We start from the raw sequence: 70,353 nt of genomic DNA on the forward strand, positions 1-70,353 counted from the left end.
AGGGCTGCTTGTCTTCTTTACCGCTCTGCGACGAAATGCATGGGTTGTGCAGATATGCTGGGTAGCCACGTCCATCATTGGTCTTATTTTTGGGGTATGGCTTGTATTGCCCAAATGCTTAGAAATCCTGCTAGGGCTTATTGTATGTGTAGGTCTTATTTTCAGGGTACAAGGTGCACACTACCAAACCTGGCTAATTCATTCATTTATTTATTTTTTGTTACAGATGAGGTCTTGCTATGTTGCCCAGGCTGGTCTCAAACTCCTGGCCTTAAGCAAGCCTTCTGCTGGGATTACAGGCATGAGCCACTGCTCCTGGCACAAAATGTGTTTTTTTTTTTATTTCACTGAAGTTTTGTGAATTCCAATATACCTGTAAAGACATAATACAAATGGCTTTGTAAGCTTCCTTTTTTTTATTGGCAAAAAGTATCAAGGCCAGAAGTATCAACAATGTACTATTGCTATGGTCTGAATGTTTGTGTCCTCCCAAAATTCATATGTAGAAACCTAACCCTCCATGTGATGGCATTAAGATATGGGGACTTTTGGGAATAGGATTAGTGCCCCTATAAAAGAGGCTTTTATCTATGTGAGAGGCTGAGGCCAGAGGATCACTTGAGCCCAGGAGGTCAAGACCAGCCTTGGCAACATAGCAAGATGCCCTCTCAAAAAACAAAAAACAGCCAGGCGTGGTGGCTCTCGCCTGTAATCCTAGCACTCTGGGAGGCTGAGGCGGGTGGATTGCTTGAGGTCAGGAGTTCGAAACCAGCCTGAGCAAGAGTGAGACCCCGTCTCTACTATAAATAGAAAGAAATTAATTGGCCAACTAATATATATATAGAAAAAACTTAGCCGGGCATGGTGGCGCATGCCTGTAGTCCCAGCTACTTGGGAGGCTGAGGCAGGAGGATTGCTTGAGCCCAGGAGTTTGAGGTTGCTGTGAGCTAGGCTGACACCACGGCACTCACTCTAGCCTGGGAAAACAAAGCAAGACTCTGTCTCAAAAAAAAAAAAAAAAAAAAGAAAAAGAAAAAAGAAAAGAAAAGAACAAGATGCCCAGGGATTTGTTTGCCCATCCATCATGAGAGGAAACAGCCAGAAGGCGCCATCTAGGAGGAAGTGGGCCCTCACGAGACACTGAATCTGCCAGTGCCTTAATCTTGGACTTCTCAGCCTCTAGAACTGCCGGCAATAAATTTTCTGTCGTTTATGTGTTACCCAACCAAGGTATTTTGTTCTAGCAGCTCAAGAAAGATTAAAACAATGACCAAACTAGAATTTTGTGTAGGGAGCAATTGAGGGGATTTGTCAGAGGGAGACCCCCTCACCTCCTTTCCATCTCTGGCCCAGGGAGTCTGAGTGCCCACATCTCTCAAGAAAGGAAGGAAGAGAATACGCAAATGAAAAATGAGGACAGGGTCGAACAGGAAAGTTTTAGTGATATGAAAGTATGACAGAAAGGGTCAAACCCTCATTCAAAAGCCAGAGTGAATCCCAGCACATTTGAATTTTAAACTTTCGCCCCATATGTTTTTCTAAATGGCAAGAGCTGTGTAGGACAGAAAACTCTCCCTGAAGACAGATCTTTCATCCTGACAGAAGAGGACATGGATCTCTTCTGTTCACATGCGGACCACTACTACCTCACCTGAGAAAACAGAACAGAACTGCAGTTTGACCTTTGGTAGAGAATGCCTTGGGTGGGAGTTGGATGAGTGGAGTGCCTTAGAACTAAATCTCTGAATGCAGTGGAAAGAATTTGGGAACAGGCAAATGGACTTAAGTACACATATTGGCTCTGTCAATTTTATAAATGTGACACCTCTGATTTGCTTCTTTCTCTAAATCACAGTTTATTTGGCTACAATATGAAGACATGAATATCCACTTTGCATGGTTAAGTGAGAATTAAATAGGAAACACCCTGAAGAGCACCTGGCTGATCATCAACAGTTTGAGCTACTTTGGTTAATATGTTTTCAGGGCTTTTGGGATGTTACATTCTGGGCTATGTGGAAATCACTGAGATAACTTTCAATTCATAACCCTCTTTACCAGGGGAATTCCTACCTTCCATACCTCTCATTCTAGGGGTGGGCAGAAGATGAGGCAGAAGAGAAAGTATGAGAACTAAGTGAACAAGAAGATTGGTCATTCTCTTTGCATCCAGTGAGTTCATGAAAAATAAAAAAGAAAAGAAAAAAAGATTGGTCATTCTCAGGTAATCTGGACAGGAACACTACCATCTCCATGAAAAACAGTGAAAAACTGCAAAAGGAGATGGCGTCCTCAAAGGCACAAATTGCACGGAAGTGAGGGAAGAAGGATGGGATTAAGCCCAGGAGAGTTTCCAGAGGAGAGAGTTTTGAGCTTGATGTAGAGGGAAAAGAAGGGCTGCGCGGGTTGTGGGGAGGGTGGAGGGAGGACGTGCAAGCAGAGCTGGGGGAGGGACCTCAGTAACTGGCCTGAGGAACATGGGCCAGGAATCCTGGAAGTGATGGTGCAGGATGGAAAAGTGTGAAAGGGAAAAGTTGCAGTTACTGGTGAAAAAAGGTTTGTTTAGTGACTAGTGTCATGGCCCGTTTACAGGATGGAGGATGAACACAGAACACAAAACACAGACGCAGAACACAAAGAAAAATGCGGACACACATACAGACAGTTGACTCAAGTGATAATACACCGGGTCAGTTTTATTTTTGTACTCTAAAAAATTAAAATTACTTTCTTGTATGTAACCACCCAGGCATTTCAGCAATGGCCATAATTCCAGAATACGTAGCCTTAGGGAAGCAGATATCCCCTGACTCAAGGTTTCCAGGTCGTTGCTCTAGGCGCTAGGCATAGATCACGGACTGAGATTATCAAGGATGGGCAAGGCAGCCACAGGGGGCATTTCTCATCCCCAGCTTCTCTTAGGGTGACCCCCTAAGATCTTTGGCTGAACCCCGGTGCTTTGCATGGCTTAGGTCGCCCCTCCCTTGAGGGGTCTTACCCATCATTAACTAACCAGCCATCTTATGGGGCTCAAGCAGCAATCACAGGAACAATGTGTTTATCGTGTGGCCTCCAGACCCCCATTGCTGTGGGGCTGGGCAGCTCTTGTTTACTTGCAGCTCAGGTCCTTTGTTATGCCTCTAGGCAACAGCCCTGTTTATCACAGGGACCTTGTCCGGAGCACATTACTTTCAAATGCTCTGGGCAGAACACGTATATTACTCATTAAATTTAATTCTTAAACTAGGAAAATATGTCAGTCCCCAACATCTCCCCCATCTTCTTTAATTTTGAAGGCAAACATGCTGGAACACAGCCATGACATTTTGTTTTCGCTGTCACCGATTTGCTTGCCTTTTTCTCTAGCACCTGTAGGTTAAGAGCACAAAACATAATACAAGGAGGAGAACACCCAAATTACTCCCAATACTACTAAGCATAGTTTTTTTGTTTGTTTGTTTTTTGTTTTTGAGACAGAGTCTCGCTTTGTTGCCCAGGCTAGAGTGAGTGCCATGGCGTCAGCCTAGCTCACAGCAACCTCAAACTCCTGGGCTCAAGCAATCCTTCTGCCTCAGCCTCCCAAGTAGCTGGGACTACAGGCATGCACCACCATGCCCAGCTAATTTTTTCTATGTATATTAGTTGGCCAATTAATTTCTTTCTATTTTATAGTAGACATGGAGTCTCACTCTTGCTCAGGCTGGTTTTGAACTCCTGACCTCAAGCAATACACCCGTCTCGGCCTCCCAGAGTGCTAGGATTACAGACGTGAGCCACCGAGCCCGGCCTAAGCATAGTTTTTAATGAAGCCAAAGGGTAGGCCTGCGACAATCCACTGGCCAGGCCAGAAAAGAACTCATCATTATTAAAATCTGGCAGATTGTCTTAAAAAGCAGAGGTGATTTCTTGTTCTAATTTTTGAGGTCGCTAGTTAGGTTTCGGCCTCCGTTGAACAATTTTTGTAATGACATCTAATGTCGACTACTATTGAAAGGAATAGGAGTGACACAAAAATGGGAAGAATTCCAATCTCAGTGGAGAAAAGATTGAGTTGTCAAAACCTGAATTTGATCTCCCAGCCACTGAACTGTATTCTGCAACTGAATAATTTCGCCTTCTAGGTGAGTATCAATTTCCTGCTGATGTTGCCATAATTTACTATGTAAGGATCTGTTAAAAGTAGCCCATGAAGTGAAGTTTATACAAGTAAATAGGGCACAATTTCCAGGGCAAGTCAACTGTCCTGTAGACTGATTCCAATAAACAGTTCCCACGAGTAAAAGATAAGGATAAGGAACGCATGCCAGTAAAGGTTTAGAATGGCGACACTGGAAGTGTACTTTACGCCTCCCTTCTCATCTGAGGACATATGCCCCACCCAGATTTTAAGGTTTCCTCCTGTAGCCAAGAGTTTCTGTGGGGCGCGGTGACAACGCCATTACAAGATGGCGCCGATTTCCGGTGGCCCGCCTGTAGTAAACAAGTTCAGCGCATGCGCAGAGTAAGTCCTGGCCCGTTCTATAAGTATGCATATGAAGGATCTTAGCTTGGCCTATCAGTAATAACCCTCGAGCGCTTTTAACCTATCCCCATCACTTCCCCCCTTCCTTAGAGTATATAAGTGTGTGAGAGCTTGTGCTCAGGGTCTTCCGCATCATGTAAGTCTAAAGGGAACCCCATTAAGGCACGGTCAGAAGAACTCCAGTTGCCGCGTCTTCCTTGCTGGCGAGGCGGGCGCGACAAGTTTCCAGATGTGCCCTTGTTTTTCTGAGCCCCGAGTAAGTGAGGCTGTGGAGGGGAAAGGCCTTTATCATGCCAGATAACCGTCGTTGGCAATGGCCTCGACAGTGTCTTCATAAACACGCCAGCGTAAGGAGTGAGCAGAACACTTTTCCTTAAAGTGGCCATAGGGGCTCCAGTCAACAATGTTAGGATTACTGTGTACTTCTTTTAGAACTTTACCTCTACATACGCTCCAATCAAAATGAGCTACAGGAGGTTTAAGATGAGGCATGGAGCAGAGCGGTAAGGGGGGAGGTCTTTTACTCAAATTAGACATTACCCCCTTAAAACCTTTGGTGGATAATAATATAGTGCGGATAGCAAACGAGGAGGAATTAAATCGCAAACCTCATGCTTGATATGAGAGTGTTAAGCACTGTTCCCCGGCCCCGAGGCAAACGGGGTAGCTTTGAGCATAAGTGGAATAATTGAAAACTACCCCCCTTCGTCCTCAGGATGCGGTGACTGATATTGAAATGGAGGTGGCATCCATTTGGAATCATTAGTATAGACGAGGACGTCAGGCTCTCCCCATGATGCTGCCTTAAAAAGGGGGGGGATAGGGAACATAAGCCCGATATACATGCTGAGCATCAGCAGAAATAACCTGATCAACCAGAGAGGAGCATAAAATTAGTGGAAAGGCAGGTAGGCTAAGGGGCAGCCGCACTGCCAGCGTTACCAACTGCTTTTTCTTTAGTTTTAGATGTCGTGTTGTCATCTTGTGCGGCACCTTGACTGGGACATCGCCTTTTGAGCCGGCGTACAGGAACCCACTCACAACCTTGTCCTGTGGAAACATAAGCATATCCCCGACCCCAGTGAAGAACTTCTCCCTCAACCCATCCTCCAGTAGGAGTGGCAGCAAACACGGGCTCACAGGCCTTTTGCAAAGGAGGGGAAGAGGCGCAATGACGCTCTGCTGCCGAGGCATGCAGGTCCTGCCAAGAATTAAAAAAATTAGGTGTATACAGGGCATGGAGTAAATGCCGGTGAGGAGATTCCTTGACTCCCCCTATTTGTTTTTGTAACTGAAGCTTGAGAGTATGAATGGCACGTTTGATGATGATGGCTTGCCCTTGGCTGTTAAAAGGAATTCCAGTAATATGTTGAATGGAATAGAGTGTTAGAAAGTTAGCAAGTTTTTTGGCCAGGCGCGGTGGCTCACGCCTGTAATCCTAGCTCTCTGGGAGGCTGAGGCGGGCGGATTGCTCAAGGTCAGGAGTTCAAAACCAGCCTGAGCAAGAGCGAGACCCCGTCTCTACTATAAATAGAAAGAAATTAATTGGCCAACTGATATATATATATAAAAATATTAGCCAGGCATGGTGGCGCATGCCTGTAGTCCCAGCTACTCCGGAGGCTGAGGCAGGAGGATCGCTCGAGCCCAGGAGTTTGAGGTTGCTGTGAGCTAGGCTGACGCCAGGGCACTCACTCTAGCCTGGACAACAAAGCGAGACTCTGTCTCAAAAAAAAAAAAAAAGAAAGTTAGCAAGTTTTTGAGAGGTATAAGCTGGAGCGTTATCTGTCTTTAATGTCGATGGAAGTCCCATGACAGCAAAACAGGAAGACAAGTGGACAATAGCACGAGCCTGTTTTCTAGAGAGAGAAAATCATTGTTGAAGGCTTTTAGCATTAGTAAAGTTTACTTTGCTGGACTGATGGAAAAGGAGAGAGAACAACCTTTTGCACCTGGGAACTCCAATAACCAGTTTTGCGAGTGCTGGAAACATCAGTAAAAAAAGTAGGAGCAGATAAAGGTTGATAAGCTGTAATTGTTAGAGGGAGGACAGAATGTATACGTAAAAAAGAAACTTTCAGCACCAATTGTTAGCACCTCAAACAACGATACAAAGTGGTAACATGCTTTTTACATGAGGATCAAGATTAACCGTTTTTTTTTTAAATTAGTGTTAAAACAATATTTTAGTGTATAAGCTTGAGCACATTTATAGAGTAAGACTGCTTTGAGATTTTTATGGATTTTAACCATCATCCGCTTTTTATCTTAAAATAAATTACTATACAAAAATTAATAATTTCAAATTTTTTAGGCAAAAACTATGTTACAGTAACATAATGTACACATAACCAGCTAGCTTGTAAAGAGTAGGACAAAAATGGACAAGACCAAGGGAAAACTAAAGCTTTTGATTTAAGTTCTTTAACAACAGCTTTTAGGACAACTTTGAATCCCTAACAGTACTGTTAATATTAGATGATAGTGAGTTAGACACACCTTGTGTACCTCTTTACAGACATTGAATCAGTGGAGTAAACTGTATCTGCAGTTAGGATTAAAAGACCAAAACCAAGCCGGGCGCGGTGGCTCACGCCTGTAATCCTAGCACTCTGGGAGGCTGAGGCAGGCGGATTGCTTGAGGTCAGGAGTTCGAAACCAGCCTGAGCAAGAGCCAGACCCCGTCTCTACTATAAATAGAAAGAAATTAATTGGCCAACTAATGTATATATATATAAAATTAGCCGGGCATGGTGGCACATGCCTGTAGTCCCAGCTACTCGGGAGGCTGAGGCAGAAGAATTGCTTGAGCCCAGGAGTTTGAGGTTGCTGTGAGCTAGGCTGACACCATGGCACTCACTCTAGCCTGGGCAACAAGTGAGACTCTGTCTCAAAAAAAAAAAAAATAAAAAAAAAAATAAAAGACCAAAACCAAAATGTTTTTTATAAACCTTTGATGATTAAATTTGGTTTTTTGCTCTACTTGGTGTTTTATTTATTTTAATTTGCTGACACTTAGGCATATTTGCATTTTTACCTTAAAGTTAAACACATAAGTATTTTTGTTGGTAACCCAGACTTAGTGATTATCATTTGACCAAATATTAAATTTACTTTACTTAGCAAAAATCACACATTACTTTGTCTTTGGCTGAGTTTACATTTTTATAACCTTTATATCAAATCTTTACACCTCAAGAACTTAAAAATATCCAGTAAAACCCAGGCAAAAACAAATGTATGCTGACAATTTGAAAGCATTTTTACTATTACTTTACTAATAACACCTTTTTATTATTTATTTATTTATTTATTTATTTTTTAATAATAACACAGCTTATTTGCTAAGGATTACTAAATTTACGTGAAGCATTTGGGTTTAATTTATGAGCGGTCCTTTAATTTTAAACCAGTCCGGAACCATATAATCACAAATACATAATACATGGACAGACATAAAACATACCCAAACACGCACACTCTCACACACATACACACACACAAAGCTCTAATAAATTTTACCCTAGAACTGTAGCCATGAAATGGTAACGCAAACTCACCAGTCTGTAAAAGAAAGCTGGATCTAAATTTCTTTTGATGAGACTGGAACTTATTTACATGGCAAACTTTAGTTGCTTTCCCTGATAGGTAACCTAATTAGGTCTGTGGCTCAAAGTTTCGGGTAAAGCAGTTTTTATAGCAGTTTGATTTTTTAAAAATTCTTTACCCCTTTAGGTAGTCTTTGCTTGTTGCCCAGGCTATAGTGAGTGCCGTGACGTCAGCCTAGCTCACAGCAACCTCAAACTCCTGGGCTCAAGTAATCCTTCTGCCTCAGCCTCCCAAGTAGCTGGGACTACAGGCATGCGCCACCAGGCCCAGCTAATTGGCCAATTAATTTCTTTCTATTTATAGTAGAGACGGGGTCTTGCTCTTGCTCAGGCTGGTTTCCAACTCCTGACCTTGAGCAATCCGCCCGCCTCGGCCTCCCAGAGAGCTAGGATTACAGGCGTGAGCCACTACGCCCGGCCTCTTTAGGTAGTCTTTTAATTGTAAGCACCGTAAATAATGAGTTATCTTAACATCAGTAGAAAAAGTTAGCAGGTTTTAGAGTAGCCAGAAGAGAGAGAAATAAGCTTGAGACATTTTAATAAGTGGTAGGTCGACCATTTCAGCTCTGAATTTTCCTTGATGTAATTTTGCCCTTTCATAAAAACTTGTGTACAAGAATTAGTTATAACCAGCTGGAGCCCTAGAAAACCTGGCATGCCTTTGAATCTTTTCATTTACAAAAATACTTGTAAGTAGAGGTGCCATAAACCAACTGGGGTGCCCAACAGTTAATTTTTTGTTTGTTTTTACTCCTTTTTAAAGGATTTCCTATTTTTCTTACAGAAAAGCCAATTGAGATTAATTTTAGGATAAAAAGACAATGGAGAAGACCTTTTAGAATGCACCTCCAAACCTAAATTAGGATCCCAAACACAATTCCTAGGAAAAGAACCAGCTCAGAATAAAGCAAGACCATCAACCAAAAATGGGAGGTCCGGATCTCAGGAGGACTCACCAGTCCCGCCAAAGGAGAAGCTCGGAGTTGGAGGCCTAAAAGGGCCATGCCGGTGCCTGGCGCCGAGTCCGCGCTGCTCCTTAGGCGGTCCTGAGTCTTCTCCGCGATCCTGCCGACTACCATGCGCACCGAGATGTTAGACAGAGAAGTGGCGGTGGAGACGCTGCCCTGCCGCAGGTGCAGCAGTGACTTAGGAGGTGGCGGCGGTGGCCTTCTTTTTTTTTTTTTTGACATGACCAAATCTTTAATATCCCCTTGCTGATGAACTACACGCAAGGCTGTAACAACTTGCTGCCAGCTATGTAAATCTAGCTGAGCTTGCGATTGAGATTGACACCAGTAACAGTGTTTCTGCACTAAAGCAAACAGCCGCTTTAGGTTCCTTCTTTAACTTTCACCCCCACAGAGTTTAACAGCCCTGAATTAACTTTCTGTATTCCCGCTCTGTGGCGGAGGGGGTATTTCCCATTTTTCCCAAGAGTCCCCTATTGGGTGACCATTAGCCAAAGAGGTGCCCTCTTGGTTCCCATTTTTTCCCTGAGAGTCCCCTGTTGGACGCCACTTACCAGTAGCCAAAGGGGTACCTGCCCGGTCCTCCACCTGGAAATGACACAGACCCTGCTTGCTGAGCCACTTGTCGTGGCCCATTTACAGGACGGAGGATGAACACGGAACACAAAACAAAAATGCAGAACACAAAGAAAAACGCAGACACACAGATGGCTGACTTGAGTGATAATACACTGGGTCAGTTTTATTTTTGTACTCTAAAAAATTAAAGTTACTTCCTTGTATGTAACCACTCAGGCATTTCAGCAATGGCCATAATTCCGGAATACGTAGCCTTAGGGAATCAGCAGATATCCCCTGACTCAAGGTTTCCAGGTGGTTGCTCTAGGCGCTAGGCATAGATCACGGACTGAGATTGGCAAGGATGGGCAAGGCAGCCACAGGGGGCATTTCTCATCCCCAGCTTCTCTTAGGGTGACCCCCTAAGATCTTTGGCTGAACCCCGGTGCTTTGCATGGCTTAGGTCACCCCTCCCTTGAGGGGTCTTACCCATCATTAACTAACCAGCCATCTTATGTGGCTCAAGCAGCAATCACAGGAACAATGTATTTATCGTGTGGCCTCCAGACCCCATCGCCGTTGGGCTGGGCAGCTCTTGTTTACTTGCAGCTCAGGTCCTTTGTTATGCCTCTAGGCAACAGCCTTGTTTATCACAGGGACCTTGTCCGGAGCGTATTACTTTCAAATGCTCTGGGCAGAACGCGTACATTACTCATGAAATTTAATTCTTAAACTAGGAAAATATAATGTCAGTCCCCAACAACTATAATCAGAGCCCCAGTCAGTACCTCAGATGCCTTTGCTCAAATGAATAATGGATTTTGGCTATACTGATGCAACTTGTTTAGGAGGGTTTTCAAAAAGCCCTAAAAAATGATTTATTGAGGTAATACTTATAAAACATTTGAACAAAAATTGAATGACAAATACAACAAAAAAAGTTACTCAGTTATTTATGGCCAAGAGGCAATCACTGTTAACATTTTGACAGTGCATTTTCTTCCAGCTTTTTATAAAACAATATATTTAACATAGTTGTACACATTTAATACCTTCTCTTTTTTTTCTCAAACTCCCATGTTTCCTCACGTCAATGTCATTAGATACTTTAAAAAACATGTTTTCATAACTATTCCTTTGAATGGGTGCACTCCAATTTATTGAATCAATACTTTGTGATTTGGACATTAAGTTTATTTCCTTTTCTTTCTTTCTTTTGTTGAGACAGAGTCTCACTTTGTTGCCCTGGCTAGAGTGCCGTGGTGTCAGCTTAGCTCACAGCAACCTCAAACTCCTGGGCTCAAGCAATCCTTCTGCCTCAGACTCCTGAGTAGCTGGGACTATAGGCATGTGCCACCATGCCCAGCTAATTTTTTCTATATACTTTTAGTTGGCCAATTAATTTCTTTCTATTTATAGTAGAGATGGGGTCTCGCTCTTGCTCAGGCTGGTTTGGACCTCCTGACCTTGAGCAATCTGCCTGCCTCTGCCTCCCAGAGTGCTAGGACTACAGGCGTGAGCCACAGCACCTGACCTATTTCCTTTTCTTATTTAGCATCAGCTGTGATGCAATGAAAATCACTGCAATAACTTTCAAATTCATCTCTCTTTTCTAGGGGGATTCCTTCCTTCCATACCTCTCATTCTAAGCAGGATTATCAGGAAGTCAGAGACAAGTCGCTGGAATGAAAGACTAGATAAAATTCTTTTTCTATTTTTATTTTTTTTTTGGAGACAGGATCTCACTCTGTTGCCCAGGAGTGCAGTGGCGTAATCATAGCTCACCGCAGTCTGGAAGCCCTGGGCTCAAGCAATCTTCCTGCTTTAGCCTCCTCAGTAGCTGGGACTACAGGCAGATGCCACCATGACCAGCTAAATTTTTATTATTTTTTGTAGAGATGAAGTCTTGCTCTGTTGCCCAGGCTAGTCGCAAACTCCAGGTCTCAAGTGATCCTACCGCCTTGGCTTTTCAAAGTGCTGGGGTTACAGGCGTGAGCCACCACATTCAGCCTAGATAAGGTTCTGGAGAGCTTGTAAGAAGGTTCTTAAGAGTGCACCTGCTCCAGTATTCCCCTACAGAAGGTCCTGCTGGATCTGAGAAAGGTCTGGGAAATGTGTTCTCTGAGCTGCCAGCCTTGCCAGGAGTACACAGGAGCACAGAGAGAGGGTGTCTTGCCGGACAGCTGAACCAGCCTGTAGACCCAGCACAGAGTCAGGAAACTCTTCTTCACACATCTGGGAAAGTCATCCTCATGACATTCTTCCTGGTGTTAATAATTTTAGTTAAGCTGATACTCACATTTCTGAGAGCACAGGAGGAGGGGTGGCTGTCATTTTGAGTGGTTAGAAATCCTGTCCCACTCTCTTCTCCCTTTCTTCTGCTCACTTTCCAGCTCTGTGGTTCTCAACCACTCCCTAGGGAACATTTCGAAAATTTGTGGGTTTTCTTTCTGTAATTACAAAGATGGACGGGGACACTATTGGCATTTGTGGGTAGGGCAGAAGTGTAAGATATTCTTCAAAGCACAGCCTGACACAATGAAGAATTGTCCCTCATCCAGATTCTCAAGTCCCCTAGGACATTCATGTAGGTGAAAACTGTGTTTAATTATCTGGGCCTAGAACTTAATACAATTTTTTAAAAAATGGTTTTAATATACAATGAACTTTCTAGGAATGCAATTACAGTTCTGTGTAAATTTAGAGAAGATTGACTTTAATACCAAAAGTTGTTTAACATTTCATTAAATCAGTTCATTGATGGCAACGTGCTGGAGGTAGTTAAGTCACCAACTCAGTACCTGGATCAGGCTGTGCTCTCCGTCTGTCCTCCTGAGTCTGTGGATGGGCGTAAGAATCTGCCTGCCTCATTAAGACTTCCAGTGTAGTTGGGCCTTGGCACTCACACATTGAAATAATGTTTATGCTATTTTATTACAACTTACTTCTCTTTCATTTCTCTTTTATATTACAGATAGGGAAGTATTTGATTTTTTTAAAAGTTATGTAGGTAGGTTATATCATTTATGAATTTTAATTCAGGATAGCAAAGGGGTCATCACAAAATATTTATTATAAGAAAAGGTTGGAGATTGAGAACCTCAGTTCTAGTCAGTCTCACAGTATTTGACTTCTATCTACCTTTTACCCAGGACCAGCCAGAAAGTCCCGTCTACTTCCCCAGCCCAAACTCAGGCCCAGGAACATCAACAACGACACACACCCCTCCAATGCCAGATGTAGCCAGAGCCCCGGGATCTCAAAAGGCCTGCATTTCCTATCTGCACAGCTTCCAGCTCAACCTCAGTCAAAAAAGATTGTTGGCTAGGGCCTGATGAAGTATTGAAGATAGTTCTTTTTTTTCTCTTGCCTTTTTTCCCCCTTCCAATCTTAATTTCTCCCCTTGATGCCTCCCTCCGGTCTTTTGCTTCCAGTCGGCTCTCATGTCCCCCGCAGAGCTGTCGGGTGGCAACACTGCCAGGCCGGGGAGCCGCCCTGGTCTCGCGTTTAGGCCGCTCCCCGCACCCGCCTCCACCCCGCGACCTCCCGCCCTCCTTCTGACCCTGCTTCTTTCTTTTCCACCGGTCTCAGTTCTCGTGGCCCCGGCCTCTGTCTGCCTCCTCTTTGTGCAGTCGCCTTTCTGCACCTTCACCCCAGCTCCCGGACTCAGCGCCAGCCTTTGCTCGGGTCCTCTCACCCGCACCCCAGTGTCCAGTTATAGTGGCCGTAGGTCCCTCTGCCGCGACCAGATCGGTCCCCGCCCGTGTGCGTGCGCACCGGAGAGTCCCTCCGCGCCGCCCCAGCCCCGCGCCGCTCCCCCGCCCGCCCCCGGCGCTGTGGGCGGTCCAGGGCGGGGCCGGGATCCGGGGCGGCTCCCGGGGCTCGGGTTGTGGGAGGCGCCCTCTCCCCGGTCTCCCCCTCTTTTCCCCCGCCCTGCCTTCCCCTGCACCCTCCTCCATCCCTCCACCCAGGAGCTTTCCCGGTCCCCGGCGCCGCCTCCTTCCCTCCGGCTCCCCGCTCCCTTGGCCGCCGCCGCCCCGGGGAAGGAGAGACAGGGGTGGGGTTTGGGGAAGCGAGAGAGGAGGGGAGAGACCCTGGCCGGGCTGGAGCCCGGATTGCAGGGGAGAAGGGACCGGCGGAGCGGAAAGGTGGAGAAGGGAGGGGGAGCGGGGAGGAGCGGCCGGGCCTGGGGCCTTGAGGCCCGGGAGAGCCGGGGAGCCGGGCCGGCGCGCCGAGGTAAGAGCCAGGGCCGGAGGAAGCGGGGCTTGGAGGGGGGCACGCGGGGGCCGGCCGGCGGGCTCAGGGCCGAGCCGGGGAAGCGGGGCCGGGGAGCGCAGGAACGGCGGGCATGGAGTCGGGGAGCGTTGGGGCGGCTGGCCCGGGAGCGTGGGTAAGCCGGCTCCGGCGAGCCGCGGGGGCCGCGGGAGAGGAGGCGGTGAGAGGTGGAGTCCCGGGAGGGTGGGGGACCGAGGGAGGCAGGAGGAGGGTGGGGACAGGTTTTCTCTCCTCCTCTCCCCCCACCCCGCGCGGGGCTCCGCCCCCGCCTCCTTCGCGGGGCGCTCTCACGGCCCCCGGGCTGAGCCGGGTCCCAGCCTGCGAGGCGACTGGAGAGAGGCCGGGCCGCCTCCGGGTCGAGCCGCGCCGACGGAGCGCGCTCGGGTCCTCACCGCCGCCTCTCACTCAGATGCTGCTGCTGCTGCTGCTGGCGCCGCTCTTCCTCCGCCCCCCGGGCGCAGGCGGGGCGCAGGCCCCCAACGCCACTTCGGAAGGTGCCCCTTCTCCGGCGACCTCGGGCCCTCCTCCACCCTCTCCCTGCGTCTTATTTCTGGTCCTCATCACTATCTCGTCAGCCCGACTTGGCGTCCGGGTCTGGCAACCCCTGTGCTCGGCATCACTTTATTATCCTGACCTCCTTCTGTCGCCCTGCATTACTACCCAGAACCCCCTTTCTCTGCCCACGTTACGCTACACTGCCTTTCCGTGCATTATTTTCTCGGCCCAACCCCCTCTCCTGGCCCCACATACAACCTCAATTCCTCCCTTTCCCTGGTCCCGCTTTGTTGTCCAGGTGGTCTTATAAGGCCCCCCCTTCTTATCCTAATTGAACTCAAATATTTCATTTAGCCCCTTTTTGGAACCAAGCTCCACCGACATATTATACCCTTCACAATTGCTTAATTACTTTTCTTCATTACTCTGACCAGCGCCCTTCTCTCCACACTCGTGGGTTCCGTCATCGGCTTTAGCCCTGGCCCTTTACTCTCCCTGGCCGCTAGCCCAAGGTTCTGTACCTGTCCCCACTTCAACCCGCTAGCACCCATCCCTTGTCTGTCCCAGCCTGCCCACGGACCACGCCCTGCTCGCCCTGCCTCCTGCCAGTTTTTTTCTTCTTCCCCAACATTCCTGAGTCTACCTCCCCGCCCCCTCAGGTTGCCAGATCATACACCCGCCCTGGGAAGGGGGCATCAGGTACCGGGGCCTGACTCGGGACCAGGTGAAGGCTATCAACTTCCTGCCCGTGGACTATGAGATTGAGTATGTGTGCCGGGGGGAGCGCGAGGTGGTGGGGCCCAAGGTCCGAAAGTGCCTGGCCAACGGCTCCTGGACAGATATGGACACACCCAGCCGCTGTGGTGAGTAGCCTCGGGAAGCCCCGCCCCTCCGCAGACCATTCCTTATCCTGCCTCGAACTTGGCATCGCTGCTTGCAAAGTCAGCACTTTAAATCCAGTGCGACCAAATTCACCAATACATTTGTTGAATAACTACTATGTGAGGGATTTGGCGGTGTGCAGTGGAGGTGACAGAGCTAGCAGCCTGCACATTTCATTAGGCCACTGATCACTGGACAAAATAACTTTGCTTATTCATCATGTGAGCTGTTCTCTTTGAGTACAGTACATAATCAGTGGTAGATTATGCCAAAAAATTCTAAAACGATTTCATCACATTTTTGAATACCTCTGTCTCCATCCCAGAAAGAGAAACAAAAGCCAGTTTTATATTAATATAAGCCAACTATAATAAGAAAAGCAGGTCTGATTGTCTATCCAAAGTTATATACATCTACACATTTCAAAGCCAGAGAGTCACCCACTGTAGCTGACTTTGAAGAGATCCCATTTTGTGTGCTTTTATAGCCCCATCTTGGGTTCCTACAATGGAAATGTTTTTTCTTTTGGGAATGTGTGGATGCTTTCAGAGTAAAGGGAAGATGGAAGGTAGGGAGGCAAATCCTTTTTACACATGACTTTCTGTAGAGCAGGATACTTGTGGCTCCAAGCCCAAACTTGATCCCCTTGCTCTGTGAGGAGCTGGAGCCTTCTCCAGCTCGCCTCTCTTCTTGTCCTGTCTTTCCACAGTCCGAATCTGCTCCAAGTCTTACTTGACCCTGGAAAATGGGAAGGTTTTCCTGACGGGTGGGGACCTCCCAGCACTGGATGGAGCCCGGGTGGATTTCCGGTGTGACTCTGACTTCCATCTGGTGGGCAGTGCCCGGAGCATCTGTAGCCAGGGCCTGTGGAGCGCCCCCAAGCCCCACTGCCAGGGTGAGGGGCAGCCGCCCGCACACAGCTGATGAGGATGCTTGTGCAAGGGTGGGAGTGGGTGGGAATGGGTGGTGGGAAAGGATTGGGAGCTATAAAAGTGGGGGATGGCCTTGGAAAGGTGGGGGTGACAGCCCAATCCTTCCTTCCATCTATCTGCCTCATACTTGTTCCTGCTGTCCCCATATCCGCTTTGTGGATGTTGGGGGGTTTCTTTCCTTTACCTTTTTTCATATCTTCTCTCTGCTCCCTATTCTTAGCCTCACATTTTCTTTTTTCCTTTGTGGATCTTCTTAAGGTTTAAGATGCTCCAATTTTCCCTAGACTCATTCCCTTTCTCTAAACTTAGAATTTTCAAGAATTGATCCCTCATCATTCATTATATAATTGATTTATTATAAAGCCTCAGAAACAAATCATACATTGTATTTAGAAAAACTGATAAGAGGAGATCTGGGACTGGAAACATAGTAGGGTAAAATACTTAAAATTGGGGGCAGGATTATCAGAACATTAAGGACAACCCAGGGTGGGTGGGAGAACAGTTCTTTTCTGTACCTCCCCAGGTACTGCCATCATTCCCTAAGGGATTGGTGCTGTGTCTGCCTACCGCTTTTTTGCTATCTAATTCTGCAAACTCTCCCTCAGCAGCCACCTCTCCTGGGATGCAGCCATCCCATTCCTGTGCCTCATACTGCCTCTGCCCTTGTAGACTCTTTCCAGATCCTTTGGCCTGAATTTCCTCCTGTAACTCAGTTATTTGGCTTCCAGTTTACTATCCCACTTAGGAAACTGGGAGCCCCATCAGGGTGGATTTACTGTGAAGCTGATGAAACTAAAGCTTCAGGGTGCCTCACCTACTGGCCCTCTTCCTGTGCTCTAATAACGTAGTGGGCTCTAATAATTTGTTCAAATGGTAATAGGTTTTGGTAATAATTGCAAAAATAAGACTTTTAACAGCATTTGCTTAAAGCCAATTGTATGTGTAATATTTTTTTTCTTAAAGCCCCCCCCCAAGTTTATAATATTCAGGCACCACAAAACTAGATTTGCCCCTGCCTTTGCTGTTGGCACTCCTGTCTCAAAATCTGTTGTCCTGTGAAAAATAAGAGAAGAAAATCAAGTCCTGACCCCCAGCCCCACCTTGCTCTTATCCTCAGGCACCCTTCCCTCAGAAACACAGGCTTCTGCTCTCCCGGTCTTCGGCACGGACAGGTGTGGGAGGGGGCTGGGGATCAGGCCTGGGAAGCTGGGCACCAGTGGTAACTCTTCTCTGATCCCCGTCTTTCCTGCTGCCAGTGAATCGAACGCCACACTCAGGTGAGATGAGACGCCGGCATCGCGTGCACTGCATCTCCTTCCCCTTCACTCTGCACCCTCCCCACCCAGAAATGCTGCCCTTAGGCTATGGGACGTCGTCCTTTTCCCACTTCGCCCCACCCACCCGGGTTTGCAACTGTCCCCTTTTCTCCCTACTGGTTTCCCACCTCCAGTCTCGGTTTTCCGCGGCCGTCCCTCCCCTGCCCCCGCTTGGCTGCACTGCCCTGGTGCCACCTCCTGCGGGACTCCGCCAGCCACCTAAAGGCTGAGCCCCAGCAGGGGGCGGCACCGTGCCGGAGCCCTGAGCTGCCCCGGGTTCCTTCGGGCCCCTCCTGGGATGTCACCCGGCGGACTCCCTCAGCGCACCGCACCTCAGCCCTGGCAGGCCTCTCCCACTCCCTCTGAGCTCTTCTCCACACCCCCTTCCTTGCACCCCTTCTGTCGCAGTCCTTCTCCCGCTCCCGTCCCCAGACTTGTCCTACCCAGCCGCTCTTCCCTCCGGCCCGCCTGCACCCCGCGCCGGTCCCAGCCCGCCCGCGCCCCGCTCGTCTCCACCGCCCTCCCGCCTCCAGCCATCTCCCCCACCCGTTTCAGACCTCAGGCGCCAGCCCCTCGTCTCGCCCCACTCTCCTCCCCCTCTCCGCCCCTCGCCCTGCCGAGCTCAGCCTCCCGCCGCCTCCTCCGCCCGCCCCTCCCGCGCCGAGGTGGGACCCTTCCTGCTTGCCTCCCGCCTCCCTCTGACCGCCGTCGCTCCTCGCGCAGCTTCCCCCTGCCCCCTTCCCCTCTCCCCTCCCTCCGCCCCCCGCCCCCTTCCCCTTCCCCTCTCCCCTCCCTCCGCCCCCCGCCCCGCCGCCTGCCCGCCCCGCCGCCTGCGCTCGCCGCCCGTGACGTCAGCGCCCCCGCCCGGCCCTGCAGCTCCCTCCTCCTCCTCCCCTCCGTCGGTCAGTCAGTCCGCGAGGGGAGTCCGCGGTGGCGCGAGTGAGAGCCGCGGGATCTGGAGGGAGCCAACCTTCCCTGCTTCTCCGGGGCCCTAGCCCCTGCCTCCCCACAAAACCGGGGATGGAGGCGCCTCCCCGACACCCCCTCAGCAGGCCTCCCCAGGAAAAGTGTCCCCCTTGAGCGCCTCCCCTCCCCAAGCAGCTACCCCTGCCCCCAGCCATGGGTCCGGGGGCCCCCTCTCCCCGGGTGGGGTGGCCACTGCCGCTTCTGCTGGTGATGGCGGCAGGGGTAGCTCCGGTGTGGGCCTCCCACTCCCCCCATCTCCCGCGGCCTCACCCGCGGGTCCCCCCGCACCCCTCCTCAGAACGGCGCGCAGTGTACATCGGGGCGCTGTTTCCCATGAGCGGGGGCTGGCCAGGGGGCCAGGCCTGCCAGCCTGCGGTGGAGATGGCGCTGGAGGACGTGAATAGCCGCAGGGACATCCTGCCGGACTATGAGCTCAAGCTCATCCACCACGACAGCAAGGTAGCCCTGGACATGGGAGTGGTGGGGGTGGGCGCTTGGGGGCAGGGGGCCTGCCAGCTCCGTGGGGCTCGGTATGAGTCGCCTCTGGGATTGCAGGGCAGGCCCCTCCCATGTGTGACTAGCAGGAGGTAGGCTGGTGGTGCCGGAGCTTGGGGAGAGGAGCTTGGGGAGAGTCGCAGGGGCTGGAGGTTCAAGATGAGGGTCTAGAGGTTGAAGACGTCAAGTCAATCACGCTGCTAGGCAGCACCTTCTGCCCCGCTGCAGGAGACTCATGGAAGTGCCTGGGGGCTGTGATGGATTTAGGGTAGTGGCCGATCCTGATCCTCTGGGGGAGTAAACTAACCCTGGGATGGGTTGGGGGTGGAGGGATTGTCAGAAGTGGAAAGCTGGATCAGGGGTTTACGTTTACCATGGCAACAAGGTAAATCTTGGCGTAGGTTGGGGCTGGAAGGAATAGGGACAGAATCAGGAAAATTTTGAGGGATTTGAGAGCTCTGGTTTATTTATCACAACAAACAGCAAGGTAGCTGTGAGCCCTTCCCAGCTCCTTCTTGTCTCTCTATTGTCAGCCCCACTGAGGATTCCTGGGCTGTGGGAATACTTGGCATGTGGGGTTTGGTGGTTAAGAGGTGGGCAGAGGCAGTTGGATTAGGGTCGACACTGGAGCCCCCACAATAGCATGGGGACGGGGAAGTGTCCAGATACAGGGAGAAGAACAGAAAAGAATTGCATTTGTGGGGAGGAGGGAAAGGAGGAAGGGTGGGTTAGTGAGAGAAGCTGGGACATCCTGGGGAACTTGGCCCCCTCTTTATCTTCCCTTTAGGCATTGTGGCCTTTAGGATGTGAAAAAGAGAATGGGATGTAGGGTTAGGGAGGGGAGCAGGGGGAAGGTAGGAAAACTTAGGTCCAGGGGTATTAGGGTGATGGTTTATAATGAGATTCCTTTCCCCTGCTCCTCTCCCCTATAGGAATAATTGGGGGTGTGGGGAAGAATGCGACAAGGGGAAAGAGGAGATTTGGGACCTCCTCAGATTTATCTTCTCTGACATGTGGCCCCATGGGCTAAGGGATTGGGCTAGGGTGACAGAGTACAGAAAGTGAGGATCTGGTGATCTTATACCTGGGGTGCATTTAGAATTTAGATTCTTTAGAACATCAATAAACACCTAGGAATAGGCATGTGATTGGGGGACAGAAGTGGGCCTGAAGGCAGGGTGCTTGGAGAGAAGAGAGCAGGGGTGTCAGGAGCTTGGAGAGAGAACCTCAAATCCCTTGTGACTGCTACCATCTCAGTGGTTCTCAAACTTCAGTGTCTATAGGACACCAGAGGAGTTTGTTTAAAATAGATTCTAACTCCTTGGTCAGGGATGAGTCCTGAGTATCTGCATTTTTACCCACAGAAATCCTGTCTTGGTGGATGCCTGAGCTGTAGCTAACATAGGGTGCCTATGGGAAGAGCAGTAGGGCACAGGAAAATGATTAGGTGTTAGTGTAGGGGAGGCCTGAAGAGGAATAAAGGGTCAGATCTGGTGGAGGGGTCAAGCTTAGGACAAGAGAGAATTGGCTGTGTGGGTGGGCATGTGGGGAGAGGACAGGGAGGGATGGGTGCAGGCTTTAGGGTGGGAATCACAGGCACAGGGGAGCCCTGGCTGTGAGCTCAAACTCATCCACCATGACAGGTGAGTCCCTGAGGTGCTGGGGAGCAGATGGGGGACCTGGGAGGAGGGAGCTGGAGACGGTAGCAGAGGCAGTAGGGGCGGGGTGGGAAGGCAGAGAACTGGAATGTGTCAACTGGAACTGTCACTTCCTGCCTGAAAATCCAGATCCTTGTAAGAGCAAAGGAGAGGGAGGAGAACAGAGGAAGTTCACTGGGAGGGGTGAGAATCGGAAGTGGGGAATACTACGTGTGTAAGGGGGAGGGGTGCGTAAGGGGGAGGGTCGCAGGAAAAGGTAGAGAAGAAATTAGGAAACAAAAAGAGATGTTGGGTACACACTGCCCTGTTTATACGTGTCTTGTATGTTCTTGCACGTCCTCATTGTTCCCATTAACCTTTTCTTTAGGTGAACAGTGGAGGGACATGGAGGGGCCTTGGGAGAAGCTGGGACAGGATCTGGAGTACTAGATGCTGGGAGGGCGGGGAAGGCGGGGCCTGAGGATAGAGAAATACAGAGAGGCACAGGTGGAGGCATAAGGAGAAACCTGCATGATGCTGTTGCGCTCTGCCCTTGGCAGTGCAGGGTGGGTGGGCGGCAGAGAGTTTAGGTGAGTGTTGGCTCCGTGAGCTTCCCCTGGTCCCCTTCTCCAGCTTCCCAGTGTCCCAAATGTCAGGCCACCATGGGAGGTGAGCAGGCTCTGGGGGCCTTCTTTATTTCCTTTCTACCTGCCCCTCCCTCACATCAGCCTCCCTAGTTTCCCTTCCTCCTGGGTCTCTCTGCCCTGGCTCCCCACTGGCTGCCATTTCTTCTTCACTTGCTTTGGGCTCCAGCAGCTTCTGAAATGTCACATGTCAGCAGGAGGGGAACAGGCAGTGGGAGACCTGTGGCTGGCTCTTCCTCCTCCCTTCCCCTCCTCTCCTTCCTCTCTAGCTTTCTGCATTGTTTACTTTCCCCAGCTCAGAGGAGTCTCTTTTTCAGGCACCCCTAAAATCATCTGGTTTCTTGAGAGTTCCATTCTACTAACTTTTCCCCATTGTTTCCTTATCCTATGTTCTTCTCCACTTCCACCTCTGAGTGTTTTTTCTAATGGACCTGCCAAATGTCAGTGCCCAGCAGGAGGGGATGGATTCGGAACAGAACCCCCTGGTGGTCTTGTTCCTATTCTCTTCTGTTTACTTAAGGCTAACCCTGAAAAGAGAAGAGGGAGGAAACTAATGGAAGGTGGAGAGAGGGAGCTGCTCAGAGGTGAGGGAGGAATTTTCATAATAGGGCTTGGAGCATGCTGTGTTGAGACGGGGGAGCATTTACTCTTATTCCTACAGACTCTTTTTCTACCCACAAATGGATAGAAATATGGGGTAAGGAGTCGGGCGCCAGAGGTAAGGGGGGCTTGAGGCTGTCTGAGGGTGACCCAAAAGGAGGGAAGGCAGTGTGGCGTGGCGTTAGAGCCCTCCGAGGGTGTGCAGGAGGGCGTATGGATAAGGCACCAGCTGGAAGACAGAGAAGGGAGTTTAATGAAAAAGAAGGAAAGAAAAAGTTGCTCGACAGGAAGAGATGTCAGGAAGGAGAGGAAAATAGTAGTAGTAATGCAAGTGAGTAACTGAGAAAGGAACTAGTTTGAGGAGAGAAAAGAATGGGAAATACAGGCAGGGGAGGGGCCCTAGGAGAGCCTGCCCTCCCGACTTCTCCTCCCCCCATTCAGTGTGACCCAGGCCAAGCCACCAAGTACCTGTACGAGCTGCTCTACAACGACCCCATCAAGATCATCCTTATGCCTGGCTGCAGCTCTGTGTCCACGCTGGTGGCCGAGGCTGCCAGGATGTGGAACCTCATTGTGGTAAGCAGGGCTGTGGAGTGAGCAGGTGGGGTCACCCCCTTTTGGGCTCTGCTGAAGGAAAGGAGATTGAGGTTAAGAGGACCGTGAGGATCTGCTTCCAAGGTTCAGAGTCCTCTGCAGGCCTGAGCCGTCAGCGTCCAGCGCCAGTGGCCGGCAGTGCTGCAGCTGACTTCCTTCTTTGGGAGGAGTTGGAGTTAGATCGGTGGAAGAGTGCTCTGACTGTAAGGAGCATGTGGGCCTCTGAGAGTCACTTTTTCTGGAGCAGACCAGAGGTGGGGACATTTGGAGGGAGTAGCAGAGAGGGACCCAGAGGTGGGGAGAGGGTTTAAGCAACTCTTAGCCACTCTCAGTGGAGTCCAGGATGAGAGACCCTGTTGCACTCTGCCTGCCCTCCTAGCTTTCGTACGGCTCGAGCTCACCAGCCCTGTCAAACCGGCAGCGTTTTCCCACATTCTTCCGAACGCACCCATCGGCCACGCTGCACAACCCTACCCGTGTGAAGCTCTTTGAAAAGTGGGGCTGGAAGAAGATCGCCACCATCCAGCAGACCACTGAGGTCTTCACTTCGGTGAGGAGGGACTGGGCAGCGGGCGCATCTGCTCCAACTCCTGCGGGGGGAGGGTAGACTAATTTTGGGGGAAGATCTTGGTTCTTTATCAAAGGAGAACACATTCCAAGGGGACTAAGTATGTGTTCTTTCTGCAGCCAGGGGGACGAACGAGGTGAATTTTTGGGATCCTCCCCATCTTTTTGATTTTGTGATTATTTTTCTCCTTTTGATGCTCTGTTCCCCAGACAGACAGGCCCCAAATGACTCAGTTCTATTAAAGCAGGTTCAAGCCAAAGTTGAGGGGAGAGAAGGGAGGGATATTAGATAGGAATCCAGGAAGGCAGCAGATTCTGGAGGTGTTCAAGGGGCGGTGGGTGGGTGTGAATGGGAACGGGATGGAGCGAATGGGTACAGGGCAGAAGCGGAGATGAGGGAGGGAGAGAGAGAGAGGAAGGGGAGTCAAGGGGAGAGATGGACAGACAGACACCTAGTGGGTCTGGTGGTTGACACTGAGAGAGATGCCAACAGAGGAGAGGTAGAAGGAGAGAGGAAGATCTGGGGAGTAGAGCAAAGGCCGGCCCTGCGTCTGAAGAAGGCAGTCTGCTCTCTGCCTTTCATTCCGTTATGGGGCCTCTATCCACTCTTGTGTTCAGTGGCTCTTTAATCCTCCCCCATTTTCTCTCAGTGATTCAGACCATTCTTCTCTGATGCTTTTGTCTGTCTGCCTACTTGCTTCTTGAGGTTGATATTATCCCATCTGTACCAGTCCCTGCCTGGTCTTTCCTGGTTCCTCTATGTTTCCCTTTCCCCATTTTGCTCCAGTGATAGGAGTGGGGTGAATAGGGTGGCTTCCTGGGACACAGACCCACAGGAGGGCTCACTGTGCACCTGCCCACTTGCAAGCCGAGTCCTGAGACTCCAGACGGTTTACTTCCGACTCTCCCCACCTTGTGGGCAGAAGCTGCCAAGGGAAGGTTCAGGATGGCTGCTCCGGTGCTCTGAGAATTGCTCTGTAATCACCAGTTGTCTCTGGTCTATGCTCCATTCTGTATCCCACATTTTCCTACTTATTTCTCATTCCCACCCAAGACTCTGGACGACTTGGAGGAACGAGTGAAGGAGGCTGGGATCGAGATTACTTTCCGCCAGAGTTTCTTCTCAGATCCAGCTGTGCCTGTCAAAAACCTTAAGGTGGGCTCTGTCTGCAGAGGGCGGGGCAGAGGGACGGTGGTTGGCTGGAGAGGAGCCAGGTGGGGGAAGTTGTGTGATTCTGGGAGGCAGCAGCGACTCCTGGGGAGGTTTGGCTCCACCTTCCGGTAGACATTTATCTACTATCCTTTGAACACTGTCCTTCCCTAAGCACTTTGGGATGGGAAATCGAAGTTGAGAAGGTGCTGGCTCCGCTGCTCAGGAGCTCTTTTCTCTCTCCATTCTGTAGCGCCAGGATGCCCGCATCATCGTGGGACTCTTCTATGAGACTGAAGCCCGGAAAGTGTTTTGTGAGGTGGGGTTGGGATCTGAAGAGGGAGTGGGACCCGGTGGGTGCTCTTCCTGGGTTTTCTCCCGGGATCTCTCTCTGCATCTCTGCTCAAGTGATAACAACTGATACCATGTCCCTGTCTATTGGCCCTGGCTCCATCCCTGTCTGCGCGCACATGCACACGCACAAGCGACAATTTCTCGGATCTCATTTTCCTACTGCTTTGTGTTTCCTGAGCAGCCTGTGAATTCTGTCTTTCCTGGCTGGCTGGAAAAGGCCACTCAGAAATAGTGGGGCTGGGAGGCACTGAGAAGGAGGAATTGTTGAGCTTTCCCTACCACTCCCAAGACTTGTAGATTCCACTTTTTATTAATAGCTCTGCTGTTCTTCCCCGATTCCCAGGAGGCTGAATAGTGTCAAGTGAGATAAGACAAAAAAAACAAAGCAGAACAAAAACTCGGCCCTCCTCGTCTCTGTATTTAGGTGTACAAGGAGCGTCTCTTCGGGAAGAAGTATGTCTGGTTCCTCATCGGGTGGTATGCTGACAATTGGTTCAAGACCTATGACCCGTCTATCAACTGCACGGTGGACGAGATGACCCAGGCGGTGGAGGGGCACATCACCACCGAGATTGTCATGCTGAACCCTGCCAATACCCGCAGCATTTCCAACATGGTGAGGGCGTGGGGGTTTAGAGGCTGTACCCCAGGGCAGTGGGGCGGACCCAAGGAACTTCTCAGGGGAGGGGAGGACAGAGGGTGTGGAGTCTGGACATACAGGAGGGGAAGGGGCTGTGCCCCACTCTGAACTTACACGTGTCATGTTTCCCGTGCTCTGTTGTGACTCCCTTGGTCGGGAGAGAGAGGGAAAAACGATAGAGTGGTGTGTTCAGTGGGTTCCTGATGAGTGGTAGGGCTGTTACCATGGAGACGAGGAGAGGCTGGTGAGAAGTCTCGGGAAGAAGAGGTGTTAATGATAACATGGATGCTTGCGTCTGCAAGCACACCTTTATGGGAGCACCGTTTGCGGGCGGAAATGTGTTTTATTTTCTTGGTGACTTACGTTAGCACTTCAGAGTTGCTTGATATTCACTCATGACTGATAGGCAGTTAGTTTGAATCCTGATGCTTTCTTTTACTGATTCCTTTTTTAGAATTTTAGATTTAGCAGGGATTTTGAAATCATTTAGTCCCAGAGCACTGGTTAATGAGAGACTTGGAGCTAGAAGATGCACCCTCTGATTTGGGAGGGCTGGGCAGCCCACAGATGCGGCACGGCTGGTGTGGGCGCCGGAAGCGGTTCCTTCCTTGCCCCGTGCTGTGTCTCGGAGTCCGGGGATCTGGGGTGAGCTTGAGAGGGGCCTGTGTGTCTGCCTATTACACCCAGTGCATACCTGCTGTGGAGCACATGCTAGGCGTGACTTAATGGTCGTGAAGCTCCCAAATGGCTTATTGAAAACTGTCCTAGATACATGATTTTGGTCATCCTAACAGTAGTACTGTGCTGTAGATTTATCATTTACATTTTATAGACTCAGGTTTACTGTCCCAGGTCATGCAGCTACTGAGTGGTTCAGCTGGAATCGAATTCTAGTTAAATCTAACTCCAAACTGCTCTGCCTCCTCACTTCTCATGGAAAACCAGGAAGTCTGACTAAAAAGTTTGTACTTTTATCTCCTAAAGCTTTTTAGCCAGTGGCAGTTTTTCAGCAAGGGAGAAGTAAGATTTGGGAAGTTGGTTCTGGTGGTGGATTGTGATGGAGATCAGTAGCCATGTGGACTCTGATCACAGACACTGTCCTGGGGAATTCTAAAGGGACTCCATGCCTACAGTCTCTTAGCTGAAAAATCCAATGAAAAGATCCTGGAAGGTCACTGCCCTGGAGCATACCTGAGAGGTGAGTCATCCTCAGGAACCTGGGGAAGTAGTGGAGCTGGCTGCGAAGGCCAGGAAGACTTATTGGTGCGCTGAGCCCAGGACCTGCCAGTCATGGCTTCTGTCCCATAGCAAGGGACTGGAGGAGCCTGACAGAAAATGGAGTTGGTTAGGAATGTGGAGGGACACCTGAGCTTTGGAGCAGGATGACTTGGAGAGTCTCTTTTTGGCTCTTGGTCTCTAGAGAAAGGTAATGTCTGCCTTTGAGGCCATAGAGTTTCTAGTGATACCAGCCTAAAATGCCAGGTGGAGAAGCCAAGATTTTCCAATAGAGGATTGAAGCAGCCTTAACAACTGTCTAGGAAAGAGATTATAAATCAATCAAGCAGCACTGAGACCTAGAGGGCCAGAACCGTGCATACTTAGAAGAGAAGCAGAGTTGCCTTTGCTCTCTGAGGATGGCCTTATGTTCAGATCAGTAGTTCTCAAACTTTAGCTGTCACCAGAACCACCTGGAAAGGCAGATAGTACACGGGGTTATTGGGCCCTTCCCTTGGAAATTCTGATTCAGTAGATCAGGGGTAGGGCCTGAGAATTTACGTTTCTAGCAAATTCTGGGGATGCTGATACTGCTGGTCTAGGTATCACACCTTGAGAACAGGGCAGTGGTTTCTAACCAGAGGCTGCAAGGTCTGGAGACATTTCTGGCTGTCACAGCTGGCAGTGGCAGTGTGGGGAGGCGTAGATGCTCCTCATATCTCATGGGTAGAGGCCAATGACGCTTCCAAATATCCTACAATGCACAGGACAGCCCCTGCCAAGAAAGAGCTGTCCTGCCCAAAGTGTCAATGCAGAGACCTAGAAACTCTGGTTTAGAGAAAAAATCTTTAGGGACTGTATGTGGAAATGGAGAGTGAGAGTGGCTTTGGAGAACTATAGCAGTGGGTTAGAACGGAGGTGAGAGGGGGCGTATCCGGTGATACGGTTGTGAGTAACTCCTGATTGGGGTAGAGCTTCCATCATACCTGGGTCCGATACAAACTAAAAAACTCAGAATGTACGTTTTAGATTGCTGTTCAGCATCCGTTCTCACATATAGAGACAACCATACAGGGCTGTCAGGGTTAAAAACATTAGGATCATACATTTGCACTTGATTAATTCATTAATTTCTATGGGTTGTGGGATTTTTGTTATTTAGTTTTCCTTAAGTTGCATAGTAAAATTTCTCTTTGAAAATTTATAACCATATCTCTGCTGACTCAAGGGAGAAAGATTGTTTTTTCATAATTTTAATCATGGGAGGCTGAGGTGCCCCCAGTGGCTGGGCGTTTCAGTGGTAGTGACCGGGAATGAGCAGGCAGTATGAGGATCTGGCCAGGGGATGGCAGCGTGCTGAGCAGATTAATCCAGTCCCACCTGGGTGACTTTTGGTTGCAGTATTTACTTTGAACTGAAGATTGGAGAGACCTGGAAGCCAAAGGACTGCTCAGAAAGTCTTAGTCTGGCCGCTGTCTGTGCAGGTGCAGGTGCATTTCTATGTCAGAGACAGTGCGGGAAGAGTGTGGACTTCGGTGCCAGGCTGCCTGGGTTTGAATTCCAGCTCTGCCACTCACCAGCAGTATAACTTTATGGAAGTTATATAACTTTTCTGTGCCTCAGTTTTCTTATTTCTGAAATGGGGATAATAATATGCAGTATATACCTCATTGGATTGTCTGAGGATTAAATACGTTGACATACATACCTTCATTTTTTATTATTATTAATTTTTTTTTGAGACAGAGTCTCGTTTTGTTGCCCAGGCTAGAGTGAGTGCCGTGGCGTCAGCCTAGTTCACAGCAACCTCAAACTCCTGGGCTCAAGCAATCCTTCTGCCTCAGCCTCCTGAGTAGCTGGGACTACAGGCATGTACCACCATGCCCAGCTAATTTTTTCTATATATATTTTTAGTTGTCCAATTAATTTCTTTCTATTTATAGTAGAGACAGGGTCTCGCTCTTGCTCAGGCTGGTTTTGAACTCCTGACCTGGAGCAGTCTGCCCGCCTCGGCCTCCCAGAGTGCTAGGATTACAGGTGTGAGCCATCGTGCCTGGCCGATATACATACCTTTAAAAAGTGCCCAACATATAGTAAAATCAATATAAATGTTAGCCATTGTCATCATCATCATTATTCTGTGTATGGAGGGATGATACTAATGAAACATTTCAATAAAAAAATTAAGAAGACTTGGTGAATTGAAAGAGTCTAATGTGATTCCAAGGTTTCAATCTCATGTACTGGGAAGTATTGAGAGGTGAGGAAAAATTGAGCTTTGCCTTGGATATTTTGAATTTGAAATTATTGATCATACAGTTACAAGTCCCTTAGAGTCAATCAGAGATACAGATTTAGAATATTGAGAAATTATATAATAGATCTGAGTGTCAGTTACAAAGATGAGGTCAAGACAGGGAAATTTACAGAGAAAATGTAATTTACTTTATACCCAGCATTTTATATATGTTCTTGTTTTATCCTTATACTAACGCTTTAAGGTAGCAGTAGTCCTATTTTTGTCTTACTCTGTTGCCCAGGCTAGAGTGCCATGGTGTCAGCCTAGCTCACAGCAACCTCAAACTCCTGGGCTCAAGCGATCCTTCATCCTCAGCCTCCTGAGTAGCTGGGACTACAGGCATGTGCCACCATGCCTGGCTAATTTTTTCTATATATTTTTAGTTGGCCAATTAATTTCTTTCTATTTTTCTTTTTAGTAGAGATGGGTCTTGCTCTTGGTCAGGCTGGTTTCGAACTCCTGACCTTGAGCCATACTCCTGCCTCAGCCTCCCAGAGTGCTGGGATTACAGGCATGAGCCACAACGCCTGGCCAAAAAAGACTTTTTTTAGAGCAGTTTTAGGTTCACAGCAAAATTGAGAGGAAGGTACAGAGATTTCCCATATACCTCATGTGCACATCCTTCCCCATTATTGACATTCCCTCCAGAGGGGGCATCTGTCACAGCTGATGGGCCTTCGCTGGTACGTCATAATCACCCAAGGTCTATAGCTTAGCATAGAGTCCAGTCTTAGTGTCTCATATTCCATGGGTTTGGACAAATGCATAATGCCATGTATCTACCATCACAGTAGTATACAGAGTGTTTTCATTGCTCTCTCCAGTGATTGTCTGTGCACTGTGGGCTGGGCATAGTGCTAGATGCTAATGGCTAAAGGAGGAGTGGAACTCGGTCCTGCCCTCAAGGGTGGCAGAGCCCAGGTCTGTGTATCCGCAACCCAGGCTGTTTCCACCACACCACACTGCCTATGTCTTTGCACATCCCACTGCCCCATCTCTTCGGAAAGTTGAATGGAGAGAAAAGGGTGTGGGAAACAAAGATATTTATTTATTCTTCATTCATCTATTTCTTTCATGTGGGTGTGTGCGCTAATACATTCCAAACTCAACCATCATCTATCTGTGCAGTGCTCCTGTGTGCCACTTGTGCTTTGCCAAGAAGTAGTTGATGGGGCTTTCCTTGTGTGGTTTCTGGGAGGTGAGGAAGGAAAGATGTGACTGTCTCTATTATGTAGAGGGAAGTTCCAAGAGGTTAAGTAATTTATCTACAATGCTTTAGCCAAAGAAGTTTACTGCCAGGTACACAAAATCAGGTCTTTTGACCCATTTCAAGGGAGAGTTAAAGGAACCATCATTCTTTTTCATCTTCTTGGAAAAAGAAGGTTGAGTGTTGGGAGGGGTGTGAGGTAGGAGTGAATAATGGACTTCAAAATTATGAAGAATATTTCTGTAGTTCTCGGTCTTCTGAAAACCCTCCAAGAGGCATTGAGCTGAAAGCACAGCAGAATGACAAGAAGTTAGCACACTTGAGGAAAATCTTCCTGTCTGATAAGCAGAGTGAGAAAGGCTTTAGTGTCACCTTTTCTGGGATCTTTCAGAATTGCAGGAACTGTTAGATCTCTGGCCAACTCTATTGAGAAAGTCTGAAGGATGAGAATATCGGCGTCACAACTCTTTGTTGGAATATCCGCGTCTCTTCCTTTTCTCTGTCTCCACTTTCTGTCCTTTGCCATTCATTATCCAGAGTGTGTATTCGTCTAACTTCTCTGTGTGTGGTTCTGAGCTCGCAGCTGTGCACACTGAGGCCATTGGACCCAGCTAATCCCTGCTATAGTCTAGTGGCTTCCGGTCTGGACAGACACATGAGAATAGTTAAAGATTTTGAGCACACGTATGTTCGATCTGATGACATGAACACATACCATCCATTCAAGTCACAGTGTTTGAGCCAGAATTGGATTGCGCCCCACACACATTCCAATTCTTTCCTCATGTTCTTCCCTTTCAAGACATCCCAGGAATTTGTGGAGAAACTAACCAAGCGCCTGAAAAGACACCCTGAGGAGACAGGAGGCTTCCAGGAGGCACCGCTGGCCTATGATGCCATCTGGGCCTTGGCGCTGGCCCTGAACAAGACATCCGGAGCGGGTGGCCGGGCCGGCGTGCGCCTGGAGGACTTCAACTACAACAACCAGACCATTACTGACCAGATCTACCGGGCAATGAACTCCTCGTCCTTTGAGGGTGTCTCTGTGAGTCACAGCAACTTTCTTCACACGTCCCTGTCGTGCCATCGAGAGGGACCCCTTCAGAGAGCCTTTTCCTCCAGCACGCATGCATTCTGTCTTTCTCAGGCACTTCTCTGCAGTAATCCATCTCAGACCAGGGGAGTAGGGATCCCAAACCAGAAAAACACATTAAAGACTAGAAGGGGGAAAATGATGTATTCAATTTTTTTCAGCCCCTCCCCTCATTTCTTGTCAAACCAGTTCAGGTATATATGGTCAGATGAGAATCATAAGATTTTTTTTTTTTTTTTTTTTTTTTTTTTTGAGACAGAGTCTCGCTCTGTTGCCCAGGCTAGAGTGAGTGCTGTGGCGTCAGCCTAGCTCACAGCAACCTCAAACTCCTGGGCTCAAGCAATCCTCCTGCCTCAGCCTCCCGAGTAGCTGGGACTACAGGCATGTGCCACCATGCCCGGCTAATTTTTTGTATATATATTTTTAGTTTTCCAATTAATTTCTTCCTATTTTTAGAAGAGACGGGGTCTCGTTCAGGCTGGTTTTGAACTCCTGACCTCGAGCAATCCACCCACCTTGGCCTCCCAGAGTGCTAGGATTACAGGCGTGAGCCACCGCGCCCGGCTATAACCATAAGATTTTAAAAGGCAAAACAGTCTGGAGCATTATTTTTTTACTGCTTTCAAAGTGGGCAGATTAGTGCCTAGAGGGATTTGGTGACTTGCTCCGGCCACACAGCCAGATGCCAGGTCTGCTGGTGCTCTCTCTGGGGATTTTTCCCGTTCAAATCTCATGGTGAAGCTTCTCCAAAGAACATTGTCTCTTAAATCTAGGCTATGGGCATCTGGGGTATGTCCTATATGCAGGCAGATGCCGTAAATAGCATTCATTCAGAGGCTCAGTTGCATCAAACGCAGAAGGATTCAAAGAGTCCCTGATGTCCTCCTTCACTTCTGCTTTTGTCCTTTGCCTTTCTCCACGATCCCCTCCCTCAGGGCCATGTGGTGTTTGATGCTAGCGGCTCCCGGATGGCGTGGACACTCATCGAGCAGCTACAGGGTGAGTGCAGTGGCAAGAGGGGACAGGAGGCGTGGAGAGGCTGGGGTGGGAGGATAGCGCCTGGGGGAGGATGCCCGAGACAGCGTGAGTTGCCTTGGTGCCTGCCCCCCCCTTCTGTTTTAACTGTGCTCATCCTGCTTTTAAATAGTGATAATAAAAAGCTTAGATTGAATCACACTGGTTGTGTTCTTGAAAACGGGCATGCAGATTAAAAACAGCCACCCCCTTTCCCAGTGGCTTCTATTTCAATTTCGGAAATTTCCCTTTGGTGGCTTGGGTTGAGGGGTTGATGAACTGTCAGTTAGACTCATGGAAAGCTGTACCTAGGAAACCTGTGGTTTTTTAAGGGAATCCATTGAATTTCCTTGCCATGTAAACTATCATTTCTGATTCATCTGTAGTAGGGAGATTATGGCTTTTCTAGATTGTATGTATATTTTAAAATATTTTTTGGAGAGAGGGTCCTGCTCTTTTACCCAGGCTGGGGTGCAGTGGCACAGTCATAGCTCACTGCAGCCTCGAACTCTTGGGCTCAAGTGATCCTCCTGCCTCAGCCTCCTGAGTACCTGGGGCTATAGGTGTACACCACCACACCTGGTTAATTTTTAAAAATTTTTTGTTGAGACAGGGATCTCACTATGTTTCCCAGACTGGTCTCAAACTCCTGGGCTTAAGCAATCCTCCTACCTTGGCATCCCAAAATGCTGGGATTACAGGCATGAGCCACAGCACCCTGCCTAGATTGTATTTTCTTATAATTTTGCAAACTTATGTATTTGCAAAACTTCCATGAGTTAATTTTTCAACTCTACAACACTCTCAGCCTATTATGAAGTGGCCAAAAAAGCTATCTTAGCTACCTGTGAAAGGTTTCTTTCTTTCCCTCTTCCCTACCTCCCACATCCTTTCAGCTCTTCTTTGTATCCAGGACAAGAGGAAATGGACTTCAGCCATGGTGAAAGGGTGTGAGTTGGCTTTTGAAGGAAAAGTTATGGTAACTGGGACAGTTGTAGAACAGAAATCTTAGAAGTGACTGAATTTTACTTAGTGGCTCTTTAAGAGCCAGCTGTAACTTATCCAAGGAATTAGAACCCAAGCCAACGGAACAGAAATTTCTAAAGTTAAAATGAAAGCCACTGGGAAAATAGATCCTGTCCATCATGAGAAAGAGGATAACCAGAAAGAGTTTAAAGCTTAAGAAGCCAGAATCAAAGCGAGAGACATCTTGCCAAAAGAGGTGCGAGGAAATGGAACAGGCGGCAGGTGTACTGTGCAGCTTCTCACGGAAGAGTTTTAAACATATGAGATACTCTTATTTACTTGAGTTGCCTTGGGAACTGCCTTGTATGGCTTTCGAGTCAGGATGCTGATCAGGAGACCCCTGGGCCTGTCTAAGCATGGGTCAGGGGCCCAGGTGAAGATGAAATCAGATACAGCCGTGGAAAGCAGCTCTAGGGAAGTGGGAAGTTGAGGATGTCTGGCTAGGATTGGCTCTTCTACTACCTGTGGTCACTTCTATTGTGTCTGCCCAGGTGGCAGCTACAAGAAGATTGGCTACTATGACAGCACCAAGGATGACCTTTCCTGGTCTAGAACGGATAAGTGGATTGGTGAGTGGATCTTTCTGTATTTTCCTTTATCCCCTGTGAACAATCTAGGTAAAGAGTTTGAATGAGGCTGGAGGTGGGGGCCGCTAGGTTGGGATGTGGCTGGGAGCTGGGCCAGGGGAAAGGGCTAAGAGAGTGGCTGCAACTCCCATGACGTGGGTAGGGGAGATGGGTGTGATCGGGAGGGAATAGGTGGTGGGCAGTGCTATTTTTAATAGTACATTGCTGCGGTAACTGGGATTAGAGGCAGGGGGTGGGCAGAGGGCGGGAAACGGAAACTCCATTTGGGTTTCCTAGATGTCTTGGTGCCTGGATACACCTGAACCAGCTACTTCAAGCCTAGAGCTGCCTTTGTCTTCCTCAGGAAAACAGTTGCTTAAACTTTAGGATGTGAAACCTCATATAATTGCCATCTGCTAAAGTATGCTTTTTTTTTTTTTTTTTGAGACAGAGTCTCACTTTGTTGCCCAGACTAGAGTGAGTGCCGTGGCGTCAGCCTAGCTCACAGCAACCTCAAACTCCTGGGCTCAAGCAATCCTCCTGCCTCAGCCTCCCTAGTAACTGGGACTACAGGCATGTCCCATCATGCCTGGCTAATTTTTTCTATATATATTAGTTGGCCAATTAATTTCTTTCTATTTGTAGTAGAGACAGGTCTCGCTCTTGCTCAGGCTGGTTTCCAACTCCTGACCTTGAGCAGTCTGCCTGCCTTGGCCTCCCAGAGTGCTAGGATTACAGGCGTGAGCCACCATGCCCGGCCTAAAATGTGCTTTTTAAAGAGGGAAAGTAAGCAGTTGCTCTTTGTGTACTTGGTGGCCTAAATGATAGGAAAGAGGAGAGAGTGTGAAGGTGGGCAAAAGGAAGGACCTCCTGGTAAAGACAGCATAGCTCCTTGAGGACGTGGGGAGGCCCAGCTGCCACCGACAGCTGCCGTCTGCCTGCCTGATGGAAATCTAGTCATTCCCAGCACTGCTGGAGTTTTGCAATTTTTTTCATAATTTGAATTTAGGACAGTGTTCCGTACTGCTATAAATGCTGCTGCGTGGCCTAAATTGCCTCCCCTTTTTTAAAACTAAGCAAATTGAAATTAGTTATTTTGATGAACTCTAACAAATTTGAACTTCCACTTAATAATAACTGAAACACACCTTTGGGAATATCACCCTGCCAAGGTTAAAATTTTGGGGTGTTTTTGCATAGGGTTAGGAGGCCACACTGGAGACTTTGAGGCCCCTTTGGCTTTACGATTCTGTGATTGTCTTTTGAAGTCTTTGATTTGGGTTTTAAGAGACCTCATAAAATTTATTTCTCAGCTGTCTCTTTCTTTCTCCTCTATTTTCCTTTTCTGCAAGAAAGACAGAAAAGCAGAAAGAACAAACAGTAACAAAAAAGACTACAACTTTGGGGACATGCCCAATCATTTCCTAGCCTCTGGACGGAGCGTTCCCGCCAGCCTCTCATCTCATTTCTGATTCTTCCTAAGGCCCAGTGTCAGCAAGCTGCCACCTGCAGCCCCAGTTCAGTGCAGTGAGGGCCCCGTGCCCGCAGCCAAGCACGGAAGCCCATCAGCAGCCTAGGCCTTTGCCCCTTTCTCCTACACCATCTTCATTCCTTTTGTCCTCTTTCTCTTGTCCCCTCCCCTCATCGTCCCCTGTGCCATGCAGGAGGGTCCCCCCCAGCTGACCAGACCCTAGTCATCAAGACATTCCGCTTCCTGTCCCAGAAACTCTTTATCTCCGTCTCGGTTCTCTCCAGCCTGGGCATTGTCCTCGCTGTCGTCTGTCTGTCCTTTAACATCTACAACTCTCATGTCCGGTAAGTTTCTCTTCGACTTTTCCTTATTCTGTCTGCCCATCCGCAATGACGACTGTGCTCCTCCAGGGAGTGTGAATGAAACCTGTGTAACTGCCGATGCCACGTGCCCTGGGCGTTTTCATTCTGACCTGCTGAGAATGAAAAGGGTGACTGGATAGAACCCCCACCCCTGCTCCGAAGCAGCTAACTGGAAAAAAAGAAAAGAAAAAACAACCTTTGGGGCCAGGTCACACAGTTTGGGCTCTACATCAGTAGAGGTCTGTCCCAGGCGGCCGTGCTGGGGAGTCCCTCTGCAACCCTGGCCCCAGCTCTGTGACCTAGTTGCTCCACTGCCTACTCCAATCCCGTCTTCGTTTCGTCCCGTGGACCTAAGGAGGGGTCATGCCATTGCAGGGCATTTGGAGAGCTGAGCCTCCCTGAGGAAGAGGTAATGCTCTCTCTCCCTCTCCACCCTCCTGCCCCTGCCCTAGTTATATCCAGAACTCACAGCCCAACCTGAACAACCTGACTGCCGTGGGCTGCTCGCTGGCGCTAGCTGCCGTCTTCCCCCTTGGCCTGGACGGCTACCACATTGGCCGAAACCAGTTCCCCTTCGTGTGCCAGGTGAGGAGCCCCATGCCTTGCAGGGTGGGGCTCTCCCAGCCCTCTCGGGAGCCCCTTCCATAATGCGTGGTTCCCATTTTCCGCTGTCTCTTGTCCCTGTTCCTTCCTCCTAGTGTCAGCCCTGTGCTTTCTGGCTCTGTTCCTTCTTTCTGTGCCTCCAGACCTTTTTCATTTTGTGTTCACTTGTCAGTTCCAGCGTTGCCATGGCATGCCTTGCGAGGAAAAGGAGTGAGGCGCTGAGGACAAAGGAAGGGGTTCTGCTCCAAAAACCCTGAACAGTGGGGGCTTGTCTGTGGTTTGGGGACTGAGAACCAGGACTGTGGACTTCCCATGGCAGCCTCAGTGGGGGTTTGAAGGTTGGAGGCAGGCATCTAAACAGGCAGCAGAGTGATTTGGGGGATGGGACTACGGCCACTCAGGGAGGGGGCCTCCGAGAGTCTTGGTATGTGGAGGGTGCTGGGTGCTGGGACAAGCTGGCTTCAGCTGTGCTATTTGAGTGGTTTTTTTTTTGTTGTTTTTTTTGAGACAGAGTCTCACTGTGTTGCTCGGGCTAGAGTGCCGTGGCCTCAGCCTAGCTCACAGCAGCCTCAAACTTCTGGGCTCAAGTGATCCTCTTGCCTCAGCCTCTAGAGTAGCTGGGACTACAGGCATGCGCCACCATGCCCGGCTAATTTTTTCTATATATTTTTAGTTGGCCAATTAATGTCTTTCTATTTTTAGTAGAGACAGGGGTCTCACTCTTGCTCAGGCTGGTCTCGAACTCCTGACCTTGAGCAATCCACCCGCCTCGGCCTCCCAGAGTGCTAGGATTACAGGAGTGAGCCACCTCGCCCGGCCTGAGTGGTTCTTTATTATGCTGCTGGGAAGTATCCACTCTTTTCCCTGATTCTGGCCATCCTTACTCTCTCTCTTTCCTCTGCCCTGTGCTGTTCCAGTCATCTGTGCACATGGGATTTGCACGCACGTGGCATTTGTACGCACATGGCATTTGTACGCACATGGCATTTGCACGCATGTGGCATTTGCACGCACGTGCACATGCAGTTCATCAGGAGGCACCAGCGTGTGCTGGGAGAGGTGGACAATTCGTGCAATAGGAGAGGTGCACAGTAGGGATCTGCATGAAGAGGGCTGTGGGAGCAAAGAAGGGAATGTAGCTCACAGTTGGCATGGCTGGTGGACCGTGCAGAAGATATCCATTTGAATATCAAAGGATGCATGGAGTTTTGTTAGCTGGAGAAATAGAGGAAGGTTGCCCTAGGGGTGTGGGGAGCATGATGCAGCTAGCAAAGACACAAAAGAGAGTAGATAGGAGAAAGTGAGTAGTTCAGCATGGCTAGAATGTGGGACTGGAATGTGGGACGGATGAGCCTGGGCAGGCGGGTGGGGCCGCATTGTGAGGGTCTGTCATCCCTGGAGGACTTCATGCTGTAACCCCTTGGCTCTGGGGAGTGGTCAGAGGTATTTGGCCCTAATCCAGGCGATTTTAGCCAGATCAGCTGGTGCTTTAGAAGTAGAGGATGGATAGGAAGAGCTGTTGAAGGAGGGGAGCCCACCCCCTTGCTGCCCTTCCCCTCTCCTTTCACCTTGTCCCCCATGGCTGCATCCCGCTGCTTTGCCCCCTGCCCGGCCCACACTCCCTCCTAGACTGGCCCATCCAGCCCCACCCACTGCCCTGCCTGCCCCACCTGCGCTCTCTCTACCTTCTAGGCCCGCCTCTGGCTCCTGGGCCTGGGCTTCAGTCTGGGCTACGGCTCTATGTTCACCAAGATCTGGTGGGTCCACACGGTCTTCACAAAGAAGGAGGAAAAGAAGGAGTGGAGGAAGGTGAGCTGTTTCCCAGTCCTCAGCCTCAGCTCCTCTGCTCCTGGGGCTCAGAGGATTTTCCCCTGACGTGCCTGTGCCCCCATGTGCTTGCCCAGACCTTGGAGCCCTGGAAGCTGTATGCCACGGTGGGGCTACTGGTGGGCATGGACGTCCTCACTCTCGCCATCTGGCAGATCATGGACCCTTTGCACCGGACCATTGAGGTACCGTTGAGAGGAGGTGCAGGGATCGGCTGAGTGGGGGTCACTGGCCACAGGGCCCTGGGCCTTGAGGGGTGCAGCTGCTTGGTGGGAGAGTGCCTCCGCCTTCTGAGCACTGGAAGCCTGTCCTCTTCTTCCTAGACGGAGCCCGCCAGAGGCCTGTGGCTGCATCTGAAGAAAGGCAGTGGTGGGATCTGGGAGGGTGTAGCATCTCCAGGCATCGGGAAAAGTGGGGAACAAGCAGTTCCAAGGCGTGTCCAGGCCTGCAGTGAGAGTGGGCGTCAGCATCGAGGGTCTCCTAGGGCAGGGTGGGGGCGGGCTGAGCAGAGTTGAGGAGGGCAGGGGAGGGTGGCAGCCATCTGTCCTGTGGCCCCATTTCTTCTTAGACATTTGCCAAGGAGGAACCAAAGGAAGATATTGACGTGTCTATCCTGCCCCAGCTGGAGCACTGCAGCTCCAAGAAGATGAACACGTGGCTGGGTGTGTGGGCCGTGGGGAAAGGAGGGCAGTGGCGCCTTGGAGGCGGGAGGGCCGGTGAGGGCAGCGGGCCGCTGGCAGAAGCATGTTTGGGAGAGGAGGCAGTGAGCTTCCAGCACAGCCGCAGCGTCTCCCGCTTGTCACTGCGCTGTTATTTCCTGAGAGTAGAGGGAGTTGGTCTTTTGCTATGAGGAACTTAGGCTCCAAAGCAGAGATGGAGAAGAATTTATGTTCAGCAAAGGGACGAGTGGGGACGGCCCTGTTTTGATGCCACCTGTTCTGATCAGCTCCCTAGATGAAAAGCGGGACTGTGAGGTCGTGGGTTTAGGCCCCACATGGCCTTACTAGCATTGCTTTGATTATGGCCACACATGGCAAACCTTCCCACCTGGAGGGTAAGGGGCAAGATGCTGTGTGTGGCCCAGACAGCCCGTCCCCGCTGTTCAGTGGTCTCTAGCCTGACTGACAGCTGCTCACAAGTGTCGTATTCCTGTGTGAATCCCAAGAGGAAGCAGGCGGTCTGGGCAAGTTGGGTGGACATAGGGGTGGGCGACACAGGTGAGGAGTGCTGGGTCGGAGGGGCTGGCTTGGAGAGGAGAGCCCCATCCACTGTGGAGCTGGGAGGCGGAGCACCAGCAGGTGAAGGGCAGAGAGAGGACGGGGGTTGAGTGGGGAGTGTGGAGGTCCTTGTTGCCCAGGTGACCCTTTCTTGCCACCATAGGCATTTTCTATGGGTACAAGGGGCTGCTGCTGCTGCTGGGAATCTTTCTTGCTTATGAGACCAAGAGCGTGTCCACTGAAAAGATCAATGACCACCGAGCTGTGGGCATGGCCATCTACAATGTGGCGGTGAGCACTGGCCCCATGGCATTGACCCTGGGGGCTGACCGTGGCAACCCGGGAAGAATCAGGCCCTAGATTTGGGATCAGTTGCATGAAAGTCTTAAAATGTTTGTGAATGCCTCAGATTTATAGAGCGCTTTATATTATAGTCTGTAAAACCACTACAGACATTATATTATTCACCTTCTTGCAGCCAATGAAGTAGGTATTCATATCTCACTGCATAGGTGGGGAAGCAGAAACAGAAGTTGAGGTTCTGGTTCATGGCTGGACTCTGAATTGAGATTTCCTGCCAGCTCTCCCCAGGGGCTGCCTCTGGGGTCCCTGCCCTGAGGGAGGGGCTGACCTAGGGTTGGGAACTGGTTTGGGGCAGTTTATTTGGAATTCTTCTCAATCTGGATTTGAGGATGATCCTGAATTTGGATTCTTTTCAAATGGAAAGTTCACCAGGGCTCTGTCCTCATAGGCTCTCTGGGGAAGAAGACCCTGGATCTTGTCTGAGCCTGCAGATCTGAGGCTCGCTAACCTGCTCGGTCCCTCTAGGTCCTGTGCCTCATCACTGCCCCTGTCACCATGATTCTGTCCAGCCAACAGGACGCAGCCTTCGCCTTTGCCTCTCTTGCCATAGTTTTCTCCTCCTATATTACTCTGGTGGTGCTCTTTGTGCCCAAGGTGAGGTCCCAGGGGCCCCCCACGCTGCCCTCCCAGGACTGTTCCCTGCCCTTGCCCACCCCTCCTCTCGCTCCTGCCCTTGTTTTGGGCCCAACTTGTCCTTCCTTCTCGGGGCCTCCGCCAGCTAAGCACCGCACAGGCCGTGCTTGGCCACCTATGCTCCCCTCTGTCCCAGATGCGCAGGCTGATCACCCGAGGGGAGTGGCAGTCCGAGGCGCAGGACACCATGAAGACAGGGTCGTCCACCAACAACAACGAGGAGGAGAAGTCCCGGCTGCTGGAGAAGGAGAACCGCGAACTGGAGAAGATCATTGCCGAGGTGCGGTGTGTGTGTGTGTGTGTGTGTGTGTGTGTGTGTGTGTGTGTGTGTGTGAAGGGTGAGGTGCGGGGGTGGGGCTGTGAAGCCAGTGTCACGGCTCATGGAAGGAGGCTCTCAGGAGAAAGCCTGCGAGGGAGGGAGTGCGTGGAGCAGGACAGGGAAGGGGAAAGGGCTGAGCCAGATTCAGTCTCGGGCACAATCTGTGCGGCCTGGCCAGGCGAGGGTCTGGAGCGGGAGGCGGGCGTGGAGCGCACTCGCGGAGGCTGAGCAGTTGGCAGCCTCTCGGCCAGCGGGGATCTGGGCAGGGCCCCGCCCACTGTGCCCCCCGCAGTGCAGTGGTTAGGGGCCAGTGCGAGCCAAGGAGGGCGTGTTCCAGCCAGGCTGCACAAGTTTGTGTGCTTCACTGAAGCTCCTTCCCCATTTCCTCCTTTTTCCTGACGTCTTTTCTTCTGCTGATGCTCCCATTACGTTCTTCTTCGGCTTTCCTTGTTCTGTTGATTCCTCATTTAAATCCCCTGTCATTTATCCTGTGTCCCACTCCTGTTTTTCTGTGCCCTCCCTCTTTCCTCCCCACCCCTCACAACCTTCAGAAAGAGGAGCGCGTCTCGGAACTGCGCCATCAGCTCCAGTCTCGGCAGCAGCTCCGCTCCCGGCGCCACCCCCCGACACCGCCAGACCCCTCTGGGGGCTTGCCCAGGGGGGCCCCGGAGCCCCCCGACCGGCTTAGCTGTGACGGGAGTCGAGTCCACTTGCTTTACAAGTGAGGGATTCAAGGGAGGGCGGACGGCCTCGCTGGGCGTGGGGGAGGGAGTGGAAGGGCGCCCCGGAGGCAGGGCTGGCAAAGAGCGTGCTGCCCAGTCCCCTCTCCTGTAAATACACGTCCGTCTGTGAGTCCTGGGCTCTTCTGGATCTCTAATACCTCTGGGAAACAGACCTTTTGTCTCTGTCCGTTCCCGTAGTTTGATATCACAGCTTCCTCGTTGTGTTTGTCTCTGCGTGGAGCCCTCACTCCTTGCCGCCTCCTCTCCCTTGACTTCGCCTCCCAGTGTCTGGTCCCACCCGGCGGGGGTCTCCAGACAAGCGCTCTCCCACCTCCCACCCGGCAGGGGCCTTTCCTTTTCTCTGTCATCGCCTCTCCTGTCCTCTTTGCCCTTTTGCACAGGCTCACGTTTTGTTCCCCCGGAATTTGGCTTCTTCTGGGGACTCATTCTTCTCTCCAGGCTAGCTTGCTCCCGCCCTGCCCTGTGTGCTGGCCTGGCTACACCTGCATCCGCCCCTCCTGCTCGGGCCCAGCGCACACGCTGTGTGCACGCGTGCTTCCCTGCGTGCTTTCTCCATGCTCGGCCACGTGCTCCCCGGCACGCCCTGCAGGCGCAGCCACGCGTGCTCCTCGCGCGGGCGCGGGCTGGCCCTGTGCGTGTGTGGGCAGGCGTGTGCAATTTGTCCAGCATGCTGAGTCGGGTCTCTCCTACTTGCACACATCCGTGCTTATCTGTGTGTTTTCGCCGGGAACCCTCAGTGTACCTTGTGTACCTTCTTTCCTTAGCACCTTAAAACCGCCGTACTCCGCCGGCAGCGCCGCGGGCGCCCGCCTCGCGCAGTGTCTTGCGCTTGGGCCCCGTTCACGCTTGGGGGGCCGTCTACACCCTCCTCCTCACAGATTCTCAGTCTCTGCTCGGAGTCCCCCTCCCTGTCCACTGGTGTCCCACCCTCAGTCCGCACTCACAGTCATCCTCTCCAAGATTGCTCCTTTTCATTTTGTGTTTTTTGAGGGCAATTAAGGGAAAAGAAATGGGGGCAGGTTTGGAGAGCTGCTTCCAGTGGATAGTTGGTGAGAATGCCAACCAAAGAGGGCACCCCTGACTGCTGGGATGGACACTTGGCCGATGGGGCGGACGGTGGCGTCCCTTTCACACTGTGGTGTCTCTTGGGGAAGGATCTCCCCAAAGCTCAATAAACCAGTGAACAGCGTGACCCAGCTCCTCGCCTCCTTGCTGTGAACAGAGTGGGCCGCGTTGGGAGGGAGGCTGGGGCGGGCAGGGGAGGGAAGGGCTCCAGGTTAATGAAAAGGCATTAAAGCAGAGGGGTGAAAAGGGAGTTTTATGTGCCCACTGGGGGCTCAGCTGTGCTCACAGAGCACCGCTAGGGCTGAGATTAGTGAGTGGTGACATTAGAGGTTAAAAGTGTGGGCTCTGGAGTCAGACTGAAGGGCATCAGACGCCACCGCAAGCAGAACAGTCCCTTCGTCTCTATTCTCCATGTCCTCATTGTGAGATGAGAATAACAATGACAGCAGCAGCAGCAGTGCATTTCGCCATGGTGCGGATGCAAGGGCTGGATTGATCACACATTCAGGTACCTAAGATGGTGCTTGGCCCATGGCGCATGTCGGGCGGATGTTGGCTTGGTCACTGCTGTTTAATGAGTTCCCTGACAGTGGTGGGTGGTGCCCGGAGTCTGGAGCACGTGGCTGAGCAGATGTGAGGACTCTCCTTCTCTGGAAGTAAGAGCAACAGAAGAATGAATCCTGCTGGAAGGCAGTAGAAGAGATGGCCCCTGAGTGCTTCCAACCTTTAAAATCTTTGTCCAAGGAACTCTGAGCATCTTGGAAAGAATTTGCTATTAAAATAGAAGAAAGTCTTGAATGGCCAAGGGCAAAACAAACTTGCCTAGGACTTTTATAATTCTTCATGTTGTCTTAAAGAAGTGCTTTGTTAAAGCTCAACTTTTCTTTTTAACTTTGGCTCTGATTTTTTTTTTTTTTTTTTTTTGAGACAGAGTCTCGCTTTGTTGTCCAGGCTAGAGTGAGTGCCGTGGCGTCAGCCTAGCTCACAGCAACCTCAAACTCCTGGGCTGGAGCGATCCTTCTGCCTCAGCCTCCTGAGTAGCTGGGACTACAGGCATGCGCCACCATGCCCGGCTAATTTTTTATATATATATCAGTTGGCCAATTAATTTCTTTCTATTTATAGTAGAGACGGGGTCTCGCTCTTGCTCAGGCTGGTTTTGAACTCCTGACCTTGAGCAATCCGCCCGCCTCGGCCTCCCAGAGAGCTAGGATTACAGGCGTGAGCCACCGCGCCCGGCCCTTGGCTCTGATTTTTAAAGTGATTCTCACATTTTTGCAAAAGAGCTGCAAGGGTTTGACGGGTCCTGTTAACCATTGTCCTGTTTAAGAGCCAATTTCTGAACTTCCACCAGAGCGTGGGTGGGTTAAATCTCAGACCAGCCCTTGAAAAACATTCCACTGTGATTATCTTCCTTGCACCAATTGGGTTTGAGTTTCCCTTCTTCCCTTGGTGGAATATTCTGAAGGAGAGGGGAAGAGGCCTATGCAGTAGATAAGCCTGCAACGTGGAAAATGAACAGTTGGCTCCAGAACTGCAGCTGGAGCTACATACCAGCCCTGGGTAGAACCCGAAAGACCCACATTACCCCCTCAGACTTGCATCTCACTTAGGTGGGATGTAAGCTATAAACAAAGGATCAGCTCTACTGTGGCCCAGGGTGAGCCAGGCACTTTGCTAGCAGGAGTGCAGGAGCCAAGCCAAAGGGTGGGGCCTGCAGAGGCGCCTGGTGCAAAGGGGTGCCCAGGGGACGTGTGGCCAGGCGGTGAGGCCACTGCTCGGCAGTTCTGGGCAGACTTTCTCCCTCCACACCCACAGGCAGGCTCTGCATTTCCATCCGTGCCTCAGTCGGTGGGATTCGCCCTCACGCCTGACTTTGGAACATCAGGCCTCAGTGTCCCTGCTGTCCCCTGACGTGGCCTCTTGCCTCCCTGCCCTTGTGCCAGGCGCTCACTAATAGAAAGCATTTCGTTCACACTTGGCTGCTGTGTTAGTTTTGTTATCTTTTTAATACATCGAGTGTTGATCGGGCACATTGCTGAGGCAGGTGCTTTTGATGGCTTTCATGGGGTGTGCCTTCTCGAGATGGGAAGACGACCAATAAGCAGCTGAACAAATAAATAAACGAGATATCCTAAGAGAGCCACTGGGGGTGTGGGATGTTCATAGTCATTAGCTCCAGTGCTCAGGATGGCCCTGAAGGGGAAGGGGTTGTGTGCTCATCGCTGGCAATGAGGAACAGAGCAACATTCAAACTGTGTGTACTGGGGTGGCTCACACCTGTAATCCTGTCATCCTAGCAATCTGGGAGGCTGAGAGGGGTGGATTGCTCAGGGTCAGGAGTTCGAGACCAGCCTGAGCAAGAGCAAGACCCCGTCTCTACTAAAAATGGAAACAAATTAATTGGCCAACTAAAAATATAGAAAATTAGCTGGGAATGGTGGTGCATGCCTGTAGTCCCAGCTACTTGGGAGGCTGAGGCAGGAGGATTGCTTGAGCCCAGGAGTTGGAGGTTTCTGTGAGCAAGGCTGACGCCACGGCACTCTAGCCTGGGCAACAGAGTGAGAATCTGTCTCAAAAAAAAAAAAAAAGCAAACTGTGTATTATCTGTTGCCATGTAACCTATTACCCTAAATGACTTAAAACAGCAATGATTGTCTCTTGTGGTTTCTGTGGGTCAGCAATTCAGAGTATGGTCGGGAGAATCTATCCTAATTTTCAGCATCTGGAAGCTTTGGAGGCTGAAGGTTGGAGTCATCCAAAGGGTCCTTCGCCCGGTGTCTGGATTTGGGTGTCCGCTCTTAGCCGAGACCTCAGCTGGGGCTGTCAGCTGGAACCCTACACTTGGCCTTTGTGTGTGGCCTGGGAGTCCCCTGACAGAGTGACCGAATTCCAAAGGCCAGTGGAGAGAGAGTGGGGGAAGGGGAGCAGACACACTGCAGGTTGGGGACTGCTGGAGAGCCAGCTAAGTGTTAAGCTTCCTTTTTTCCTGACAAAGCCTTGGAAGTTGCATAGCGTCACCACTGCCATATTCCGTTGGTCTGGGCAGTCATAGGCCGTGCCCAGGTTCAGGGGAGGAACCAGGCCCCACTTGTTGGTGGGATGAGCATAAGTCACATTGTGAAGGGAGCATGAGAAGGGGACAAAGGTGCTGCAGCGGCCTCTGGACAGAAGGATCCACCGCGTCTGGTCTGCCTGCCGAAGAGCCAGTGTTCCCCTCGCCTGGTCTACCTTCTTGTCGCCCTAGTTTTGTCGATTTGCTGTCATTCAGCCTCTAGCTTCTTGGTTACTTCTGGACGCTTCAGGGCCAGCTGTAGTCTTCCCCCATAGCCCTCCTCGCCAGAAGCGTTGAAGATGGTCCTGCCGACTGGCTCCTCCCATAGTCCTTGCCCATTTTAGGCCACTCTGCACAGGCAACTTTTTGCTTATTCACTCAGGATTTTGAAGCAAGAAATTCTGTATATGTTGCCTTTCACGGTCCGTTAACCTTAGGCGAATCGTAAGGTGGGGTTCACGTCAAGTGCCAGCCACCTTCACGTGGGCTGATACTCAAAATACCTAACAACCAACACAGCACCCACTGACATGGCCACTGGACCCCAGAAGGACATGCTGGAGACTGGGCCGTGGCAGGTGAGTCCCAGCACCAGTGGCAGCTCTGGTGGGACATGTACGGGGGCCTGTGTGAGCCCGACACTAGGGGGTGCGGCCAAGAGAGGGAGACAGACAGATGGGGGTGACACTCACAGCACGTGGGTGGTGTGCCCTCCAGATGTGTGTTGAGGGTGTAGGGGAGGAAGAAAGTCTTTTTCCTCTGCCTACCATAGGTTCTCCAGCCTAGGCTCTACAAATTAGACTGGAAAAAGGTTAATTAGAGACAAATGAATAGAAGTTTATGAACATGTACTTCATGCATGTACACATGGGAGTGCCCAGTGACGAGTGACACAAATGGGTGGGTAGAATTTGGGTCAATACAATTGACCCTTGAAAGACTTGGGGATCAGAGGTACTGACCCCTTGTGCAGTTGAAAGTCTGCATATAACATTTTTTTTTTTTTTTTTTTTGAGACAGAGTCTCACTTTGTTGCCCAGGCTAGAGTGAGTGCCGTGGCGTCAGCCTGGCTCACAGCAACCTCAATCTCCGGGGCTCAGCGATCCTACTGCCTCAGCCTCCCAAGTAGCTGGGCCTACAGGCATTCGCCACCATGCCCGGCTAATTTTTTGTATATATATTTTTAGTTGGTCAATTAATTTATTTCTATTTTTGGTAGAGACGGGGTCTCACTCAGGCTGGTTTCGAACTCCTGACCTTGAGCAATCCGCCCGCCTCGGCCTCCCAAAGTGCTAGGATTACAGGTGTGAGCCACCACGCCCGGCCTGCATATAACTTTTGATGCCCCCAAAACTTAACTACTAATGGCCTACTGTGGACTAGAAGCCTCACTGATAACACAAACTGTCAATTAACACGTCTTTTGTATGTTATGTGTATTGTATACTGAGTTCTTATAATGAAGTAAGGTAGAGAAAAGAAAGTGTACCAAGAAAATCATAAGGAAAATACATTTAGAGTACCGCATTGTTTTTATTGGTGCCACAGTTTATGTCATCTGTTTACAAGGTGACTCTGAAATGTCGGGCCACTGCACTGGCAGACCTCAATGTATGGTACTATCAAACAATTCAACTTTTTTCTTGCAATGTAATGACTTTTCTCTGCTTCTTGGGATCACTTCCGGCATCACTAGTGGCATAGGGTCCCATGGAGCTATTTAGGGTTGACAGTATTGCACTAAACATGATGAAAAACATGCAAGAACCATGAGAACACTGCTTACTGTGACACATGACGTGCTGGCCAGTGAGCTGCGCTGGCGGAGACGTTGGAGTCGCGGGCGTTTGCAGGGGCGCCTGCAAACCTCCAGCTCACCGCAACAAGAGGGGGCTGCGGAATTATTACAGTAGGGCTGAGACAGAGCGGCCCCCCCAAGCATGGAGATAAAGGAAAATCTTGAGTCCCTTCAGGGGAAGCTCTGGGCAACCTGAAGTGGCCCTCCCAGTGAGCTGGAGTCGTGCGGTGGTCTGGTTTTTTGTGGAAACTAAAGACACCCCCCTTAACACAAGTTCTCGAGTTGTTTCTCAGACATCCCCCCCACCCCCCCGTGGAAAATGCGGACAATGGGAAACTGAGGAACTAAACTCTGACCGCCTACGCTGCACTGCACCTCGAGGGGCTGGGCCCACTCATCTGAACGTTCCTTTCCACCGTCCAGGAATCTCTGAGTTCGCCGGAGCCTCCCCTCCCACTTCAGGGCGCCCCGCCTTTTGGGCCAGGCCAACATACAACCTCCATGTATCAGTTTCCAATTTTGCCTGCCTGAAATGTGCCCTGCCTTTGAAAACGCTGACCCCCACGCCATAGGGGCGTTGGGGTCCGAAGTGTCAGCTGGGGCTCTCCCGCCGCGGCTCCGCTGACTGGCGGGCAGACCCGGTTTGGTTTGCGACCGCACAGTATGTACTGCAGATAATTTCTTGCAGTTGTGATTTGATGCTGCGTCTTTGTGTTTGTTTACTTTTCTCTCGACTACGAAGGGTACCACGTAAAGTGTGTAAGTTTTGGTGTGCATAAGTTTTGATAAATTTTAACTTTTTACAGATTTGTGTATATTTAATGGTAGTAAATAATAAAATAGGTTAGTATCTACATATATTTTATGAATTCATGACATACCTAATATTTTCAATATTTCTAGGCTACGTAGTTTTTTCAAATTGTAGCAAATCTGCAAAAAATTTTCCAATAGATTTACTGAAAAAATAAATCATATATGAGTGAACCCATTGCAGTTCAAAAGCCCTTTTGTTCAAGGGTCCACTGTGTACCCTCTTAGGCTAAGTGAAGGAAAGGGGTTTGGGGCTTCTGAGTGGGTGCGTGGTAGACAGGCAAATTAAGGGAAGGTGACCAGTAAATAAGGTAAACAAAGGCGGTTTAGTAAGATTTGTCATGCAGACTTAGCCAGTGCTTTCTCCATTGATAAGAGTTGTTTCTTTATAACAGAAATTTCCTTTATAAAAGGAGACCTTGTGTCCTGTTTTTAGAACATTCCCTGGTCTGACAGTTCTCAGTGGTCTTCAGCTCAGAATAACCCATAATCTGAAGAGGCATATTCCGAGGTGGCAAGTTCTGGCACTCTTCGAGGGTGATTAATTCTGCATTGGGGGACCCAGGAAGCCTGGCTGTCCTGCGGGCGGTGGGACACACTGGCCTGGGCCCTGTGTGCCAACGTCTATTCCTGATTCAGAGCCCTTCAGAAGGGACCTGGGGACCACACTTGGATAGGCAGCCAGAACCATGAGGTTCTTGAATAATGTCCCTTTAATGTTCCAACTCAAGTGCTGTCAGGTGGGTGGTAAGTGCCTGCCCTCAGGAGACCTAAACCTTGTGGGCTTGAAACATCTGTCAAGGGCCTTTTCCCCCCTGGTTTCCATTTTCTGGTTGTATCCAATTCAGTAGCTTCTATATCTTTCTGGAACTATCTATACCTTCCTTCTTAATCGTTTTGCTCCCTGGTGTGATTCCTTCCCCTACAGCTCCCATCTTAATGCACAGCATTCCTGCCGTCCACACAGTAAATCAGCAAATATTTTGTATTAATTTTGTTCCATCTGCTGTAGTTCAAACCTCTAGAAAGACTCCTCTGACCTCCCTCACCTCCAGCACTCATGTGCTGTATTCTTTTATTCTGTATTTCTCTGGATCCCACCCCTGCTCTTACCCTGCCTTTTGGCATGGGTGACAAGCCTTGACTTCTCAAGAAACATTGAGGAAATCATTCTAACCTAGAAATATATCTAACTTGATCTCCAGCTGAAGTTTTCCTTCCCTGCAATAAGAGTTTTTTCAAATGTTTCAAAGCATTTCATGGGAAAAAGAGACAAGAACATGAAACCTCCTGAGGAAAGTGTTGCGACAGCTTATTGTGTGTGTTTCTGGTTTATTCTCCCACTAGATTCCAGGCTGCCAGAGGGCAAGGACCAGAATTTTGCAGGAAAAGGGCACACAGCTTCATAAATGAGTGAATGAATGAACGAGTGACTCTACATTTCTCCAAGAAATGTATGAAGGGTCCTTTAGAATTTGTTCTGTGAAATTTGGATTCAATCAAAAGGCTGCATTTAAGGATCTAGAAGGCCACATGTGGCCTTAAGGCTGCAGGTCCCCACCCCTGGTTAAGAGCATAGGGTCTGCAGCCAGTACTATTGGTTTCAAATCTTGGCTTGCATGTTTTCAAGTTGTTACTTAAACTCTGTGTCTTAGTTTATGGCTTTGAAAAAGGATAATATTATAACATTATCTGTTTTGTAGTGTTGTTATAAGTATTAAATGAGTCAATATGTGTAAATTGCATTCAGTCTCTGACTTTGACCATTTTTTGACTTTACAGTGGTGCAAATGTGATATGCATTCAGTAGAAATCATACTTTGAGTTCCCATATAGCCACTGTATTTTTCATTTTTCAGTATTCAGTAAACTACATGAGACATTCAACACTTTATTATAAAATAGGATTTATGTTTTGTGATTTTGCTCAACTGTAGGCCAGTGTAAGTGTTCTGAGCATGTTTAAGGTAGGCTAGGCTAAGCTATGGTGTTTGTAAATGCATTTCTGAGGCCAGGCACAGTGGCTCACGACTATAATCCTAGCATTTTGGGAGGCCAAGACACAAGGATTTCTTGAATCCAGTAGTTTGAGGCTGCAGTGCACTCCAGCCTGAGTGACAGAGCAAGATCCTGTCTTTTTTTTTTTTTTTTTTTTTGAGACAGAATCTCACTCTGTTGCCTGGGCTAGAGTGCACAGCAACCTCAAACTCCTGGACTCAGGCGATCCTCCTGCCTCAGCCTCCTGAGTAGCTGGGACTACAGGCATACGCCACCGTGCCCAGCTAATTTTTTCTATATATTTTTGGTTGTCCAGCTAATTTTTTTTCTATTTTTAGTAGAGATGGGGTCTCAGTATTGCTCAGGCTGTTCTTGAACTCCTGACCTTGAGCGATCTGCCCGCCTCGGCCTCCCAGAGTGCTAGGATTACAGGCGTGAGCCACCACACCTGGCCAAGGCCTTGTCTCTTAAAAAAATATTTACTTTGACTTAGAAATTTTCAATATATAATAGGTTTGTTGGGGGGCAACCTCAGTCTGGGATGGCACACACGATACCACATTTGACCAGTAGGTGGCACAAGTCCCCAATGTCAAAATTGTCCTGACAGCCTGAATATTAAGACCTTTCCCTCTTTTTCTGAGCTGCAATTTGTGGGCATTGTAAGAGAAGAAATACTAGGACTGAAGGAGTTAAGCTTTCTTCCTAAGGCTCTGTTTTTACTTCAAGCCTAAGGATACTGGGATATTTGATTACAGTGTGAAGGCAACAGCATGTATTTGAGCTTTGACTAGAAGCCACTGGGTCTGGATTTTAGTTCTAACGCTGTGTGTTCTTGGGTGAGTTCATGAACTTACCTGGGCGTCAGCTTCCACCCTCCCTTACTGTTATTTGGGAGATGAAATAGAGCCAGAATGCAAAACAGACATATAAGGGAGAGGAAAAACTTGAGGGAGAATCAAAGAACATACTGTAGGAATTAGAATTGGAGGTGAAGAAACAGTGACGACATGACAAGGGAGGGGAGTTATAAATAATAAAATTAGGGACATGATTATGGAGGAGAAGAATTAACAAATAGAGACAAGAGATATTAAATTTGATTCATACAGTGCTGTTTCCACGCAGAGACCCTTCCCTCCCAGCCGCCGCCTCCACACGTGCCCCAGGCGGCGCTGCCACCGCTGTGGCGCAATGGGTGTGAGGAACGCAGGGGGCTGGGGAACTGAAACTTCCTGGTAAAAGCATGGAGAATTGTCTCTGAATTTTAAAGCACATTAAGCGTCCCTCCCTCAGTTCTCCCTGGAGTCCCCATCTTTCCCCAGCAGCCTGCTGAATGCCCTCTTCACCTCCTTGTTCCTCAGGGTGTATATGAGAGGGTTAAGAGAAGGAGCACCCACTGCATAGAAGAGACCAAAGAACTTGCCCCTCTCTTGGGCATAGGGATTTTTGGGCTGCAGGTAGACAGCAATGACTGAGCTGTAGAAGAGGATGACAACGGTGAGATGGGAAGAGCAGGTTCCAAAAGCTTTCCTCCTCCCTTTTGCAGAATTAATCCTCAGCACTGCCCGGGCAATGGCGGCATAAGAGGCAAGGATGAGGCTGAGGGGCACAATCAAGATCAGGACACTGGCAACAGCCATCTGGATCTCATTGTAGGATGTGTCCCCGCAGGAGAGTTGGATTAGAGAAGGGACCTCACAGACAAAATCATCCACTTGCCGGTGGGGGCAGAAGGGCAGGCGGAGGGTGGGTGGTGTCTGAATCACTGATTCCACCAGCCCAATGACCCAGGCCACAGATGCCAGCTGCCGGCACAGGCGGGGCTGGATGATGGTGGTGTAGTGGAGGGGCTGGCAGACAGCCACATAGCGGTCAAAGGCCATCACCGACAGGAGGATGCACTCAGTGGTCCCCAGGGACAGGAAGATGAAGAGCTGGACAGAGCAGCCCAGGAAGCTGATGGTCTTCTTTGGGCCCCAGAGGTTGACCAGCATCTGGGGGACACAGCTGGTGGTGAAGCAGAGGTCCAAGAAGGAGAGGTTGGAGAGGAAAAAGTACATTGGAGAGTGGAGCCTGGGGTCCAGCACAGACAGCGTGATGATGAGTGTGTTTCCCACAAGGGCCAGGAGGTAGGAAGTTGAGATGACCAGGAAGAGAATCTTTTCCAGCCCTGGGTGTTCAGAGAAGCCCAGAAGGAGGAAGCCCTCTGGGGAGCTTTGGTTGCCCATGGGCTGCTCTTGTCTAGACCTGGAGGGATGAGGCTGTCAGACCAGTGTGACTCAATGCGTTTTATCACAACTCACCCTGCGTGCTTGTGGGGTCACACCAGGTGGACATTTCTCTTCTGCCTCTGCTCTCCCAGCCTCTTCCGAGCCGCTCCTTTTCTTCCTCTGTTCATCCTGGTCAAATACTGTCTAGTGGGAATGAGGAAACCATGAATGTGTTGGAAAACAGATGGAGCCTCACACTGGCGCCTCTCACTTTCTGGGTGAGGACAAAGAAGGCTCATGTAAAGCATGGCTTAGCTAGTCAATTACTTTTCACTAATTCAACAGACATTTATTGAGCTCCTTTTATGTTCTGAGGTGAACTGAATTTTCCATTTGCTATGTATGGAAGGAATTTCAAAGAAATATGCATTGAGTGAATTTCCTGACTGTAAAGATTACTGTAGAATTGATCTTACTTTCTAGTGGTAGGCATGGATTTCCTAGAATCATTCACATCCTGTCTACTTTACCCTTTTGCAAGGGATTTGACCAGTGATAGAAATGTGGCCTTTGGAGGAGATTTCTCCTCTATGTGAAACGACTCAATCCCCAGAGGGATCAATTAGATGATTTGGGTCTAAAAAAATCATGATTTATTAAACTGAAACCAAATGTTTTCCCTGCAAATGAAAAATTTTAACTTTCCATTATGCGTAATGTAGAAAAATAAGAAAAGTATAGCATCAGTCATAGAATGATTATTTTCTGGTTCTACACCTGCAAAAATTATTTAAGAATTAGGGCATGGAAATGGAAAGCTGAAATAGATTTATCCTTCTTTTTTTCATATAAGATGAAATTTAGTAGTAAAAGTACACAATGAGAAGTCTGGGACATTTAAATAGAGTTTTAGTTTTGTATAGTGCCTGGTTAATTTCATTCATATGCAATTAAAACCTTTTTATTTTGAAGTAAGTTCAAGCTTCCAGAAAAACTTCAAGAGTAGTTCCAAGGACTCCTATAAAACCTTTATCAAGATTCATAAATTGGCCGGGCGCGGTGGCTCACGCCTGTAATCCCAGCACTCTGGGAGGCCGAGGCGGGCGGATTGCTCGAGGTCAGGAGTTCGAAACCAGCCTGAGCGAGACCCTGTCTCTACTATAAGTGGAAAGAAATTAATTGGCTAACTAATATATATAGAAGAAACTAGCTGGGCATGGTGGTGCATGCCTGTAGTCCCAGCTACTCAGGAGGCTGAGGCAGGAGGATTGCTTGAGCTCAGGAGTGTGAGGTTGCTGTGAGCTAGGCTGCTGCCATGGCACTCACTCTAGCCTGTGCAACAAAGCGAGATTCTGTCTCAAAAAAAGAAAAAAAAATACCATCATCATTTTAAAAAAAAAATTAAAAAAAAATAAAATAAAAAATAAAAAAATTAAAAAAAAAAGATTCATAAATTTTTAGCATTTTTGCTCATTTGCACAATCATACTCCCTTCGTATATTTACAAACTCATTTCCATTCTGAGTCATTTAGGAATAAATTGTGTATATCATGCTCCTTTACTCTTGAATGTGTCAGTATGCATTTGCTACAAGGTGATTTCTTAAATTAACACTGTAAAGTAATCAAATTCAAGAAACTTACAATTGATACAGTACTGCTACTTAATGTGCAGTCCATAGTCCTATTTTGTCAGTTGTCCCAGTAATGTTCTTTGTTGGAATATCTTTTGTCACACAGGATCCAGTCGAGATTCACATATTGTATTAGGTGCTGGATCTGGCTCTGTTCTTTTGAACAGCCGATTTCTAGGCCACTGAACTAAGTGATCGACTTCAAAATATTGGACAGTGTGGCTGGTGCATGGCGGAGGAGCTAACAGGCTAGGAGAAAGAGTGGTCTCATGTCTTTCAAGAACCCTAGGCTGCACACTGAACATCATCAGAAGCTCCTAAGCTTCTGGCAGATAAGGCAGATAGTGAAACAGTACTGGATGGGTGAGGGACATCTGTAGACAACAGGAGCAGTGTGGTTGGGTAAATCAGGGAATGCTTCCTGGAAGAGGCGATCGTACTATTGTGATAGGAGAGTCGGGGCACAGAGGGCCAGCTTAGGTGAGTGGGAGGAGGCACTGCTGCAGTAGTCAAGGGTCAGGAACCAAACAGGTTGACGGGGCAGTGTCTGGAGAGGTTGCAGTGACACTTGCCCCATTACAGTGTCTCTTTTTGTGTGTTTAAGAGTCCGATCTCATCTCTTTATTTGTCCCGTCTATCTCTTTTCTCTCTTTTTTTCCCTTTCCTTCCTTTTGTTGTTATTTTTACCTTGAAAGAAAAGTTTTTTTTTCTCTTTAAATTTTAAAAATATTGTTAAATGTTTGAACAACAGACCATTTAAATCTTTTTTTTTTTTTTTTTTTTTGAGACAGAGTCTTGCTTTGTTGGCCAGGTTAGAGTGAGTGCCATTGTGTCAGCCTAGTTCACAGCAACCTCAAACTCCTGGGCTCAAACAATCCTCCTGCCTCAGCCTCCCGAGTAGCTGGGACTACAGGCATGCGCCACCATGCCCGGCTAACTTTCTCTATGTATATTAGTTGGTCAATTAATTTCTTTCTATTTATAGTAGAGATGGGGTCTCGCTCTTGCTCAGGCTGGTTTCGAACTCCTGACCTCGAGCAATCCGCCCACCTCGGCCTCCCAGAGTGCTAGGATTACAGGCGTGAGCCACCGCACCTGGCCTATTTATTTTTTTATTGATCATCAAAGACCTGGCTATGTAGTAGGTGCTATAAGGGAGTGAAATATGGATTATGCTCTCCAACCCAATATCAACAAGCATGTTATCACTTTAGCAATTACCATCGCTGAGTGCTTCCAATACCCCAGAACCTGTGCTAAACATTTCCTGAATGTCTGGTTCTCACAACAACTCTTTAAGTTAGTTAATGTTGCCTTCCTTTTAGGGAAGACGAAATAGTCTCGGAGAGGTTGAATAACTAGCCCAACTTCACCCAGCCAATAAGGGCTGGGACCTGGATTCTAATTCCTGTTTGAGTCCAACTCTGGTGCTCCTGGTGGCCCCTACTGAAGACATGAGGACACTGATGGGCTGGTAGGAGAAGAATAAGCTTATAACTTACCTGCAGTCCAATCAGAAGCTCCTCGTTACCTTCATGCTAGAGCTTCCCTGTGACAAGGAGCTTCTCAACAGACCTCTACCTGCTTCTCACAAAATAAAAAGTCTCTACCTGCTTCTCACAATGAGAACCAAAAGCAAACTGAGGATGGCTGGGTGCCTTTGAAAAAATGAGGTTACAGATCAAGTAGTAATATTGATTGCTAATGTAAAACACTTTGCAACACCTGTATGACATGGATACTATTACTATATCCTATCTTTGTTTTCAGATGAAGAAACTGTAACATAGGTAGGCTAGTTTGCTTAGAATTGCATAGCCAGAGCTGAGCTCGAACCCGGGTGAACTGGCTCTGCAGTCATGTCCTAACCAGGCCCCACCACCCTCCCTTTGCCAGACATGTGAGGCCAGAGCTGCTGTTTGCCAACAACCTTTCCTCCTTCGTCCAGTGAGTTCACTTCTCTTTTAGCGGTGCTGGAGGCGGAAAGGGAAGCACGGGGAAGTGATGCAGAGAGGGGCCCCAGACTCCATCCTGTGGAGAGAAATGGCTCATTAGTTCTGCCAAGACTCTGGGGCCCTGCAGCGCACAGGCGATTAATGAGCCACCGGTGCTAACAATGGTCGCGAAGGGAGGAGAGGACTCGGGAAATGTGCCAGCGACAGCGCCCCCATGGTAAGTAAAAAGGTCACCCTCTGCCCTCTGTGTCACTGGGCGTACAAGGCATTGTTTTTTCATGGCCACTTCTGAGTGTCTCATGCTTTCCCTCAAGCCGCATTTGAACCTGTTCAATACTTTATTATTTCTCATTTCTTCTCTACTTGTTGATATTGGGATATAATTTACATATAATTAAGTGCACAGACTTTGTACAGTTTGATGAAATTTGATGACCTCAATCAAGATACAGAATATTTTCATCACCTACAACTTTTCCCTTGCCTCTTTCCTCACCACCCACCCTGCCTTCCCTGCTCAGAGTCAACTGCTGCGATGATTTCTATCACCACCATGTAGTTTTGCCTCTTCTAAGACTTTATACAAATGTAGTAATACAATATGTACTCTTCTGAGTCAGGATTCTTTCATCAGGGATATTTCTTTTGGGATTTATCCATGTTGTTTCACGTATCACTGGCTCACTTCTGTTTTTAAGCTGAGCTTAATGGAAGTACAATTTACATGCAATAACATGCACACATTTTAAGTATATTGTTCAATAGGTTTTGACAGGTGTGTACACCTGGATAACCACCACGCCCACTCATGGTGCAGACCATTTCCACTGCCCTGGAAAGTTCCCACATGTCCTGTCCCAGACAACCAGTGACCTGGGTTCTATGATGCTAGGGTTGTTTTTCCTGTTTTGAAAGTTTTATGTAAGTATTTCAGGTTTGTTTTAGCCATTTTTTATTGAGATTCACTTGCAGTGTTTCATATATTAGTGGTTTTATTTATTGCTAACAGTATTTCAATATGAATATACCAAAATTTGTTTATCTGTTCACTTGTTGGTGGACATTTGAGTTGTTTCTAGTTTTAAGCTGCTATGAGAAAAAGCTACTGTGAACAGTGGCGTACAGCTCTTTGTGTGAACACATTTTCTTTATCTTGAGCAAATGCCTAGGAAAGGAATTTCTAGGTCATATGAAGTGCCTGTTTATCTTCATAAGAAACTGCTGTTGCGGCAAGTGTACAGCCAGCATTATAGCTCTTGACTGGGGAAAGAACCGAGCGGTACACGAAGAGTCGGGGAACAGCCTTTGTTCCTCCCCAGCAGGCTCAGCACACCTAGTGCTACAGCCCTCTTTCCGTCTTCTGATCTTCTGCCCCCTTCCTTGTTCTCCTGCTTTTGTTTTCCAAAGGGACTGTGCCTTGCCTTCAGCAACATGTGGGATTCCAGATGCTTCACATCCTTGGTGATATTGGGATCATCAGTCTTTCAGTTTTAGGTGTTCTCTTGGGTACGAAGTGCTCTCTCCTAGTTGTTTCGACTTGCTCTGTGATGATCGATGCTGTTGAACATCTTATCATGTGCTTATTGGTCCTTATGTGTTTTTTAATTCAAATCTTTTGTCTATTTTTCACTGTGTTATTTGTCTTATTAAAAGTTGTGGTCAAAACTTATAATAATATGACAAAATAATAAGTATCCTGTGGTAATACTTTGATATTATGCAAATTTCTTGTTTCCCATTATAGCTTTACCCACTAATTTTAGCATCCATAAATTATTCTTTACTTTGTAATTATTACTGGGCTGTTTGCCTAATGATAACTTTCATCACTCCTATTTATTATTCTGAATTTTGTGAGGAAGAACAGTTCTTTTCCTTCTTTTTATTTATTTTTATTCATATTAAGCAATGCCTTCTAGATATTTATTTTATTCTCTCTTCATTATTTTTATTATTTGTTTTGTTGCTTAATTGCCCCAGATTTGACTAATGGAAACTCCTTTAAGTTGACTGCTGTGAATTTTTTTTTTTTGGCATATTATGAGGGTACAGATTTTAAGGTTTCAATAAATGCCCTTTCCCCTGCTGTGAATTTTTTGATATGTCTTCATCATTTTTGAGCACTTCCTTACTTTCCGGGACCAAACAATATTCCACATGTGTCTTGTATTTTCTCTTTTCTATCTCTGAGATCAACCATCTCTCCAAGGACTGCTGATTCTTCTTATTGGAGAGTGGTACGTTTAGGAAGCAAGATCTGGATGCTAGGTGTGCTCATTGCTAGTGGGGCACCGTTATTTCTAGGTCCTGTCGGCTAGAAGGTATGTAGTATGATATAGTCATATATGCATTCTGTACTTACACGTCTGTATATATTAAACACTGTGAGTTCATACCGATGCCTCCAATTCTAATTCAACACCACAGGCTTCATTCTAGCCTTAACTCTTTTCCCTATTTATAGCTCTTTCCTCCAACATCCAGAATCTGGCTCTCATTATTTACAATATATTTAGTTCATCAAATGTAGGACACACATAAAATAATTTTAGAATTGCAAAATTCTATGAAAAACAAATTTGTTAATTTGCAATGTTTGTGATCAATTCTTTTTGTCTGTGGCCTCAGAGTATCCAGTTAAAGTATTGATTTCCAAAGTGTAGTTCTTTCCTTCTTACTCAGTGTGGTTATGTTGTTCTTTTATAATACTGGTAGGTTCATTTTTGGTTCTGTACTCCAATTTGAACTTTCTATACATCCTCATTAATTAAATCAAGTAATATTGACTATCTAATTAGTTTGGTTTTTGGGTATGTGAAACATTATGATTTGGAGAGTCAAGAGCTATATAAAAATTCAGCTGGCAACAGTGGCTCACACCTGTAATCCTAGCACTCTGTGAGGCTGAGGCAGGGGATTGCTCGAGGTCAAGAGTTTGAGACCAGCCTGAGCAAGAACGAGACCCTGTCTCTACTAAAAATAGAAAGAAATTAGCTGGACAACTAAAAATATATAGAAAAAAGTAGCTGGGCATGGTGACACATACCTGTAATCCAGCTACTTGGGAGGAGGCTAAGCCAGAAGGATCGCTTGAGCTCAGGAGTTTGAGGTTGCTGTGAGCTAGGCTGATGCCACGGCACTCACTCTAGCCTGGGCAACAGAGTGAGACTCTGTCTCAAAAAAAAAAAAAAAAGCTATACACAAATGGATACATAGGGAAGCATTCCTTTTCATCCCTAATACTCTGCTCACATTCTCAATTCTTTCCATACTATTCCCAGCTACTCCCTTTGTGGTCATTCACTTTTCCCACCCTTAATTCCTGGTAACCACTGATCTGTTCTCTATTGTTACAATTTTGCCTTTTACAGAATATTATACAAATGGAATCACATGGCATATAACTTTTGAGCCTGGCTATTTGCACTCACCATAATGCCTTGAAATTCATCCACCTTCTAGAGTGTGTCCATAGTTTGTTCTGCTTTGTTGCTGAGTGGTATTTCATTGTATTGGGTATACCACAATTTGTTTATCCATTTACCCAGTAAATGGGCAGCACATTTGGGTCGTTTTTAGTTTTTGGTAATTATGAATAGAGCTACTATAAACATTTATGTATAGGTTTTGTATGAACATAAGTTTTCATTCCTCTAGTGTGTGGGATTGTAAGGTCATATGGTAAGTATATGTTTAAACTTATAAGAGCTTGTTTTCCACATTGTTTTCCAAATGGCTGCACCATTTTGCATTCCTACAAGCTGTGGATGAGAGTTCTAGATGCCCTGCATTCTTGCTGGCACTTGGCAATGTGAGTTTTTTATATTTTATAATTTTAGCCATTTTAATAGTTATGTGATGCTATGTCATCATGGTCTCAATTTTCATTTCCCTAATAGCTAGTGATGCTAAAAATCTTTGTATGTTCTTTATTTATTTTTTATATTTTTTTTTTGTATGTTCTTTATTTAGATACAAGTCTCTTATCAGATATATGATTTGCAAATATTTTCTCCCATTCTGTGTGTTGTCATTCACTTTCTTGAAGCACCAAAGTTTTAGGTTTTTATAAGGTCCAGTTTATCTGTTTTTTTTTTGTGCTTCTTGTGCCCAATTCAAGGTCACGAAGATTTACCCCATGCTTTCTTCTTTTATAATTTTTGCCCTTATATTTAGATCTTTGATCCATTTTAAGTAAATTTTTGTGTATGGTTTGAGGTAAGGACTCAGTTTCATTCTTTTGCATGTGGCTGCCCAGTTGTCCCAGCACCATTTTTCGAAGACACTTTTCTTTCCCCATTGAAAGATTTTGTCCCTTGTCAAAAATCAATTGACTATAGATACAAGGTTTATTTCCAGACTCTCAATTATATTTTGCTGATCTATATGTGTATCCTTAAGCAGTATCACATTGTCTTGGTTACTGTTTCTTTGTAGTAAGTTTTGAAATAAGGATTTTACTTTTTCACCTGTTATAGGTCTATTCAGATTGTCTGTCTCTGAGTTGGTTTTGATTGTTTGTTTCTAAGGATTTGTCCCTTTCATCTAAGTTTCATCTAATTTTTTGGTGTACAAATTGTTCACAGTATTCAGTCTTAATCTTTATTTTTGTAGGGCCAGTAGTAATATCTCCTCTTTCATTTTTTTTTTTTTTTTGAGACAGAGTCTCGCTTTGTTGCCCAGGCTAGAGTGAGTGCCGTGGCGTCAGCCTAGCTCACAGCAACCTCACACTCCTGGGCTCAGGCAATCCTCCTGCCTCAGCCTCCCAAGTAGCTGGGACTACAGGCATGCGCCACCATGCCCGGCTAATTTTTTTCTATATATATTAGTTGGCCAATTAATTTCTTTCTATTTTTTATATAGTAGAGACGGGGTCTTGCTCTTGCTCAGGCTGGTTTCGAACTCCTGACCTCGAGCAATCCGCCTGCCTCGGCCTCCCAGAGTGCTAGGATTACAGGTGTGAGCCACCCCGCCCGGCCTCCTCTTTCATTTTTAATTCTAGTAATTTGAGTCCTCTTTTTTATTCATGGTCAAATTAGCTAAAGGTTTGTCAATTTTATTGATCTCTTCATTATACTAGATTTTGGTTTCGTTGATTTTTTTCCCATTTTTTTATTCTTGGTTTTATTAATTTCTATTCTAATTCCATTAATGAAGATTTAGTTTCCTCTTCTTTTTATCCAGTGTCTTGTTTTGGAAGTTTAGGTTATTGACATCTTTCTTCTTTTTTATTTTAGGCACTTACAGCTATAAAATTCCTTCTATGTAGTACTTTGCCTGTTTCTCATAAGTTTTGGTATATTGCATTTCTGTTTTCATTTATCTCAGGCCGGCTGTGGTGGTTCATGCCTGTAATCTCAGCACTTTGGGAGGCCAAGGTGGGAGGATTACTTGAGGCCAGAAGTTCAAGATCATTTATCTCAAAGAAATTTATAATTTCCCCTTTCATATTTATTGACCTATTGATTAGTTAGCAGTTTGTTTTTAAATATTCACATATCTGTAAATTTTCCAATTATTCTTCTACTATTAATTTCCAGTTTCATTCCATTGTGTTTAGAGAACATATTTTATGTTATTTCTAATCCTTTTAAATTCATTGAAACTTGTTTTTTGTCTCATATTCTATCTGACAAATATTTCTTTGAATGTGCTTTTGAAAACAATATTCATTCTGCTTTCGTTGATTGTCACGTTCTATAGATGTCACGTTCTATAGATGTCTGTTAGGTCTAGTTGGTAGCCCTTGTTTATTTTTATGCATGATAACATTTTTAAGCATTCTAGTCCCTTATTGATTTTATGTGTAGGCATTCTATTCATTTTTGAAATTGGAATATTTAAGCATCCAAACCTTCTTATTTTTAGAGGTGGGATCTCAGCCTCTTTCCCAGCCAAGAGTACAGTGGTACGATCATAGCTCACTGCCACCTAGAAATTGTAGGTTCAAGTGGTCTTCTTGCCTCAGCCTCCTGAGTAGTTAGGACTATAGGTATGTGCCACCATACTTGGCTGATTTTTTAAAAAATATTTTATAGAGACAGGGTCTCACTATGTTGCCCAGGCTTGTCTCCAACTCTTGGCCTCAAGCAGTCCCCCTGCCTTAGCCTCCCAAAGTGCTAGGATTACATGCATGAGCCACTGTACCCATCCAGTGGGTATAAATACTATTTTTAAATTGTCCAATTTCTCTCTTCCTATTAGTTTTTGCTTCATATATTTTGGGGCTCTGTTCTTAGGTGCATATATGTTTATGATTGTTATATCTTCTTGATGAATTGATCTTTTTAATGATAATATGTTTCTCTTTGTCTCTAGTAGCAACTTTTGTCTAAAGTCTATTTTGTGTGGCCTCCATCTTTCTTGAGATTACTTTTTGCATGATATATTTTTTCATCCTTTTACTCTAAGTCTATTTGCATCTGTGACTCTAAAATGTGTGTTATGTAGGCACCATATAGTTGGCCCATTAAAAAATTATTCTGCCAATCTCTGCTTTTTTTCTTTTCTTTTTAGTTTCTGAGTAGTAATTGCATATAGTTATGGAATACAGAGTGATATTTTGATACAGGTATACAATGTGGAGTGACTAAATCAGGGTAATTAGCATATCTATCACCTCAACTATTTATTATTTATTTGTGTTGGGAACATTCAAAATTCTCTCGTCTAGCTTTTTGAAAACATACAATAAGTTATTGTTAACTATATTTATCCTACAGTGCTATAGAATACAAGAACCTATTCTTCCTATCTAGCTATAATTTTGTATCCATTAACCAATCTCTTCCTATCCTTCTCCCTTTCTCCTACCCTTCCCAGCCTCTAAAGACTACAATTCTACTTTACTTTTATGAATTCAACCTTTTTAAGCTCCCACATGAGTGAGAACATGCAATATTTATCTTTCTGTACCTGCTTATTTCACTTAACATGATGCCCTTCAGTTTTATTCATGATGCCATGAGTGACAGGATTTCATTCTTTTTATGTCTCTTTCTTTTAATTGGATTGTTTAATCTATTACATTTAATGTAATTACTAATAAGATAGGATTTCTGTCTGCCATTTTACTATTTGTTTTCTATAAATATTGTCTTTTATATTGCTCTATTCCATCATTACTGCCTTCTTTTGTGTTAATAGATATTTTGAAAGCCGAGGTCTCAAACCAGTTTAATGAAATACAATGCCACACCCTCACTTGAACTATTTCTTTACCTATTCTACTGCAACTTATGTTTTCCATTAGAAATTTAAAGTTTTAGGTTTTACATTTATGTCTGTGATCCACTTTGAGTCCATTTTGGATATAGTGGGAGGTGTGGATATCCATTTGTTCGAGGACCATTTGTGGAAAACATTATACCTTCTCCACTGAATTGGCTTTGCACCTTTGTCAAAAATCAGTTGTTTATGTCTGTGGGGTTCTACATCTGCACTCTCTACTTTGTTTCATTTACATATTTGTGTGTCTTTTTTAATTTCAGCATATTATGGGGGTACAAATGTTAAGGTTACATATATTGCCCTTGCCTCCCCTCCTCCCTCGAGTCAGAGCTTCAAGCATGTCCATCACACATGGTGTGCATCGCACTCACTGTGTATGTAAATACCCATCCTCTCCCCACCATCTGCCCAACACCCGATGTTACTCCTATATGTCCACTTAGGTGTTGATCAGTGAAAGCAATTTGCTGGTGAGTACATGTGGTGTTTGTTTTTCTATTCTTGGGATACTTCACTTAGTAGAATGGGTTCCAGCTCTCTCCAGGAAAATACAAGAGGTGCTAAATCACCGTTGTTTCTTATAGCTGAGTAGTACTCCATGGTACACATATACCACATTTTATTAATCCACTCATGTATTGATGGGCACTTGGGTTGTTTCCATATCTTTGCAATTGTGAATTGTGCTGCTATAAACATTCGTGTGCAGGTGTCTTTTTTATAAAGTGTCTTTTGTTCTTTTGGGTAGATGTCCAGTAATGGGATTGCTGGATCAAATGGTAGATCCACTTGTATTGCTTTAAGGTATCTCCATATTGCTTTCCACAGAGGTTGAACTAGTTTGCAGTCCCAATTTTTTTAGTGTTTCATTTAATTCTCTTATCATTTCTTTTACTATACTTTTTGAGTTATTTTCTTAATCTTGCTTCACCCTTCACAATTAGCATCTTAATTTATAAGTCTAGTTGGATTAATACTAATTTAATTTCAATAGCATGTAAAAACTTTGCTGCCATATAGTTCCATATCCTCCTGCTTCTTTGTGTTTTTATTGCCATACAATTCACATCTTTATACATCGTATGCTTATCAATACATATTTATAATTATTAATTAATGCATTTGTCTTTTGAATCACATAAGTGAAAAAACTGGCAAACAAAAAATACATTTATGCTGTCTTTTATATTTATCAATGTATTTACCTTTACTGGTGTTCTTTATTTATTCATGTAGATTCGAGTTACTGTCAAGTGTCCTTTCCCTCTAGCCTTGAGGACTACTTTTAGCATTTCCTATAGGGCAGTTTAGTAGTAACAACTTCTCTCTGTTTTTGTTTATCTGAAAATAAATTTAATTTCAAGTTCATTTTTGAGAGATAGTTTTGCTGGTATTAGAATTATTTACTGACAGTATTTTTCTTTTAGTACTTTAAATATGTCATTCCACTGCCTCCTGCCTCCTTGATTTTTCATGAGAAATTTGTAACTCTCACTGAGAATCTTTTGTACGTGATAAGTTGCTTCCCTTTTGTTGGTTTCAAGATTTTTTCTTTGCCTTTTGACTGATTATATTTCTACATGTGGATCTCTTTGAATGTATTTTACTTGAAGTTTCTCAAGTTTTGTGGAAGTATAGGTTAATGTTTTTCATCAAAGTTAGAAATTTTTTAGCCATTATTTTAAAAAATATTCTTTCTGTCCCTTTCTCTCTAGCCTCTCATTCTGAAAATTCCCTTATGTGTGTTTTAGTCCACGTGATGATGATTCACAGGTCTCTGAACTTCTGTTCATTTTTCTTCTTTCATTTTTCTTTCCATTCCTTAGACTGAATAATTTCAATTGACTTATCCTTGACTTTACTGATTAGTTCTTCTGCCTGCTCAAATCCATTGTTGAGTCTATCTAGTAAACTTTTCATTTCAGTGATTGTATTTATCAATGTCTGACTTTCTGTTTGTTTGTTGTTATTTTTAAATTAACTGCACACAATGGCTCATGCCATAATCCCAGCTCTTTTGGAGACAAAGGTAGGAGGACAGCTTGAGGCCAGGAGTTTGAAACCAGCTGGCAACATAGTGAGACCCAGTTTCTACAAAATATAAAAGAAATTAGCTAGGCATGGTGGGGTGCACCTGTAGTCTCAGCCACTCAGAAGGTTGAGGCAGGAGGATCGCTTGAGCTTAGGAGTTTGAGGTTGCTGTGAGCTGTGACCGCACCACTGCATTTCAGCCTGGGTAATAGAGCAAGACTCTGTCTCTATAAAGAAAATTATCTCCTTGTTGATATTTTCCATTTGGTAGGATAACATTATTATATATTTCTTTATTTCTTTTGACATGATTTCCTTTAGTTCTTTGAACATATTTAGAATAGTTCATCTCATATCTTCATCTAGTAAGTTCAATGTCTGGTCTTCTTTAGAGATAGTTTCTACTGATACTGATTTTCCTGTGCATAGGCCTTACTTTATTGTTTCTTTGCATGTCATAGTTTTGTTGTTGTTGTTGAAAACTTGACATTTAAAATAATAGAACATGGCAACTCTGGAAGTCATATTTTTCCTGTCCCCAGGTTTGTTGTTGTTGCTCATTGTTTGTTTGTTTAGTGAGTTTTTTGAAGCCTCTATAAAATTTATATTCTTTGTTTTATGTGGTCATTTAAATGTTTGCTTGGTTAGCTCAGTGTCCAGCTAATGATTGGACAAATATTTCCTTAGATGCGTGGAAGTAATAAGTCTCTCAGTATATGTAGAGGTTCTGTGTGCTTGTTGGGACATATCTTCAAAACAGAGCCAAGCAGTTTACAACTCTTTCTTAGCCTTTACTTCCTACCCGCATAGCGCCTCAGACTGAGTAAGGGTTGGAGCTTAGGGCCCTCTCAGGTCTGCTCCGAGTATAGCACACAACCACTGGCATGTCGAGGCCTCTGCCTGCATGTGGCCTTCTGCATTTTCTGCAGTATACTGGAGTTTTTCAAGATCTTTTATGGATATTTCATTCCTTGACATTTCTTTTTTTTTTTTCTGCTTCGTTTCTTTTTATTTTTATTTCGGCATATTATGGGGGTACAGATTTTAAGGTTTCAATAAATGCCCTTTCCCCTGTCCCCCCACAAGTCTGAGTTTCCAGCATGACCATCCCCCAGATGGTGCACATCTCACTCATTATGTATGTATACATCCACCCTCCGCGTCCCTGCCGAATACCCTATTACTGTAGTACCTCTGTGTCCACTTAGGTGCTCCTCAGTTAATACCAGTTTGCTGGTGAATATATGTGGTGATTGTTTTTCCATTCTTGGGGTACTTCACTTAGTAGTATGAGTTCCAGCTCTAACCAGGAAATATAAGATGTGCTATATCACCATTGTTTCTTAGAGCTGAATAGTACTCCATGGTATACATATACCACATTTTATTAATCCATTCTTGGATTGATGGGCACTTGGGCTGTTTCCACAGCCTTGCAATTATGAATTGTGCTGCTATAAACATTCGAGTGCAAGTGTCTTTTTTGTAGAGTGTCATTGGATCTTTTGGGTAGATGCCCAGCAATGGGATTGCTGGATCAAATGGAAGATTCACTTGTATTGCTTTAAGGTATCTCCATATTGCTTTCCACAGAGGTTGAACTAGTTTGCAGTCCCACCAGCAGTGTAGGAGTGTTCCTCTCTCTCCGCATCCACGCCAGCATTTGTTATTTGGAGACTTTTTGATAAAGGCCATTCTCATTGGAGTTAAGTGATATCTCATTATAGTTTTGATTTGCATTTCTCTGATGATTAGAGATGATGAGCATTTTTTCATAAGTTTGTTGGCCATTCTTCTGTCTTCTTTAGAAAAGTTTCTGTTCAAGTCCTTTGCCCACTTTTTAATAGGGTTATTTGATTTTTTCTTGCTAATTTTCGAGAGTTCTAAGTATATTCTAGTTATCAGCCCTTTATCGGATATGTAGGATGCAAAAATTTTCTCCCATTCTGTAGGTTGTCTGTTTACTTTCATGACTGTTTCTTTGGCTGTGCAGAAGCTTTTTAGTTTCATCATGCCCCATTTATTTATTTTTGTTGCTGCTTTTATTGCCTTTGGGGACTTCTTCATAAACTTTTTGCCTAGGCTGATGTCTAGGAGAGTGTTTACAACATTTTCCTCTAGAATTCTAATAGTTTCATACCATAGGTTTAAGTCTGTTATCCACCGTGAGTTGATTTTTGTGAGAGGTGAAAGGTGTGGGTCCTGCTTTAGCCTTCTACAAGTGGCTATCCAGTTTTCCCAGCACCATTTATTGAAAAGGGATTCTTTTCCCCAGCATATGTTTTTGTCTACTTTGTCAAAGATTAGATGGCTATATGAGGATGGTTTTATATCAGGATTCTCACATCTGTTCCACTGGTCAATATTCCTATTTTTGTGCCAATACCAGATTGTTTTAATTACTACAGCTTTGTAGTATAGTTTGATATCTGGCATATTAATACATCCCATTTTGTTTTTGTTGCCTAGAATTGCTCTTGATATTCGGGGTCTTCTTTGGTTCCATACAAAGTGTAAAATTAGTTTTTCTATATCTGTCAAGAATGCTGATGGGATTTTAATAGGTATTGCATTGAATCTGTAGATCAGTTTGGGTAGTATATACATTTTAATGATGTTGAGTCTGCCGATCCAGGAGCATGGAATGGATTTCCATCTGTTTACATCCTCTGCTATTTCCTTCCTCAGTGTTTCATAGTTCTCACTGTAGAGGTCTTTTACCTCCTTGGTTAAGTATACTCCTAGGTACTTTAATTTCTTTGTTGCTATTGCGAAGGGAATTGAGTATTTGATTTGTTTCTCAAATAGATTGTTGTTAGCGTATATGAATGCCTCTGATTTCTGTGTCCTCTTTCTGTATCCTGAGACTTTACTAAATTCATTGATCAGTTCCAGGAGTTTCTTGGTTGAATCTTTGGGGTTTTCTAAATATAATATCATATCATCAGCAAGGAGTGAAAGTTTGATCTCTTCTGCCCATATTTTGATACCTTTAATTCCACTTTCCTGTCTGATTGCTGTAGCCAGGATTTCCAGCACTATGTTGAATAGAAGTGGAGATAGTGGGAAGCCTTGTCTGGTTCCAGTTCTAAGTGGGAATGCTTTCAGTGTTTCTCCATTCAGTATGATGATGGTCATGAGCCTGTCATATATGGCTTGTATCATTTTAGGTATGTCCATTCTGTGCCTATTTTCTTAAGTGTTCGTATCATGAAGGGGTGTTGAATTTTGTCAAAAGGTTTTTCTGCATCTATTGAAAGAATCATGTGGTCTTTGTTTTTGCTTCCGTTTATGTGGTGAATTGCATTTATAGATTGACATATGTTGAACCATCCCTGCATCCCTGGGATGAAGCCCACTTGGTCGTGATGGATTATTTTTTTGATAATTGTCTGGATTTGGTTAGCTAAGATTTTGTTGAAAATTTTTGCATGTATATTCATTAGGGATATTGGTCTGTAGTTTTCTTTTTTTGTTGCATCCTTTCCTGGTTTTGGTATCAGGGCAATATTCACTTCATAAAAGGTGTCTGAGAGGTTTCCGTTCTTCTCAATGTTGTGGAATAGTTTCTGCAAGACAGGTACTAGTTCTTCTTTGTAAGTGTGGTAAAATTCGGGTGTGAAGCCATCTGGACCGGGACTTTTCTTTTTAGGGAGATTTTTAATTGCTGTTTCTATTTCAGCTGTTGAGATTGGTCTGTTCAGGGAATCTACTTCTTCCTGGTTGAGCCTAGGGAGGCTGTGTGTTTCTAGAAATTTGTCCATTTCCTCCACATTTTCCAGTTTGTGTGCATAAAGATTTTTGTAGTACTCATAAATTATATCTTGCATCTCTTTGGGATCAGTTGTGATATCTCCTTTTTTGTTCCTGATGGAGCTTATTAGAGATTTCTCTTTTCTTGTTTTCATTAGCTTATCCAGTGGCGTGTCTATTTTGTTTATTTTTTTTAAAAGAACCAACTTTTTGTTTTGTTAATCTCATGAATAGCTTCCCTGTTTTCAATTTCGTTTAGTTCTGACTTGATCTTGTTGATTTCACTCCTTCTGCTGGGTTTGGGGCTGGTCTGTTCTTCTTTTTCCAGCTCTTTGTGTCGTTTCATTAGATTGTCTATTTGTGATCTTTTTGTCTTTTGGTTATAGGCATTTATGGAGAAAAACTTTCCTTTCAGAACTGCTTTAGCTGTGTCCCAGAGGATTTGATAACTTGTCTCTCCATTGTCATTTTCTTCATAGAATTTTTTAATTTCCATCTTGATTTCTTCATTTACGAAAAAATCATTTGGTAGGAGGTTGTTTAATTTCCACGTTTTTGTGTAGAAATGTGAGTTTCTGTTAGGGTTCATTTCTATTTTCATTCCACTGTGATCTGAGAAGATACATGGTATGATTTCTATTTTTTTAAATTTCTTGAGGTTTACTTTGTGTCCTATGATATGGTCAATCTTACAAAACATCCCGTGTGCTGATGAGAAGAAGGTATATTTAGTGGATTTTGGGTAGAATGTTCTGTAAATGTCAGTCAGATCCAATTGTTCTAGAGTTTTGTTTAAGTCCATTATTTCTTTTTAAATTTTCTGTTTGAAGGATCTATCTCACGCCATCAGTGGGGTGTGGAAATCTCTGGTGATTGTAGAGTTGCTATTAATCCATTTGCTTAGCTCCAGTAAGGTTTACTTTATGAATCTGGGTGCACCTAAGTTGGGTGCATGTATATTTAAAGTTGTTATCTCTTCTTGTTGAAGTGTGCCCTTCATCATTATATAATGACCCTCTTTGTGTTTCACTACTTTTGTTGGTTTAAAAACTAAATCGTCTGAAATTAGAACTGCCACGCCAGCCTTCTTTTGGCTTCCATTTCCTTGGAATACTGATCTCTCCCCATTTATTTTTAGTCTATATGCATCCTTGCAAGTTAGATGTGTTTCCTGAAGACAGCATATACTTGGCCTGTATTTTCTTATCCATTCAGCCAGCCTATGTCTCTTGAGTAGAGTTTAAGGCATTCACATTTATTGAGAGAACTGATAGGTAAGGTAGACTACTGTTCATTCTGTTGGGTTGGATGTTGTTGCTACGATTTCTGTCTTGAGGCATTGTAATATCTGGCCTTTAATCTTTGGGTTTTGGTTGGTTTTATATTCGTGGGTTATTATTATGATGTTCCATGCTTAACGCTGTTTTGAGTGCTTCTTGTAGGGCTGGTCTCGTCTTGGTGAATTCTCAGAGCCTTTGCTTGTCTGAGAATGTCTTTATTTCTCCTTCATATATGAAGCTTAGTTTTGCAGGGAATAAGATTCTAGGCTGGGCATTGTTTTGTTTCAGAAGAGTGAGAATGGGGCCCCCGTCTCTCCTTGCTTGTAATGTCTCAGTAGAGAAGTCTGGTGTTATTCAAATTGGC

General features: G+C 46.7%; 2 protein-coding genes across 4 annotated transcripts; one reads left to right on the plus strand and one right to left on the minus strand.

Moving 5' to 3' along the window:
• The first annotated feature begins 13,573 nt into the window (after positions 1-13,573).
• GABBR1 (gamma-aminobutyric acid type B receptor subunit 1) lies at positions 13,574-42,352 on the plus strand. 3 transcript variants are annotated; one of them, XM_012760362.3, is made up of 23 exons: positions 13,574-13,892; positions 14,341-14,425; positions 15,086-15,289; positions 16,018-16,203; positions 17,500-17,520; positions 18,824-18,984; positions 22,343-22,477; positions 22,875-23,045; positions 24,117-24,218; positions 24,466-24,531; positions 24,991-25,182; positions 30,730-30,972; positions 31,956-32,019; positions 33,552-33,629; positions 35,291-35,441; positions 35,912-36,044; positions 37,755-37,871; positions 37,967-38,074; positions 38,458-38,551; positions 39,270-39,397; positions 39,935-40,063; positions 40,239-40,382; positions 40,973-42,352. In XM_012760362.3, the coding sequence occupies exons 2-23, from the start codon at positions 14,341-14,343 to the stop codon at positions 41,144-41,146; spliced, it is 2,886 nt and encodes a 961-aa protein (XP_012615816.2). In that variant the 5' UTR covers positions 13,574-13,892; the 3' UTR covers positions 41,147-42,352. The 3 variants fall into 3 exon arrangements, with proteins under 3 accessions (XP_012615816.2, XP_075859675.1, XP_075859674.1); XM_076003560.1 differs by lacking the exon at positions 14,341-14,425 and having other exon boundaries at positions 13,587-13,892; XM_076003559.1 differs by lacking the exons at positions 13,574-13,892; positions 38,458-38,551; positions 39,270-39,397; ... (1 more) ...; positions 40,239-40,382; positions 40,973-42,352 and adding an exon at positions 38,213-38,439 and having other exon boundaries at positions 14,067-14,425.
• An 8,833-nt stretch (positions 42,353-51,185) lies between these two features.
• OR2H2 (olfactory receptor family 2 subfamily H member 2) lies at positions 51,186-52,124 on the minus strand. Its single transcript, XM_012760357.2, has one exon. The coding sequence runs from the start codon at positions 52,122-52,124 to the stop codon at positions 51,186-51,188; it is 939 nt and encodes a 312-aa protein (XP_012615811.2).
• Between the last annotated feature and the right edge of the window lie 18,229 nt (positions 52,125-70,353).

This window comes from Microcebus murinus, chromosome 5 (assembly GCF_040939455.1).
Source record: "Microcebus murinus isolate Inina chromosome 5, M.murinus_Inina_mat1.0, whole genome shotgun sequence".
NCBI classification, from domain to species: Eukaryota; Metazoa; Chordata; class Mammalia; order Primates; family Cheirogaleidae; genus Microcebus; species Microcebus murinus.

Excerpts from the sequence above, each read along its gene's own strand:
- GABBR1 (XM_012760362.3), top strand. The coding sequence starts at position 14,341 with ATGCTGCTGCTGCTGCTGCTGGCGCCGCTCTTCCTCCGCCCCCCGGGC. Across the intron at positions 18,985-22,342 it reads TCATCCACCACGACAGCAAG|TGTGACCCAGGCCAAGCCAC; the intron begins GTAGCCCTGGAC and ends CCCCCCATTCAG. Across the intron at positions 24,532-24,990 it reads CCCGGAAAGTGTTTTGTGAG|GTGTACAAGGAGCGTCTCTT; the intron begins GTGGGGTTGGGA and ends CTCTGTATTTAG.
- OR2H2 (XM_012760357.2), bottom strand. The coding sequence starts at position 52,124 with ATGGGCAACCAAAGCTCCCCAGAGGGCTTCCTCCTTCTGGGCTTCTCT.